This window comes from Schistocerca serialis, chromosome 5, assembly GCF_023864345.2.
Source record: "Schistocerca serialis cubense isolate TAMUIC-IGC-003099 chromosome 5, iqSchSeri2.2, whole genome shotgun sequence".
In the NCBI taxonomy this organism is placed as follows: domain Eukaryota; kingdom Metazoa; phylum Arthropoda; class Insecta; order Orthoptera; family Acrididae; genus Schistocerca; species Schistocerca serialis.
In genome coordinates, this window is record NC_064642.1 from 151883989 (window position 1) to 151956077 (window position 72089).

The following is a 72089-nucleotide window of genomic DNA, read 5'->3' on the forward strand; positions in this document are numbered from 1 at the left end:
GAAGCTACGACGATTTTGAGATTTGATTGATGTGCTACGATGTTATTATTATGACGAAGATGTACATTATGCTGTTGAGGTATGCTTATGATCAATAAGCTGATGCTATATGAGGAATTTGATTATGCTACGTATTTATTATGATGAAATACTGAAGAAGTGTTGACGAATATGTATATGTGTAATAAAGTAAGGAATAATGAGTAGTGGTTAGGGACTCTGATTTGTCATAAAGGATGTTGGAAACCAAGAATCGTACTTTAAGTGTTATGAAATGTGTGCAAATGCGTGAATGTATCACAATGCCGACGATAATTTTTTGGACAGTGTTATATTTATAGGATTTTGTTTCTACACATTTGTAACGCAAATTCTCGACCTGTGAAATTTTTTATATGAGACTGTCACTGTAGCGCAAACTGCTGTCGTAAATATTTCGGTAAGGAAGCTAAGTGACCATGACTTAATGCGTTAAGGGCACCCAGCTGTGCCAGTCGCCTGGAGAAAAAGCCATTTGGTGAAAAAAAAAAGTGGCAATTAACCTCACTATTGACATTTCTTTGTAGAAATCATTTCAAATAAGACACGCTAACACTTAAAACATATATTACAGTTTTGAGCTCATACTTTCTGATATATACTGAAATGCCTAATGAAATGATGAGAAATATTTTATGTCTGTACACCTGATTATGACTACTGTCTTTCTAGTTGAGAGACTTTTTTACTGCCTTATGAAATGCCATATGGCTGGTGAATGATGTTTCATGCTTTGCTTTGTATATATATTTGCCTATTTTGTTTAATATCTAGTTTCTAGCTGCACTGCAGCATTGGTTAAAATAAAATTTAATAGATGTACTAATGTAAATATTTTCTGTCTACAGATCCATTAAACAATAATTTTATGATCTACTTTCTTAAGAAAAGGGAACACAAATAGACATTTCCCTTCACAGGAATTGCATAAATAATTTTTTTAACGATTTGGTAACTTGTCTGCTAGAGTAAGTTATCGTAATGCATCACTCTTGTGTTAAGATGTGACATAGGTATTAGACATGGCCACGTTTACTGTAATATTTTTTCTGCTTGAGCTTTGTCATGTTTAGGTATAAGTTATAGCATTTGCTGCTGCTGTTTGCCAGGCATAGTGCTACTAAATTTCACTTTGTATTACTCTGTGAAGCCAGTTTTACTACTGATTTTTTTTTTTTTTTTTTTTTTTTTTTTGCTGCACATTGGCTCATATTAGTCGTAATATTGCATTTGCTTTGCTAATTTAGATATACTGCTGCTTGCTGTGCCAATTTGCATCTTTTGTCATTACTGTTTGTGTTAATTGTTTTGTGCTGTTGCATTGTCTCGTCCCTTAGTTTATGCATCTGAGCTCAGTAGATTTAAGTTAGTTTAAGAGGGGGTGGACTATATAAGAAACTAACTATGAAGAATAGGGAAAGAATGCATTGTGAAGTTATATGAAAAAGGTTTGGGCCAAAACGAGTAGTGTACAATGAAGAATAATTACTTTGAAAGTGGATATGAACAAAACAAAAAATGGTTCAAATGGCTCTGAGCACTATGGGACTTAACTTCTGAGGTCATCAGTCCTCTAGAACTTAGAACTACTTAAACCTAACTAAACTAAGGACATCACACACATCCATGCCCGAGGCAGGATTCGAACCTGCGAACGTGGCAGTCGCGTGCTTCCAGACTGTAGCGCCTAGAACCGCTCGGCCACTGTGAACAAAACAGTAGGGTTTACGGACAACAGGTATAGATAGAACTTTTTGGGAATAATGATGAATGTAGGGAGATCTCCAAGAAGTAAAGAAAGTTTTGTTTGCAAAATACTGCAGTAAAACAAACCCTGTCCTTTCCTTTTGTGTTATTCCGCTATGTGTTTATGTACCCTTGTGTATTTGTGTTCTTCCTGTCTTTATGTGTTTATGTGATAAGAGTTATGTTGTAGAATTCTTCTTATATATGTTAATTTTCTATGTGAAGATGTTTAGACATCTATATATATATATATATATATATATATATATATATATATATATATATATATATATAAATGACTTATGAACACTATTAAAGTATATACATTGTTCTCTATCAACGTCTTTCATTTGCTAACTATGCCTATGAGTAGTTAGTGACTTCAGTAGTTAGAATCTATTATTTAGCTGGCAGTATTGGCGCTCGCTGTATTGCAGTAGTTCGAGTAACGAAGATTTTTGTGGGGTAAGTGATTCATGAAAGGTATAGGTTATTGTTAGTCAGGGCCATTCTTTTGTAGGGATTATTGAAAGTCAGATTTCGTTGCGCTAAAAATGTTGTGTGTCAGTTTAGTGATGATCAGAATAAGTAAAGAGCGAAATGTCTGAGTACGTTCAGTTATGCTCAGCTGTTTGAAAATCAAATAACCCAAAATATGGAGAGGAAATAGCTTACTGTGAAAGAAGATGAACAAGGGCACATAGTTCTTACGATATGTGTTTTAGAGTCATGTTCATTGGACTTTTTTCTTCTTTTGGTAGATACTACCACCTCTCAAAATAGTCGACACTTTTTTGGCAGTCTGTATATTTAACAATTTCAGGACCTGGTTAAATTACTTCCAAATGCCACAAAATTTCGTTACGTTAAAATACTTTCGATAGGAGCTTAATGGGAATGAAACACAATTAATTGTGAAATTCCTTACACTTTAAATGGCCCCATGTTTTTTGCGTACATTGTAACATTAATGACTATAAGGTAGTGATAATACTGGGAGATAAGATGGTTTGAAAGCTTCAAGTATTCTACATAATCTGCTCCCACAAGACTACAAGGCACAGTGTTCATGCAGTCATGTGAAACCCCCTGTGTTCTACTCGAGCGTCACATTGGCTTTGATGCTGGGTATGTCGTCAAAGCATTGGCCCTTCGTGTGTATTTCCGCACTTTGTCGTTTTGTTGTAGATTCATACTGACAACAACAAACCTCGTCACCCGAGACGATTTTTTCCAGAAAAGACTCGTCTGTGTTTTGAGCTTCAATCAAATCTCAGGAGGCGTACCTATGTCGTTGTTTTTATTCTGGAGTCAAGATATGCGGGACGAACTTTGTACACACTTTTTCCTGTTTCAATACATCCTGTACAACGTCTTGAACACTTGGTTTAGAAATGATCTTCCATTGGGATTTTCGCCACAATAACGTCGACACACTACGGCCCACGTCCATTTCTTAACATTGCCTATTCCCAGCTGACTGATGGAATTCACATCTATTGGTTACAATTGTTGTTTCAAGCTGCCACCACAAGGACTGCACTGACCGGCTGACGTCGTTAATACACCAGGAATAAAATCAGTCTCAGAACTTTTTGGAAGGACAGTGGAAGAGAAAATAGTTGCGCTGATGGTAATCATAACGAAATCGTCATCGGTGTGAACTTGTATACTAGTTTCTATTTTTCTTCTGCTTTTGCGTTATTGCATAGCATTTCAGGTATGGAGATAGCTTTAATGAGTTAGCATACCAAACATGCGCCCATATACATGACATATAATAGAGGGTTGAGGCGTAGCTGAAGTTTGCATTTCTGGCGTCTATCAGTTGCTGCCTCCGACTCTACTGCTCAAAACACACGCTGAAGAGCCAAAGAAATTGCTATACCCGCCTAATATCGTGTAGGGCTCCCGCAAGCACGCGGAAGTACCGCAACACGACGTGGAATGGACTCGACAAATGGCTAAATTATTACTGGAGGGAACTGAATCCTGCAGGGCTGTCCATAAATCCATAAGAGTACAAAAGGGTGGAGGTCTCTTCTGAACAGCATGTTGCAAGGCATCCGAGATATGCTCAATAATGTTCATGTCTGGGGAGTTTGGTGGCCAGCGGAAGTGTTTAAACTCAGGAAAGTGTTCCTGGAGCCAATCTGTAGCAATTATGGACATGTGGGGTGTCGCATTATTATGCTGGAATTGCCCAAGTCCGTCGGAATTCACAATGGACATGAATGGATGCAGGTGATCAGACAGGCTGCTTACGTGCGCGTTTCCTGTCAAAGTCGTAGCTTGACAGCCCAGAAATGAAATCCCTAGCAATTTGCGGAAGGGTTGCACTTCTGTCACGTTGAACGATTCTCTTCAGTCGTCGTTGGCCCCGTTTTTCCCCACTTCATCGCTACCTCGGAGATGCTGTGTCCTGTCGCTCGTGCGCCGCCTATAACATCACGTTCAAACTCACTTAAATCTTGAAACCTGCTATTGCTACAGCAGTAACCAATCTAACTGTGCCAGCCACTTATTGTCTTATATAGGCGTTGCCGACCGCAGCGCCGCATTCTGCCTGTTGGCATATGTTTGTATTTGAATACGCATGCCTATACCAGTTCCTTTGATGCTTCATTGTACTACAGGAACTTAAATACACAGCCGGAAAAAATTGTGGACCCTTTCAGAGCTTTCCAGTTCACTCAAGATTTGCTGTTGTAACGGTGCGTATGGAAATGAAATAATTACACTTTCACATCAAAAGCACAAGCGATTCTAAGGTAAAAGATTTCGACCCGTGTTCAACACCCATATTAGTACGTGGTGTAGCCTCCACGAGCGCAATGCAGGTGCTGACTGCATGCAGTCGATCGCACAGATGGCGATTGCTATACTGCGACACGTTATGCAGCGCCTGCTCGATCTGTTCACGCAGTTCGGTAAGAGTTGTTGGTTGACGAGATGTACGAATCACTTCTCGTCCCATCATATCCCATACATGCTCGATTGGAGAGAAGTCCGGAGGTTGTGTTGGCCAGGGAAGTTGTTGCACATCTCGCATAGAACTTCAAGTTTCACGGGCAGTGTTTGGGCGTGTATTATCCTGTTGGAACCACAAATCACCTTTATGTTGCAAGAACAGCAAAAGAAAGGGTCTAACAACCCTCTCCACTTACCGAGAACTGGTTAGCATCCCTTCAAGAAACAACAAAGGTGGACGAGAGTTGTATCTTATAGCACCACAGACCATAAGGCCTGAGGTGGAGACAGAGTATCGGGACGAATGCACTGTACGAGACAGTGCTCACCAAGTCTACGTCGTACGTGCAAACGACTATCACTTGTTTGTTGGCGCAGTGGTTAGCACACTGGACTCGCATTCGGGAGGACGACGGTTCAATCCCGTCTCCGGCCATCCTGATTTAGGTTTTCCGTGATTTCCCTAAATCGCTTCAGGCAAATGCCGGGATGGTTCCTGTGAAAGGGCACGGCCGATTTCCTTCCCCATCCTTTCCTCACCAGAGCTTGCGCTCCGTCTCTAATGACCTCGTTGTCGACGGGACGTTAAACACTAATCTCCTCCTCCACTTGTTTGTAAGCAGAATCTGCCTTCATCGCTGAAGACCACGGCGTGCCATTCCATCTTCCAAACCATCCTCTGACGGCAACAGTCGAGCCGAGCACGTCGATGATGTGGTGTGAGTAAGAGACGGGCTAGAGGTGTGCGTGCCCATAGTCTCACGCTATTAACCCGTTATCGAAAGTTCGTGTACAACCGGTTCGCAACAGTTCGCGTTGACACGTCAAGACTCACAAGCCCTCTTATCTATGCTGTGGTAGCTGTACCATCTGCCACTGCTGCCCTACAACGATCCTGGTGAGCGTCTGCGCTGCGTGGACCTCACCTCGTCTGCTGGTATGTTCACGTGACCACTAACACCAGTATCGTTCCTCAACTGACGCAGCACGTCCCACTTGTGTTGCAAGTCTTCGGAAGGATCATTCTGCCACCTGGACGGTCACAATTTGACCCCCTCCCAACATCGCTCAGTTGTCTGTAAGAAGCACGAGTGTGTCTCCGTGGCATGGGTGCCTGTTTGCTCCACAGGTTTGCACCATACTAAGCCATCTACCGGTGAGAATTTTCTGTTAAATGGTAGACTCAGCTAGCAGTAGTTTTGCCACTACACTTTCTGTTGACGGACGACGTTGAAACCATGATCAGTTCACCTGTTCATCCCAGGTAGCATATGCTGTCATCGGATCAAAATCGACGTCGTCTTTCCAAGTGCACTAATTTTTTTTTCCTGCACTGTATCTGTGCACCAGGGATTACGATCATCCGCTGCCGACTAATTACTGGGCCCAATGTACAGAATCTTCAGATTCGTTGAATTAGTCCTTACAGCGCTTCAGCGGAACACCATGGGCCCTCTGAATCTACACCAATATTCCGCAAGCCATCTGACGCCGTGTGGTGGAGAGCATTTCTGGTACCTTTTGCCTGTGCTCAGTTCACTACACACAATCTGTTCAGAAAGTTGTTTCTCGTCCACTCACATATCAAATCCGAGTTGGTGACCAATAGCGGTAGTTTCTGTACTTGATATCTTTGCCTTCTCAAAAACAATAGTGTTCGCTTCCAAATCATCTCATTAGATGTCCATAATGTGTCTGTGCTTCTGTTGACTGAAGCTTTCTAGTTCGTTAACATCACGGCAGTATAACATCCAGGTTTCAGTCACAGAGCAGGGTAGCAACAAATTCGCGATAAAACATCAGTCTGGTGCGCAGTGTCAGATCTTTATTTAGGAAGACCCGATGTAGGAGACGTCCTAGATCAACATGTGCGGCATGAATGCCTTTCTTCATGTCGTTTTCCAATGAGCATTTGGTTGATACTAAACTTCATAGGCAGATGAAGTGATCTATTTCTTCCAGAGGTGTGCAGGAAACAGGGATACTGAAATTAGAAAGACCCCTCCAGGAGCTGTCTATGTGAGTATCTTTCTTTTTTTGGATGTTTAGCCGCGCAGAATTAGCCGAGCGGTCTATTGCGCTGCAGTCATGGACTGTGCGGCTGATCCCTGCGGAGGTTCGAGTCCTCCCTCGGGCATAGGTGTGTGTGTTTGTCCTTAGGTTAATTTAGGTTAAGTGGTGTGTACGCTTAGGGACTGATGAAATGGTTAAAACGGCTCTGAGCACTATGGGACTTAACATCTGTGGTCATCAGTCCCCTAGAACGTAGAACTACTTAAACCTAACTAACCTAAGGACATCACACACATCCATGTCCGAGGCAGGATTCGAGCCTGCGACCGTAGTAGTCGCGCGGTTCCGGACTGAGCGCCTGAACCGCTAGACCACCGCGGCCGGCAGGGACTGATGACCACAGCAGTTAAGTCCCATAAGATTTCACACACATTTGAACATTTTTTTTTTTTGATGTTGATGGTCGGGTCAAACAGTATATAAGCAGTACTGAGCAATTTTAAAGACAGCTGCAGCTCTGCGGGTGTGTGGTCTGGAGAAGCTTCGTCGTCTGCCTACTGCAGTTAAGTGAGACTCGCAAACCTTTTAGAATTGTGTCTGGAGTGATTAAATAGCCCTTCGTCGAATCTGTATTTAAGTTCTACACGCTTCAGTCCGGAGCCGCGCTGCTCCTACGGTCGCAGATTCGAATTCTGCCTCAGGCATGGATGTGTGTGATGTCCTTAGGTTAGTTATGTTTAAGTAGTTGTAAGTGTAGTGGACTTATGAGCTCAGATGTTAGGTGCCATAATGCTTAGAGCCATTTGAACTATAAGTTCTACACCTGAATTGTTTACAAACGATGCCTCATAAAGCATGGCTGCTAGGTACAGGGCAAACAACGGTGGCGCCACGACACGTCCTTGTTTGAGCAGATTAGTAATAGGGAATCTGCCAGAGGTTTCATTCTGCTACAGCGGTTGAACAGACATGTTATCATGGAAAGATTGATTTATTCCAACAAAGTGTTCAGGACAACGAAAACGTTTTAAGCCCCCGTCCTGCGCAGCTTCTCTGGGCACCATATCAAAGGCTTTTCGTGGGACACAGACGAAAAATAGTAAAGCTTTATGTTTTCCCCCACACTTTTTTTGCAGTTGTCGTGCACAAATCATATCAACAGTTCCTTTGGAGGGAGTGAGTTTCAGGAAGTACAGCCTCGGAAAGCGTCTGGAGGTGTTTAAACAAAATTCTAGCGAGTATCAAAGAAAAAATACCATACTATGTCGAAATTTTTAAAGACATTGGTCTATTCGGTTCGTTGTTGGTCATTGGGTGATATCTGGTCAGCTTTCTTTCTGTGGCTCTATATCTCCAGTTCACTGTATAGCCTCATTTTGTAAACTTCATTTAAAATGTATGGCATGTTTAAGTCATTATATACAGTCTCAAATTTGTGACCTGTATGTTCGATGTGTATGTGTGGCTGATGCAGATTTATGTGATGTGTCACACCGGCATGCGTTTACATGTTGCTTGAAGCTTGTCTGAAAATTATAAGTTTCCCCTTTGTAAGGGGCTGAATATTCATTGTAGGTTAATTTGTAGGGTTCAGATTTGGAGACTTTTTCATAATTAATTCCAAGATTGTGGGACAGCCTGTGGTATAATTTGTTAGTAAAGAAAGCTACCTTATGTCGTTTAGAGTTACAGTCTAGTTCTTGTTAAATATTGCCTAAATATGGCATGGATGTATGCAGTGAGTGTTATTTCTTGGCCGCGCGGGATTAGCCGAGCGCTCTAAGGCGCTGCAGTCATGGACTGTAAGGTTGGTCCCGGCGGAGGTTCGAGTCCTCCCTCGGGCATGGGTGTGTGTGTTTGTCCTTAGGATAATTTAGGTGAATTAGTGTGTAAGCTTAGGGACTGATGACCTTAGCAGTTAAGTCCCATAAGATTTCACAAACTTTTTTTTTGTTATTTCTTGCTTTTCTGTCGGGTTATAATGAGAACACATGTTCAAAGAAATGGCAGCGAAACAGTAATGGAGATAATCAGAAAGGATATCAGAGACGTCCATGCCGTTAATTCGTGCACCGCCCTCATCAAGCTTGCCGTGAGGTCAGTAATGAGCACTTAAAGTTCCCTAGGGAGACACGCCCATCGTTACTGTTAACAGTCGTATGTAATAGGCAGGGCTTAACTGGCTCGCTGAACACATCTCGGGTAACGTCCGCCGTCCGCTTACTTCCCGGCTTTCAGGCTGCGTAACTATAGAATCGTGACGTCAGCGAATATTACTCGGCGACCAACAGAAGTCCTGCACCACACAGCTGTAAGGCACCCATATTAGATACCACATTTGCACGACCGCAAGCTAATAGCTACATAAATGTTTCATAGCGAAACACTTCACTTCCATTAAACGTGTGAAGGGAAAAGATCAAAGGACTGGGAGATACGATGACGCAATTTTCACCTTATCTATGCAAGGCTGATTAAAATGCAGAACTTCTGTCCCCTCCAGATCTCAAAACAAAACTATCTTTTGTTTTCTCTTCATCAACCCCCTCCCCCCCCACCCCTCCCCCATCCACCCACGCACCCACACACCCACCCACACACACACACACACACACACACATACACACACACACACACACACACACACACACACACCAATGAGTGACCGAGAGAGAGAGAGAGAGAGAGAGAGAGAGAGAGAGAGAGCAATGCACTCCGGTTACATCACTCCCATTGACTGTATAATAGTGTAGGATCGAAAAAAAACCTGCTTGATACAAGATACCTTGCTGCCTTAACGCTGCAGTTGTCCACATTTTAGGTCTTGGAGGCGATAACTCTACTATTGTTACGCCTCAGTTATTGACTTTAGGTAACACGAATATTGGACAGTGATTTTCGTCGTGCGACCTGAGCCCGTATCTACCAGTGATAATTAACACCAAAGGAATTCTCAAAATGAAACCTCTGCAGGCGCTCCACGCAGGGCGTTTTTCTGCGTCGTAATACATCTGCGTCGTAATACGTCTGTAGGAAGATGGAGAGCGGGTCTGGGGGCCAAAGAAGTAACAGGAAACGTTTTGTAACGGGAATACATTACATAGAGAAACCGATATACAACGTATAAATTTGCTTAATCCTCATAGAATTGTGAAACTACCATCATGAGCAAGCTATGTTGAACTGTGTCCATACCTTGTTTCCAATTACTTAACTTACGTACGGAAATGTATAGGACACAATTTATTTTAAATACAGTCTCAGTTTTTGTTTAACAGTTCTAAGTTAGGGAAGGTGTTCTGTCAAAAGACACTAGAAAGTTTCCTTTACGATGTAGTGCCATTTTCTTGATTATAACACAGTCGTCTTTATATATAAGAAAAATTAACTTTGTGTTTTAATACCTGCTAGTTTTCACTTAGAATGGTCGGAATATCAAGCCACATTAATAATTCACACATGTTGTCGGCAAACAACCGAATGATGAGCTGTAAAGGGGACACAGAACATCAGCGGAATTTTCCGTTTCCTACGCGTTGCACTGTAGGGTGGAGAGGACTACCGTCAGTGTGCTGCCGTAAGCCGAATTGTTCCTCGGTGTATTGATTGGCTGAAATCAAAGCCAATGATGGCTTGCCATGAAGGAAACAAAATGGGGCGTTAGAATATCTTCGACGTACCACTGTCCTATTAAGGATCGCGGCGGATGACAGCCAAAGGAATCCTGCTATGAAAAGAGGTGACACCCCAGACCAACACTCCTGGTTGTTGGGTCGTACGGCGGCAGCAGTGATGTCGATCACGTCTTCACTGATCTTCAGGGCTCAATTCGAAGTGGGACTGAAGACAATTCTACTCCAGTCACTTTCAGCCCAAAGACATGCCTGGAGACACACCGGAGAGCAGTGACATACCAACCCGCCTGTCGCATGCCATTCGACCCGACAACCAGGAGTTATCTTCGTGCATCCACATTTGAAATGGAGTACAGTAGGACGTAACTAGCTACTAACCACCTTCTACACGGAGCACGTCCGTATCTCACCACTGACTTCTAGTATCAGCCGTACGCAGCCGTGCCCCATGTGGAAGGCGGTTAGTAACTACACTACTGGCCATCAAAATTGCTACACCAAGAAGAAATGCAGATGATAAACGGGTATTCATTAGATAAATATATTATACTGAACTGACATGTGATTACATTTTCACGCAATTTGGGTGCATAGATCATGAGAAATCAGAACCCAGAACAACCACCTCTGCCCGTAATAACGGCCTTGATACGCCTGGGCATTGAGTCAAACAGAGTTTGGATGGCGTGTACAAGTACAGCTGCCCATGCAGCTTCAACGCGATACCACAGATCATCAAGAGTAGTGACTGGTGTATTGTGACGAGCCAGTTGCTTGGCCAACATTGACTGGACATTTTCAGTTGGTGAGAGATCTGGAGAATGTGCTGGCCAGGGCAGCAGTCGAACATTTTTTGTATCCGGAAAGGCTCGTACGGCACCTGCAACATGCGGTCATACATTATCCTGCTGAAATGTAGGGTTTCGCAGGGATCGAACAAAGGGTAGAGCCACGGGTCGTAACACATCTGACATGTAACGTCCACTGTTAAAAGTGGCGTCACTGCAAATAAGAGGTGAGCGAGACATGTAACCAATAGCACCCCATAACATCACGCCGGGTGATACGCCAGTATGGCGGCGACGAATACACGCTTCCATCGTGCGTTCACAACGATATCACCAAACACGGATGCCACCATCATGATGCTGTAAACAGAACCTAGATTCACCCGAAAAAATGACGTTTTGCCATTCGTGCACCCAGGTTCGTCGTTGGGTACACCATCGCAGGCACTCCTATCTGTGATGCAGCGTCAAGGGTAACCGCAGCCATGGTTTCCTAGCTGATAGTCCATACTGCTGCAAACGTCGTCGAACTGTTCGTGCAGATGGTTGTTGTCTTGCAAACGTCCCCATCTCTTGACTCAGGGATCGAGACGTGGCTGCACGATCCGTTACAGCTACGCGGATAAGATTACCTGTCATCTCGACTGCTAGTGATACGCGGCCGTTGGGATCCAGCACGGCGTTCCGTATTACCCTCCTGAACCCACCGATTCCATATTCTGCTAACAGTCATTGGATCTCGTACAACGCGAGCAGCAATGTCGCGATACGATAAACCGCAATCGCGATAGGCCTTCATCTGACCTTTATCAAAGTCGGAAACGTGATGGTACGCCTTTCTCCTCCTTACGCGTGGCATCACAACAACGTTTCACCAGGCAACGCCGGTCAACTGCTGTTTTTGTATGAGAAATCGGTTGGAAACTTTCCTCATGTCAGCACGTTGTAGGTGTCGCCACCGGCGACAACCTTGTATGAATGCTCTCAATAGCTAATCATTTCCATATCACAGCATCTTCTTTCTGTCTGTCGGTTAAATTTCGCGTCTGAAGCACGTCATCTTCGTGGTGTAACAATTTTAATGGCCAGTAGTGTAGTTACTAACCACCTTCCACACGGAGCACGTCCGTATCTTACCACAGACTTCTAGTATCAGCCGTACGCAGTTGACGTCAACGAGTGTATGGGTCTGAAGATGACGTTGTTACAACGTTGAAACCAGTTGCCAAAATAAAATCGACATCTTACATACAGCTGGAGGAATTTCTTCATTTTTAATATAAAACAGGAGTTATGGTTTGAGGTGCTATTTCTTTTCATAGCAGGACCTCTTTGGTTCTCATCTGCGGCACCCTCCCAGCATAGCGGTTCGTCAACGCTATTTTACGCCCCGTTTTGTTCCCCTTATCGGCAAGCCGTCTTGGACTTACATTTAAGCAACGTAATGCCCACGCGCACACGACGGAGTTTCTACTTGCTCAATTCGTGAAGCTCTTTCTCTTTAATAAATGATCCAGTTTTTCTGAAACCGTATTTGTACATGTGCATGACATTTCGATAATTCCTTCGTGGTGCGTCGTCTTCTTTTCTTTTGTTTTATATGTCGAAAATTTAATACACTCCACACATTAACTTGAATAATCATTTGATTGCCACTAACCCCATTCTCCAAAGAAATTCAAAATTCCAAAGGAAGTCATATTGCCCGTCTATCTTGTTTAATCGCAGCTTTTCCAAAGCTCAGACGAACTCTGCTCCTAATATTAGATCCTCTGTGTCCTACTGATCCGTATCCTCCCTTCTTCTATTACTTTGAAGGTAGTTCCCCCAGCTGCAGGCGCCCAGAGTGTACTCCGTTCAAAAATTAGTTCTCTGTTCTGCGCTTAACAGTGGTGTTCGTTTTCCATTCTTAATACTGCCTGGATTCCTTTGTAAATCTCTGGAAGTTATTCTGACATATGTATATGCGGATGTGTTCCTCCGACAACCATTTCAGTTTCGACGTCTTCGCGTTTTTCCTACAAACATTTCACTTTATCTTGAAATAGTTCGAAATTGACTTAATTAGCAGCGTTAATTTGGTACTTCTTTATAATGTGGATCTACTGACGTTTTTATTTGTTTACTCAAAGTTCCTTCGGAGTTGCGTTTCTTATACTTTTATGTGTCTGTTCCAGTTAATAGTGGTGGAAATTACTGAATGAAAGCAATAAACTTAGTCTGTTGCTGGAAATCAATCGGCTAATCCAGGCGTGCTTTTACGTAACCGTTTATTCATTAATTTTTTAAAATGAAACCAGTGTATGGGAACAACTGTTTGAACACAATCGTCTCAGTCGGTTGACTTTTACGGAGGGGTTTATTCATTCACTCTTTTAAGCGAAACCAGTCTGTGGGAACAAATCGACTGTAGTTTTAACTATGGGTTGAATTATTATTCATTCATTTCTTTCTAGTGAAACCAGTCTGTCGGAGTAACGGAATGAAAACAAATACACAGCTGTTGTAGTTTTGCAATACTGACTGAATGAACCATTTTTTCTTTTCGAGTGAAATATGTCAGTAGTTTTTCTGCTTGTTGAACCAGTTGAATCAGTATACTTAGTGTTTCAGTTGGCTGGACTACCGATTCATTCTTCTGGGTGAAACCAGACTGTAGCAGCCTCATTGGCTGAACTAGAGCAGTGGTATACAACCGGGGCACTGGTAAAACAGGAGGGTACATGAATACTTCCTGTGCGGTGCACACAAGTTAAAATAAGCAATAAAAACGTTCAATTAATTAAGTACTAAATAAATTCCTCTTTTCATAATTTAAAACTGTTAACATACTGTTGCGGATTAAGTGGCTCTAGATGCAATTAACACATAACTAACGAAAGTAATGTACACTCCTGGAAATTGAAATAAGAACACCGTGAATTCATTGTCCCAGGAAGGGGAAACTTTATTGACACATTCCTGGGGTCAGATACATCACATGATCACACTGACAGAACCACAGGCACATAGACACAGGCAACAGAGCATGCACAATGTCGGCACTAGTACAGTGTATATCCACCTTTCGCAGCAATGCAGGCTGCTATTCTCCCATGGAGACGATCGTAGAGATGCTGGATGTAGTCCTGTGGAACGGCTTGCCATGCCATTTGCACCTGGCGCCTCAGTTGGACCAGCGTTCGTGCTGGACGTGCAGACCGCGTGAGACGACGCTTCATCCAGTCCCAAACATGCTCAATGGGGGACAGATCCGGAGATCTTGCTGGCCAGGGTAGTTGACTTACACCTTCTAGAGCACGTTGGGTGGCACGGGATACATGCGGACGTGCATTGTCCTGTTGGAACAGCAAGTTCCCTTGCCGGTCTAGGAATGGTAGAACGATGGGTTCGATGACGGTTTGGATGTACCGTGCACTATTCAGTGTCCCCTCGACGATCACCAGTGGTGTACGGCCAGTGTAGGAGATCGCTCCCCACACCATGATGCCGGGTGTTGGCCCTGTGTGCCTCGGTCGTATGCAGTCCTGATTGTGGCGCTCACCTGCACGGCGCCAAACACGCATACGACCATCATTGGCACCAAGGCAGAAGCGACTCTCATTGCTGAAGACGACACGTCTCCATTCGTCCCTCCATTCACGCCTGTCGCGACACCACTGGAGGCGGGCTGCACGATGTTGGGGCGTGAGCGGAAGACGGCCTAACGGTGTGCGGGACCGTAGCCCAGCTTCATGGAGACGATTGCGAATGGTCCTCGCTGATACCCCAGGAGCAACAGTGTCCCTAATTTGCTGGGAAGTGGCGGTGCGGTCCCCTACGGCACTGCGTAGGATCCTACGGTCTTGGCGTGCATCCGTGCGTCGCTGCGGTCCGGTCCCAAGTCGACGGGCACGTGCACCTTCCGCCGACCACTGGCGACAACATCGATGTACTGTGGAGACCTCACGCCCCACGTGTTGAGCAATTCGGCGGTACGTCCACCCGGCCTCCCGCATGCCCACTATACGCACTCGCTCAAAGTCCGTCAACTGCACATACGGTTCACGTCCACGCTGTCGCGGCATGCTACCAGTGTTAAAGACTGCGACGGAGCTCCGTATGCCACGGCAAACTGGCTGACACTGACGGCGGCGGTGCACAAATGCTGCGCAGCTAGCGCCATTCGACGGCCAACACCGCGGTTCCTGGTGTGTCCGCTGTGCCGTGCGTGTGATCATTGCTTGTACAGCCCTCTCGCAGTGTCTGGAGCAAGTATGGTGGGTCTGACACACCGGTGTCAATGTGTTCTTTTTTCCATTTCCAGGAGTGTATTTTTTGGCAAGAAAAACTGAGCCAGAAGCTTCCACAGGGGCATGTGAAGCAGGAAGGAACATTACCATTCCGTTTTATGGAAAACATGTAAAGATCTCCACAAGTTAAAAATAGTTTGGATCCAGCCCTTAAAACACCTAGTCAACCATTGACTTGTGTGCAAGGTAAAAATTTGGTACAGAGAATTACAACACCGGATACGTACGTGTAAATCACAACTATACACACAAAGCAGTATACGTTCCACAACCTGTGAAAAGAAACAGGTATATATTTCACATGTATGAAGAAGTACTATTCCCATTCACGCACTGGTACTTCAGTTTCGAAGTCTATCTCTAGCCAACACTGTAATCGGTCAGTAACCGATTTCAGGCACCTGTCCGCTTGGTTAGCTGGGTGGCAACGTGCTTGCCTCCGATGCAAGTGGGTTCGGGTTCACCTCCCGGCCGGGTTGGAGATTTTCTCCGCTCGGGGACTGGGTGTTGTGCTGTCATCATCATTTCATCCTCATCACCGGCGCCCAAGTCGCCCAATGTGGCGTCGAATGAAATAAGACTTGCACCTGGGGGCCGACCTTCCCCGACTAGGGGCCTCCCGGCCAACGATGCAATACGCTCATTTCCATTTCACCCCCGTCTGAAACGCTGGGAGCGACAATTTGACTGGCGTGGCCCCCGATGCATTCACTTCCGAAAAGAAACAATAGATTGTTTTGATACCGTTAAATCGTTATTGTTGTCGCATCCATTTATCACCTGTCGTAACTGCTACGTTTGTTTCGATTTGTTTCGTACTCAGTGCCAGCAAGTAGCATTTAGTTCAGTTTTTGGTCAGTGTTTGTAATAGTGCATTTGCTTAATAGCGGACTTTGTGTCTGGATCAAAACGCCGAAACGCTCAGCCGCACAGGAATTTTTTCATAAAAACTGACAGACATGTTGCGGTCTGCATGATCTGTGAAAAGAAAATACGAGAGCGTGTTGAAAAGTAATACTTTCGACTTTTGTATGCGAAAACTTTTTGAATAAAAGAAACGTTATTAATATTCTACGTCTTCACTCTTCATGTCCATACATTTATTTCTCAACATAATTACCCTGGCGTGAAACAAATTTCTCCCAATAAAAGCCCATTTTGTTGATGCCGTCACTGTAGAATGTTTGACTCTGTTGATGGAGCCGCGACCTCACCTCTAATTGCATCGCTCGAAGGCTTTCTTTAAATTCTGGAAACACGAAAATCGGATGGGACCAAATCAGGACTGTATAGAGGATGATCGATGACAGTAAACCAGGGGCGTCGGACTGTTGCAGATGTCGCAGCGCTCGTAGGTGATCTGGAATAGTCAAGCTGAAGGAAGGTTGCTCCATGTGTGGACGAACTCTTCGGTTTCAAAACTCGATTATATCACGCTGTTTCTCACGCGGCGGCATAGTGACGTTATAAATCACATGTTACACGCTACGATTCGCAGCCCTTTAGCGACAGAGGGCTGCGAATATTGAGACGTGGAGAATAAAGAGGTAGAATGTTAATAACTTTTGTTTCATTTGAAAATCTGTGCCGGCCGAAGTGGCCGAGCGGTTCTAGGCGCTTCAGTGAGGAACCTCGCGACCGCTGCGGCCGCAGGTTCGAATCCTGCCTCGGGCATGGATGTGTTTGATGTCCTTAGGTTAGTTAGGGTTTAAGTAGTTCTAAGTTCTGATCTCAGATGTTAAGTCCTATAGTGCTCAGAGCCATTTTTTGAAAATCTGGAAGAGTTTTCACATAAAAAATTCGGAGGCATTACTTTTCAACATGTTCTCGTACTTTTCCACGGTAATTCACGTATCATGTCTGTGGCACTATCTCCCCTACTTCGCGAAAATACAAAGCGAGCTGCCCTTCTTTGTACTTTTTCGATTCCATCCGTCAGTCCCACCTGATGAGGATCCCACACAGCACAGCAATACTCCAGAATAGGGCGGACAAGCGTGGTGTCATAAGTCTCTTTAGTAGACCTGTTGCACCTTCTAAGTGTTCTGCCAATGAATCGCAGTCTTTGGTTTGCTCTACCCACAACATTATCTATGTGATCGTTCCAGTTTGGGTTATTTGTAATTGTAATCCCTAAGTATTTAGCTGAAACTACAGCCATCAGATTTGTGTGACTTATCGCGTAATTGAAATTTAGTTGATTTCTTATAGTACTCATGCGAAAAACTTCACACTTTTCTTTATTCAGTATCAATTGCCACTTTTGACAACAGACAGATATCTTATCTAAATCATTTTGCAATTCGGTTTGGTCATCTGATGACTTTACAAGGCGGTAAATGGCAGCATCATCTGTAAACAATCTAAGACGGCTACTAAGATTGTCTCCTACGTCGTTAATATAGATTAGGAACAATAGAGGGCCGGATAATACTTCTGTTTTACTCGATAACTTGCCGTCTACTACTACAAAGTTTGACCTTTCTGACAGGAAATCACGAATCCAGTCGCATAACTGAGGCGATTTTCCATAGGTGCGCAGTTTGGTTAGAAGACGCTTGTGAGGAATGGTGTCTAAAGCCTTCCGGAAATCTTAAAATATGGAATCAATTTGACATCCCCTATCGATAGCATTCATTACTTCATGACTATAAAGAGCTAGTTGTGTTTCACAAGAACGATATTTTCTGAATCCGTGCTGACTATGCGTCAATAAATCGTTTTCTTCAAGGTACTTCACAATGTTCGAATACAGTATATGTTCCAAAACCCTACCGCAAATCGACGTTAGTGATATTGGCCTGTAATTCATCGGATTACTCTTACTTCCATTTTTGGGTACTGGTGTGACTTGAGCAGTTTTCCAGTCTTTAGGTACGAATCTTACTGTGAGCGAGGGGTTGTATATAATTGCTAAATATGAAGCTATTGTACTAGCATACTCTGAAAGGAACCTGACTGGTGTACAGTCTGGACCGGAGGCCTTGCCTATATTGAGTGATTTAAGCTGCTTTGATACACCGAGGCTATCTACTTCTATGTTTCTCATCTTGGCAGTTGTTCTTGATTAGAATTCAGGACTTTTACTTTGTCTCCTTTGTTGAAGCAGTTTCGGAAAACCGTGTTTAATAACTCTGCTTTAGTGGCACTGTCCTCAGTGACTTCACCGTTGTAATCGCACGGTGAATGTACTAATTACGTCTTGCAGCTGTTGTGCTTTACGTATGACCAGAATCTCTTTGGGTTTTATCTACATCAACGATTTGATCGGCAATCTGAGCTGCCGGCTTAGGTTGTTTGCAGATGACGCTGTCGTTTATCGACTAGTAAAGTCATCAGAAGATCAAAACAAACTGCAAAACGATTTAGAACAGATACCTGAATGGTGAGAAAATTGACAATTGACCCTAAATAACGAAAAGTATGAGGTCATCCTCATGAGTGCTAAAAGGAATCCGTTAAACTTCGGTTACACGATAAATCAGCTAAATCTATAGGCCGTAAATTCAACTTACTACTTGGGAATTACAATTAAGAACAACTTAAATTGGAAGGAACACACAGAAAATGTTGTGGGGGATGCAAACCAAAGACTGCGTTTTATATTCACAACACTTAGAAAATGCAACAGATCTACTAAAGAGACTGCCTAGACTATGCTTGTCCTTCCTCTTTTAGAATGCTGCTGCACATTGTGGGATCCTTGCCAGAAAGGGTTGACGGAGTACATCGAAAAAGTTCAAAGAAGGGCAGTACGTTTTGAACCATCCCGAAATAGGAGAGAGAGAGTCACTGAAATGATACATTATTTGGGGTGGACTTCTTAAAAACAAAGGCGTTTCTCGTTGCGGCCGGAATCTTCTCACGAAATTTCAATCACCTTTATATGGAGAAATGATCATCATAATAAAACAAGGGAAATCAGAGCTCGCACGGAAAGATCCAGGTGTTCGTTTCTTCCGCGCGCTATACGAAACTGGAATAACAGAGAGTTGTGAAGGTGGTTCGATCAACCCTCTGCCAGGCGCTTAACTGTGATTTGCAGTGCATCCACGTAGATGTAAATGTAGAACCAAAGTATGGCCCACACCACCAACGTTTTCCTTGGAGAGATTTGCCTGTAGAGTCCTCTGGCCACCAGGTTCCCGTGTGATTTTTGTTTGTCGGCACACCAAAAACCAAAATATATGGTAGTAATCCTCGTAGAATACACGATGTTAAACGAAATATTGACAGAGAAATGAACAATATCAAACCTCTAGAATTACAGGAAGTCAGCGATGCCTGGCTGCCCAAAGTCACCGCTTCCAGCATCTCTTATAAACAGCTGATTACATCTTTTTTTTAACGTTACTATTATCTATTTTTTCAGTTAGTTCATTATTAACTGAATACTGGGAGTAAGGCGAACCCGTTTCATGGTGAATACCCTGTATCACCCCTCGTGAATTTTGAGCACTGTAATTGCTTTTACTAACTGAAACTTATTGTAGAACTCAAGGAGTGTTTCTCCTTTTTCATTCCTACTAAAATACCATTATTCTCACACCACTCTGGCGTCTGTTCATTTCTCCTTTTTTAGTGGTCCTCTCCCCGTGATTATCATATTTTCATTTTTCTTTGCATTTTGAGTTACCCTTTCAGTGCCCCCATATACTCTCTAAATCTGTTCATCCTCTGCTTCAGACTTGCTTATATATACCTGAACTCTCCTTTGCTGTCCATTCTGATAATTGAACTGCACACATTCACTTACTCTTTGCACTTCCTTACAATTCATGACGAATCTTACTGTATTATTTCATTTTCTGTTGCTGATGATGTTAACCTACTTTCCACTGACCGTATTTGTTTATCTTCTTTTCATTTTACGTCAGTGAACCTATCATATATAGATTACGCCTTTCCAATCCCGTTTTCAGCTTTTGTAGCTCCCCTACCACATTTAGAAGTCTGACTTTCCAGGTTCCAAATCGTGGAACGTTACCTTTCCATTTGTGGTTCAGTATTTCTCTCTCGGTAACCTCCATGTAGAAAGTCCCCTACCGGATATCCGAATGTGGGCTAATCCGTAATCTTTCTGCAACGAAGAGATCATCATAAAATTTCTTCAGTTATGGTCTACACCTACTGTGAATACATGTTATGTGTCATGAAGCGGTGACTTCCATTCTCATCGTTGATAATTTCTGATTCATTCGTCTTTAGAGCCTGAAGGACCATAAAGAAACATTAAAGTGTAAGCTGCAAGATAAGAAGACATCATGTTACGGCAACCACACTATTTGATTGACTTCACTACATGTGCACATCGTAATTTTTGAGAACATTTCTCCTGGAAAAAATTAGTGGTAAAGCTATAATAATTTAAAATGGATTGAAAATACTTTTGACCACAATTACGAATAAATATTTTGTTTCCAAGACTGTTTTAATGAATTTTGATGTGGACATCTGTTAATTGATACCACAAGCACTAACATCATCTGCAGACCTTTACTCATTAACTGGATATATGCGTCAATTCGGGTACGTTCTCACCATGGGACGTTTACTTTGATTTGTCAAGGAAATGATAAGAAAGTTTATAAACACTGCTGGCCATTAAAAATGAAACACCACAAAGAAGGCATTGAACAAATGTCGAATTGGTACGAAGCGAACAACAAGTTTGGATATGCAAATGATATGCATTTCAGTGGAACCCCGCAAAGTAGGAAGGAGTAACGCTACCTGCAGCCTGCATATAAGTTAGAAAAATAAGGGCAGCTGATTTCTCATTTAGAATTCGCATGTGAATGTTGTTTATTTATGAGAAAATCGTATTACACTCCGTGTACTCATACCAGCACATGTCGGAATTCGACGGCGGTGGGATCGTCGCGGTTTATTGTTCCGCAATATTGCTGCTCCGGTTGGACAGGTGCCCGCTGCGCCATTTCAGTGTGTAACATGTGAGTTCAGGTGTGCCATACTAAACGCCATGGAGGATTTCAACGACCAAACGTGACTAGAGCTCGAGAGGACAGAGAGATTTTCGTTCAGTGATGCAGGATTGCAACGACGTCACGTATCTTAATTCAGGAAATGGGCTTTTATCCACATGAACAGCTGGATGACGTCTGGAGCAGCACAGTCACGAAGGTGACCATTTTTGAATTGGCATCCTAGAGAGGCGCGTCGAAAGTGGTACACTGAACGGCTATGTTTGACTTAGGAATGACACCAATTCATTTTCTGAGACGAGTTCCAGTTCTGCCTGGCGCATCAAAATGCAGGTATCAGTGGTTGGAGGCTTCCACAAGCACGAACTTTACAACTGGATTTGTCATCTTCAGACGAGTATAGGAACTGACTTTATGATATGGAGTGTCACTGGGCATGGTGCATCAACTCGAAATGGCATGGACTCAACAGGTCATTGGAAACCCATGAAGAAATATTGAGGGATTCTGCCTCTACAGCGTCCATAGATGAGAGAGTGTTGTTGGTGTAGGATTTTGTGCACGAACTAAAGAATGGTTCAAATGGCTCTGAGCCTATGGGACTTAACTTCTAAGGTCATCAGTCCCCTAGAACTTAGAACTACTTAAACCTAACTAACCTAATGACATCACACACATCCATGCCCGATGCAGGATTCGAACCTGCGACCGTAGAGGTCGCGCGGTTCCAGACTGTACCGCCTAGAACCGCTCGATCACCCCGGCCGGCGCACGAACTGACTTCTCCATTATGTCCAATAAATGTTCGCTGCGATTAGCGTCGGGCGATCTGAATGGCCAAATCATTCGCTCGAATTGTCCAGAATGATCGTCAGAAAAATCGCGAACAACTGTGGCTCAGTAGCATGGGGCTCTGTCGTCCATAAAAATTCCATCATTGCTTGGGTCTCCAAGTAGCCGAACATAATTATTTCCAGTGAATGATCGGTTCAATTGGACCAGAGGGCCGAGTGGTTCCCATTTAAACAGGGCCCACTTGACTATACAGCCACAACCATCGTCCACAAGTGCCTTTTTTGACACCATGAATCTATGGCTTCGTGGGGTCTGCGACAAACTCGAACCCTGCCATCAGCTCTTACTATCCGGAATCGGGACTCATCTGACCAGGCCACGATTTCCCAACCGTCTAGTACCCAACCGATATGGTCACGAGCCCAAGAGATGTGCAGCAGGTGATGCCATACTCTTAGCAAGGCATTCGCGTCTGTCGTCTGCTGCAATAGCCAATGAACGCCAAACTTCGCTGCACTGTACTAACGAATATGTTCGTAGTACGTCCCACATTAATTTCTGCGTTATTTTATGCAGTGTTGTTTGTCTATTAGCACTGACAACTCTGCGCAAATGTCGCTGCTCTCGGTCTTTAACTGAAGGCCACGGGCCATTGGTATGTCGTTTGTGAGAGATAATGCCTGAAATAGGGTATTAATGTAAAAGTGACGCCATGAAACACTATGCTACTCAAAATAAAATATCTGTAGTTAGCCAAACGATTACCTGTTTTTTTTCCATTTTTTGCAGTCCAATGTAGATGCCTAAATTACATAAAATACGTTTGTTTAAAAGCAATAATCAAAAAAATATTTTCGAAAGATAATTGATATTCATGTCTACAAAATAAAGGACACTTCATGTAGCAGCTGATGAAGAACGGCTTTGATGAAGGACATCAAGTAGGAGAATGTATCAGGTTGAGGTACTGTTGGCGTGTGTTCCTTGATACTGGTACAGCAGTTATGAGTAGAATGTAGGAACCATTAAAATTTGATGTTCCGGTGATATCATGTCAGCTTGCTTGGCTGATGACGGATAAGAATATCTTTTTTGGGAACGAAGCAGTCTCTAATCTAGCAATTAATTACTGCACACTACGATAACTGGTCCGTTATTTAAGCAACGTGTGTGGAGCAGATATCCTCTGAAGTACGGTTGAAGATCGTTGCGTGGGTCTCGGAAACAATTAGTCTGTTTCAGACGATACGATACATCCTGCGTACCAAAGGCGGCGAGACTACTGACAAATGAGGGAAATCGGATTTGTCGCGGCAAATCCTGGGAGGCGTTGCTGCCTGTATTCCAAGTAATGCGGACGCCGCGGCGCGTGGCGGGGACGCCGGCGGCAGTGTTGTATTGTCACCCCCTCCATCCCCGCAGCAACGAGAGCAAGGGGCTGCCCAGACAATGACACGGTGCGGGGATCGAGGCGTGACGCCGGGGGCGGAGCGCGCACTGATAAGAACGGGGGCGGGGGTGGGGGCGGCGGCAGCGGGCGCCGTCTTAGTCGCCGTAATTAGCCGGCGTTGCCAATAATGCAGGCCTGCGGCGTCGGAGTCGGCGTCGGAGGCGGGGGCTGGAGGCGCCACACCACAATCACCTCAGCTGTCACTGGGAGGCGGGGGGCGGCGGCAGGCGTAGAAACTTCCCTCTCTGATCAGTCTCCACCAGTTTCACGCGCCAGTGAGAAGCTGCAGAAAAAGAGGAACAAGATTTTTAGCAAAACTGTTTTCAGTGTTTTAAAATGGGGAAATATCCTCAGATGTCAGTCTGGCCTTGTCACTGCAAAACGTCGGTTGTCATGTGGTTGGAATTCAGTGACTCCTTAGATTTGTATCCTGTGTTCTCAGGCTTCTGCTGAACAGGTCAGGAATTCACTACATGCAGGAGGCGGCTACACGGGTAGCAGGGGCTGTGTGGCATGGACTGGGCGGTTTTTTAGGTTAGAGCATCTCGGGGAAACATAAAAAGGGCTTCAGTCTCAAAGGGTGCAGCTCGAATACAGGAAGAACGTAGATACAGGAACCATCGGATTAACCAGTGTAAATTGTCGTAGCTGTATTGGGAAAGTACCAGAGGAGAAATCGTTGTATGCATTGCAAGCTGGCTAAAGTTGGAGACATGTTCAGCCGAAATTTCTGCGAAGAACCTAACAGTGTTCCGAAAGGACAGGCCAACACAGTGGGCTGTGGCAATTTTGTTGCTATTAGAAGTAGTTTATCTCGCACAGAAATCTAAGTGGATGGTTCCTGTGAGTTAGTATGGGCAGAGGTCTTCCTTGGCAACGGGAACCGGGTCCTTTTACCGCCCTTCCAACTCAGATGATACATCTGCTAAGAGGTTCAAAGAAAATTTGTGTCTAATCTCAAACATGTACTCGACTCATAATTATAGTTGGTGGTGTTTAATGTACGCTCGATTGTTGGCTAAAATATATGTTTAAATCCGGAGATAAGCATAAAATATCATCCGAAATTGTTCTGGGTGTATTCTTTAAAAATTATTTGAAGCGCTTAGTTCATGTGCCCACGCGAACAGTAAACGGTTGTGAAAACACACTTGACTCTCAGCAACAAATAATCCTGAGCTAATAACGAGCATCAAAACGACTGCAGGGATTAGTGAACACGGGGTTATCGTAGCGATACTGAATACTGTAGCCCCCAAATCCTTCAAAAATAAACAAAACTTATACCTATTCAAAAAAGCAGACAAAACTTCGCTTGACGCTTTCGGGACAATCTCCACTCCTTTCAGATTAACAGTATAAGTGCAGACCATATGTGGCTTGAATTCAAAGAAATATTATCGACAACAATTGAGAAACTTATACCAAATAAATTAACAAACGCCGGCGCTGATCCCCCACCGTACACAAAACGGGACAGAACACTGTTGCGGAACCAACGAAAAAGGCATACCAAATTTAAACGAATGCAAAATATTCAAGATTGGCGATATTTTATAGAAGCTCGAAATTTAGCACGAACTTCAATGCAAGGTGCCTACACTAGTTTCCACAACGAAACTTTGTCTCGAAACGTGGCAGAAAATCAAGAGATTCTGGTCGAATGTAAGGTATACTAGCGGCAAGACACAATCACTGCCTTCTCTGCGCGATAGCAGTGGAAATACTATCGACGACAGTTCTGCCAAAGCAGAGTTACTAAATACAGCCTTCCTAAATTCGTTCACCAAAGAAGACGAAGTAAATATTCCAAAAGCGTTGCCCAAGGTAGTGTTATAGGTCCTTTGCTGTTCCTTAACTTTATAAACGATTTTGGTGACAATCTGAGCAATCGTCTTAGGTTGTTTGCAGATGACGCTGTAGTTTATCGACTAATAAAGTCATCAGAAGATCAAAACAAATTGCAAAACGATTTAGAAAAGATATCTGAATGGTGTGAAAATTGACAGTTGACCCCAAATAACTAAAAGCGTGAGGTCATCCACATGAGTACTAAAAGGAATTCGTTAAACTTAGGCTACACGATAAATCAGTCTAATCTAAAGGCCGTAAATTCAACTAAATACCTAGGTATTACAATTACGAACAACTTAAATTGGAAGGAACACGTAGAAAATGTTGTGGAGAAGGCTAACCAAAGACTGCTTTTTATTGGCAGGTCACTTGGAAAATGTAACAGATCAACTAAGGAGACTTCCTACACTACACTTGTCCGTCCTCGTTTAGAATACTGCTGCACGCTGTGGGATTATTACCAGATAGGACTGACGGAGTACATCGGAAAAGTTCAAAGAAGGGCAGCACGTTTTGTATTTTCGCCATATATGGGAGAGACTGTCACAGAAATGATACTGGATTTGGGCTGGACATCATTAAAAGAAAGACGTTTTTGGTTGCGACGGTATCTTCTCACGAAATTCTAATCACCAACTTTCTCCTTAGAATGCGGAAATATTTTGTCGACACCGACGTATATAGGGAGAAACGATCACCACGATAAAATAAGGGAAATTAGAGCTCTTACGGAAAGATATAGGTGTTCGTTCTTTCCGCGCGCTATACGAGGTTGGAATAATAGAGAATTGTGAAAGTGGTTCGATGAACCCTCCGCCAGGCACTTAAATGTGATTTTTAGAGTATCCATGTAGACGTAGATGTTGATGTAGAATTCGAATCAAGAATAGCTGTCAACATGAATAACTTAGAAGTATATATATCCTCAGAGTAATGAAGCAGCTTAAATCACTTAATAAAAGGAAGTCTTCCGGTCCAGATTGTACATCAATTTGTATACCAGTTTGTTTTCAGTGTACGCTGATGCAATAGCTCCATACTTAATAATCATAAACAACAGCTCGGTTGACGAAAGGTCCGTACCCAAAGACTGGAAAGTTGCACAAGTCACACCATCACCAACTAAATTACTGGAGCATATCATTAACGTTGATATGTAGCAGGATTTTGGACATGTATTGTGTTCGAACATTATAAATTACCTCGAAGAGAACTGTCTATTGACATATAGTCAACACGGATTTAAGAAACGTCGTACTTGTGAAACACAGCTAGCTCTTTACGCACACGAGGTGTTGAGTGCTATTGACAAGGAACTTCAAACTAATTCCGTATTTCTAGATTTCCAGAAGGCTTTTGACACTGTATAATACAAGCGATTTGTAGTAAAATTGCTTGCTTATGGAATATCGTCTCAGTTACGTGACTGGATTTCTGATTTCCTGTCAGAGAGTTCACACTTCGTAGTAATTGACGGAAAAATGGCTCTGAGCACTATGGGACTTAACATCTATGGTCATCAGTCCCCTAGAACTTAGAACTACTTAAACCTAACTAACCTAACGACAGCACACAACACCCAGCCATCACGAGGCAGAGAAAATCCCTGACCCCGCCGGGAATCGAACCCGGGAACCCGGGCGTGGGAAGCGAGAACGCTACCGCACGACCACGAGATGCGGGCAATTGACGGAAAGTCATCGAGTAAAACGGAACTGATTTCTGGCGTTCCCGAAGGTAGTGTGATGGATCCTCTGTTGTTCCTTATTTATATAAATAATTTAGGAGACAATCTGAGCAGCCGTTTAGGTTTTTAACAGATGATGTTGTCGTTTATCGTCTATTAAAGTCGCCAGAAGAACAAAACAAATTTCAAAGCGATTTAGAAAAGTTATCTAAATGGTGAGAAAATTGACAATTGACCCTAAATAATGAAAAGTTTGAGGTCATCCACGTGAGTACTAATAGGAATCCGTCACACTTCGGTTACCCGAAAAATCAGACAAATCTGCAGGCCATAAATTCAACTAAATACCTAGGAATTACAATTACGAACAACTTAAATTGGAAAGAAAACATAGAAAATGTTGTGGAGGAGGCACAACATTTAGAAAACGCAGCAGATCTACTACAGAGACTGCCTACACCACGTTTGTCTGTCCTCGTTTGGAGCACTGCTGCACAGTTTGGGATCCGCACCAGATAGGATTAAGGGAGTCCATCGAGAAAGTTCAAAGAAGAGTAACACGTTTTGTATTATCGGGAAATAGTGGAGAGTGTGTCACTGACATGATGCAGGATTTGGGGTGGACCTCATTAAAAAAAGGTGTTTATCGTTGCGGCAGAATCTTCTCACGAAATTTCAGTCATCTTTCTCTTCCCAATGTCAAAATATTTTGTTGACCCCAACCTGCACAGAGGGAAACACCATCATAATAAAATAAAAGAAAGTAGAGCTCGCGCGGAAAGTTATAGGTGTAAGTTTTATCCACGGGCTGTTAGAGATTGGAATAACAGAGAATTATTGTGAAGGTGGTTCGATAAATGATGATGATGTTTGGTTTGTGGGTTCGATAAATCCTCTGCCAGGCACTCAAGTGTGATTTGCAGAGTGTCCATGCAGATGTGGATGTAAATGATATTCTTCATTTTACTTTGGAGATGAGGACTCTAACTCATTCTTACGAAGTCATAGTCTCTTCACACAACAACTGTGTTACCACTGGCAAATCATCACTGGAACAGTAAATCTTAAAAATAAAATTCTAATTAATGTAAGTTATATTTGTATACACCACCAGTTACTGTATAAATTTTAGTGAAACGAGGTTGTAAGTGTATATGGACAATCATTCTAGCTCTCGATAATTACAAAGTAAGCAGTCTCTGACATCAGTATCAAAGTGCATAATAACCCGGAATATTTTATTAATTGTAACATTTCCCGTCGTGAAAGTTTACTTTTGCAGTATTCATTCTGTATGTCTCTTAGCGTCTGTTGGATGCTGGTCACTTTAAAAAAATTAATGTCTTTAGATGCTACTTCTTTATCGAGAATGGAGAAGGAATTAGAAGGGGACAGTTGAGTTGTGCACACAAAGGTGTCCTGTAAGACTGTGTTCTACAAGAACGACAAGACAGCGAATGCGCAAAACATTATAAGATGAAGGGCACTGGAATATTACGCAAGGCGTAAGCAGCAAGCTTGGAACATACCACAGTTTCTTACCGAATGTCTGTCCCAGAGGAAGTACGATCTGAAATATGTTGATGTATGTGGTACCAGCATGATGGCTCACTACTCGCTTATGACTAGGAAAACGTACACTCAGCTCTTACCTAGACGCTCGATAGGACGAGAAGGTGTTATCAGTTGGCCTGCAGGTCAGCATGATCTTTCACCATCGGCATTTTTTCTCTGGGGTTAGCTCAAGGCGAAATCCAAGCAAACATTCCGATAACTCAGGAGATTTTGAGACATCACACTGTTGCAGCACGTAGCATACTACTGTAGAAATTCATCAGTCTCTCTAAAAGTTCTTGCACCAGCGGCTGAAAACGTGTATTGGCAGTAAACTGTCGAAATTTCCAACGCTCGATGACATGAATGGTATTTTAAGTAAGTTGTTATGACGACATATTTTTGTAAGTTCCTTTTTATTTCTGTTGCTGATGAAACTTTCCAATGTATATCTTGACATTAAACACATGGTGCAAGGTTATTATCTGACTAGCTTCATACCTGAATTTTCTGTTTCCCAAATACATTCAGTTTTTGATGTGCACCTGTTTTCCAGAGCTCTGGCAGAAGCAAGATCAGAGCCGTTACAACAGTGGATCATCGTTACGAGCCTCGTCCTTTGCCATGCAGCCGGTGTGTCTTCCGAACCACACGTAGCCACGTATGATTAGTACCATTTTTAAATTAAACTGTTCTCCACAGTCGAACTTTTGTAAGAGGACACTGTTAGCTGTGTAAAGCTACGGCACACTATCAGCCTGACTCGGCAGATCCGTGTAAGAGCGACCTTCCGCATGAGACAGCAATCGGTTTGACGTCCAAAACAGGTAAAATGTATGTTCTAAACCTGAAAATTTGTCCGAAATTGCAAATCGGATTTTTAAAAGTCATACGCCCTTGAATTCATCTCTTTTGAGATTGCGACAATAGCAACATAAATTACTAGTTTCGTTTGATGGTTCAGATGGTTCAAATGGCTCTGAGGACTATGGGACTTAACATCTGAGGTCATCAGTCCCGTAGAACTTAGAACTACATAAAACTAACTAACCTAAGGACATCACAGACAACTATGCCCGAGGCAGGATTCGAACCTGCGAGCGTAGCGGTGGCACGGTTCCAGACTGAAGTACCTAGAACCGCTCGGCCACACCGGCCGGCCTAGTTTCGTTTGAAAAAGTGCATTTGATACCGATATCTCTGTAATTCATATAGCTGTAAAAGTAACTATGTCATTTAGGGAAGAATTATTTCACAGTTTATTAAGGCGAAAACAGAACTACTTTATATTTAACGGTTCCGAAAACAGCTCCAAGGAGAAGCCAGCTTGATATCCAATCCATAACAGAACCTTCTGAGCCAAATATCGCAGCAAACTGGAAGTGGCGCCCTTCGCGTTTTCGTGGACTGACGTAATGGACGTTCACCAGTGAAAGATCGACGGAGAGCTCAAAGATCTTCATCTTTGCTGTGTGTAATTCTTATGCTCAGTGGGTGTCAGACAGCCAACGCAAAGATTCAGAGTTCGATTTCAAGGTGATTGTCACACCTCTTACAGTGCTCTGTTAATTCGTAAAATGTAGGGTGACCAGACGTCCGGATTAATCCGGTCATGTCCTCCTTTTTAGCTCTTTATCCGGGGTCCGGGAGGATTTTTACAGTGTCCGGCTTTTTCGCAAATTTGAACGTAATACAGTTAAATTTACAATTCGTCCCTTCTATTGCTCTTTTCTGAAATACTTAAACTATTGGCACAGCCTTCGTGATAAACATGCACGAAGACGATGTTAGTAAGTGGCACCAGGATCGTAGATGTTATCGTTGATCGACCTATAAGCATATGCAAATAACGATTATTTAAAATTTTCGTTACGTATCTTCGCTTTGTATTGGCTTGGCTTCCTATAGTGCACGTGTAATTTGTGAGTGTTATTTTTAACCGAGTGAGTTACGTAAAATATTTGGCTATGCCTAAGCGAAAGTGTAGATTTTCTGATGTCCTTTCCTGCAAATATCCGGCTTTCAAGAAAGGGAGAAATGAAATTGAAGCGGAATGTAAGATATGTGGAGCTGGAACGTACGTCTCAGTGGCCAATAAAGGTAAGAAATAACTCGGCAGATTAACTGTCATGGTTTTATTTCATTGTTTCATAGTAATTCAGTTTATTTGTATTCGGAAGGTTAGAGTACAGTTTACATGTCGTCAGCTGTTGCTTGAATTGTAGATGTTTGTAGCGGTGCGTCGAATGAAGGGAGGTGAATAGTCTTACGTTTTTCGCTTTGTAAACAATTCCGTGTTGTTGACATAACAAAACAATTGAAGCCACACTGTCCCACAATCAATGTTTTTAATTTAAAATTAAAAAAAATTGCTGTGGGAATCACCACCTGACCACCAGTAACAATCAACTACTAGTTTTATCGGTAAATCCCGGCAGTCACATGACTTGTCCAAAGCTGACGGTTGGTGTCCTCATCTGCAGTTGACCCGTTTGATCTGTCCTCTTTTTTTCTTCCTTTGTTCTCCTTTTAGAATCTGTTTGTTCTCCTTTTTTAACAACTGCATATGGTCACCCTAGTAAAATGCCATATTGCGTCATGGTTTGGGGTCCACTGACCACCAAAAGGACTATGTCCACTTCAGAGCAGTGTTTTGTACACCAACCTCGAAGCTGTGGACTGCTTTACTTTTTACTACGTTGTGTGTCAACAGCCTTTGTCCGTGTCGATCGGTTTGTGTAGCGTCGGACAATATAACAGATAAAAGAAAGAAAAATAATTAAAAAATAACTATGTAAAAAGTTAAAAATCGCTCTGAGGATCAGATATGAATTTTGAGTGCCTTCACAGCCTGCGTTACAGCGACTGATAAAGTGAAAGAAGGGGCGGGAGGATGTAAAAATTGCGTGTTGCTGGGAATGGGGAGTGCGGAGTTGATGTGTGTCCAGCGGGCGGCCGACGCGCCGGAGGGAAGGCGCGCCAGCACGCAGCAGGCAGCAGGCACGCCCCGCGTCACGCGCCGAGCTGCCAAAAACAGCGGCGGCGGCGCCCGCGCGCGCCTAGCTGTGCGGCGGCTGTCACCCGCAGCTGCAGCCGCGGCGCCGCCGAGGACGCGAGCAGCGGGGTGCAGCCGCCAGCTGCGCCGCCAACAAAGGCGGGAGCGCGGCGCACGCGCGCTCACACTGCCGTTGTCTTCACCTGCCTCGCCTTCTTCACACGGCTCTATTTGCGAAGAGGGTTTCCTCTATCCACATGTCGTTCCTAGATTCACTACGTAAATCAATCTATCGGTGCTAAGAAACGTTATAACACAGGGAGGGCCTCGGCGTCTGCAATGTTCTGCCCGTGTGTGGTCCGAGGCTCGGCCTGTCTAGTTACTACTCGCTTCATCTCGGCTTTGTCCAGCCCCGGTAGCTGAGTGGTAATATTTAATGGCCGGCACATTTCCCTGTTAACTTTTACACTGTGATGTGTAAGACAGATTGGCAGTGAAAGATTTATAATATGGGTCTGATCACTTCAGATACTTAACATTCAATTAATGTCCAGAAAGTGTAGTTGGAGGCTAGTCAACTTTATTATATATCTCCTTTCCGCCATTCTCAAGTATTTCATAAATTGTCCAATATGATTATTAAATTGTTTTATATTTAAAATTATCCCACCAACATGCTGATATCCATCATAAAGAACTATTCATGCTTCTGTAAAGATTGGAGCTCATATAATTTAAAGTGCAGATTTTATTTCTACATGTTGAAGTTTGAATGTCTTTAAAAAAAAACTTTTTTTGATGTTTAACTTAATTCCTTCTGGTAATTCAGGGAGTAACACAATCTTCTGTTGTCTTTCTTTAACATCAGCATAACTGAAATGATCAAACTGTTTTTGTTTAAATAACTTCATGTGTGACTAGTGTCCATGGTTAGTACATGAACTTAGTATGTATATGGAATGTGTAACATTGTTTTTTTTTAATAAATGTTTTTATAAAAAAAAGCGGTCAGCGTGACAGAATGTCAATCCTAAGGGCCCGGGTTCGATTGCCGGCTGGGTGAGAGATTTTCTCCGCTCAGGGACTGGGTATTGTGTTGTCCTAATTACCATCATTTCATCCCCATCGACGCTCTAAGTCGCCGAAGTGGCGTCACATCGAAATACTTGCACCCGGCGAACGGTCTACGCGACGGGAGGCCCTAGTCACACGACATTCACATTTTTTTATCTCGGCTTTGCTCGGTGCTTTCCGGTGCAGTGAGACATTTCACTCAGCAGTGCGATGCAACACTGTCTTCCAGCATCTCACGCGTGTTACTTTGAGTAGCATGACTTCCTTCGGTTGGCCAGAATCTTAGTGTTAAGCGCTGTTTAACCTTCGCAATGTGTCCGCAGTATAATGCAAGTTCACAGCTCCAGTGGACGTTTGTGCAAAAATCTAGCCACCTATATTCATGATGGTTCAAAAATGAATGGAAATAGCGGAGGAGAAGGATGAGAACACTCAGTGACTGTTAATGTAGTCTCATAATCGACAGGTATCGCAAATTTGCTATGAAATTGCTTTACAACACGATGCAGAAGGAATTTAAAGATTTAGATGACAACCAAAGAGCTACAAATTATTATCGACAGACGATTTGTAAAGGATTCAGTGTTCTGTACATTAGGAAGCAGTTTGTATTAAAGATGCAGGCATGGAACACTTGATGGAAATAGTGATGCAAACAGCAAATTCTCTAAAGTCACACGAGATATTATATCGTTAGTTTTGATGGAACTGAACGAAGAGTATGTAGGCGTGCTGTATCACTGCAAAGTGTATTGGTTAAGTCAAAGGACAAGCCTCAAGCGAGTTTTGGATTTAAGACCAGCTGTTATTGAATTTATGGGGGAAGAAAACCGGAATGCATTACAGAACTTGGATTTTAAACAAAGTTGACTGCAGGCTGTCCTCAGTAAGACAATGCAAGGTGAGAAGCAACTTACTACTGATGTCACGGACAAAGCAGCGCATTGTACTGGGGGAAACTTTTGACAAGGCATTTTGCTAGGCTCACTGGCGTTAATGAAACAATGAATTTTGAACAATCCATTGTGGCGTTGAAAGAATTCTGGCAACGGCTTACTAAACGTTTGAGGACACTACCAATCTTGCATCTGTTTTCTGAGCTGCATCTGCAAATATAACTGGTCGATCTGCAATATAAATCCCATTTATAAGACAAATTATATTACATTAATACGTCCAGGAATTTTGCCCTGTTTTCCTCGGGAAGCTTTCTATGTCTGCATATAATGACGTTTTCAAACGTGATATCAATTTTTCGATCAACATATGCGCACGAAAGCCTTTTTTAGATTATGAAATGAAGTAAGACACGATTGCGTGTCAGTCTGGGTGATAAAATCCTGCGAAACTGTCTGGATCTATCCATACGCCACCATTTTGTACCAGATATAAATTTTAGTATGTATTTAGCACACCAAAGTAATTAAGTAATACAAAAAATTTGTTTTGTAAGCTATGTTCCTGAGAAATATGAAATATGAAACAAAGCTGTGTGCCACATATGACACTTCTACAGTATCCCCCCCCCCCCCTCCCTCCTCCGCCAACAGCCCACTCAGACAGAACAGCACGGTAGATGGGCAAAGTGTGCACTCAGGCGAGAGACATTGGCATACATGCACAAGCTCTGCACAGGAGTCGAGTTATTCGCCGTCCTGCAGTAACGTTGTATAAACTACCATCGGTGAACACACCACAAAGAAATTAGTCACTCCCAGGATACATCACAGTGATGCCGTATAACATTCGTTGCAGTACTGATACTGGCCTCAGTTCCTGAGGATCAAGTCCACAATTTTTTCTGGGGATGGCACTCTTTTACCATAGATCGTGTAGAGCTACAGAATTAAGAGTGCTGATTTCTATGTCATACCCACTGATCCAGAGAGTCCCAAACATTTTCTTGGGATTAATGTCCGATTATTTAGCGGGTCAGCCAAAATGCGACAGGGTGGCTGTGTGCTCTTTATATCAGAAATGTATGCATGCAACCCTGTGAATCCGGTTGTTGTTGTCTTGGAAGACAGAGTTTCCATAGCATAAACATCATAAGAGGTCGAAGAAAGGACAACACATGGCCACAGAGAATGTTGAAATAATACATGAAAAACGCCCACAAAAGATCACAGAACTACCTCTGGCCTGAACGATATTTTCAACACGCTACGGTATTAAAAGTCTCATTGGACCATCACGTTACTCGACGCCTTGCATCATTTGAAAGGAACGAAACACGTGACTCCTACGACCACAATACATCCGTCCAGATAGCTGTTGCCCAGCTTCTATGTTATTCGGCCCACTAAAGTCGTATATGCCACACTGGGCAATGATCTTTTGAAAAGTCCCTGGCTCCATATGCCTATTGCTTACAGCTCCCTTCACAATGATCGCTCGGAAACCGTTGAACTGGACGGGCATTCACTGCCAGAAGGAATATCTTTTCGGATTTGAAACCGTTAGTCACCGACAAGAGGTGATACTCGTATCCTGTAACTGTCGGCTATAATCCTTTTGGCCACTGTTCTTACGTATTATTACATGTCTGCTAGTAGACACATCGGACAGCCCGCGTAGCTACAGCAAAAAATCGAGGAGCGTAGAGTAGCGATCTACCTAAACTAGTGTTCGGTAGTTTTGGTACAGTAAATAAATAACGTAGTCATTGGTAGACTTACTGGTACTACTGCTAGCTTTGGTTGGGAAAGAGGCATACTGTACACTGATGAGCCGAAATATTGTGACCACCTCCTTAACAGCTTGTTTGTCCGTTTTCGGAATGAAATATGTCACTGATCCTGCATATCAGGGATCCGACAGTCTGTTGGTAGGTTTGTGCAGGGGCTGGCATTAGATGTCAACGCACAGTCATGAAATTCGTGAAAGTAATGGGCCTCTCATTTGGGTATGTGGTGATGGCGCCCGATTCCGACCCATATGGGCTCCACAGGATTTATATCAGGCGATTTTGGGCGCCGAGACATCAAGGTGAGTTCACTATAATGCTCCTCAAACCACTGCAGCACTGTTCTGACTCCAAAACGCGGGCAGTGATACTGTTGGAAGATGATATCGGAGTCGGGGAAGTCATCAAGCATGAAGGGATGCAGATGGTTCGTAGTTGTCAACGTGTATTCGATCACTACCACAGGTCCCATGAAAGTGCAGGAGACTGTCTCCCACCGCATAATGCTGCTCCCACCAGCCTGCGTCCGTGACGTGCTGCATGTCTGGAGTTGCCTTTCCGCTCGATGACGCCGTTTGTGGAGACGACTAGCGACCTAGTGTAGCAAAAGTGACTCACCCAAAGAGCCGACGAGCTTCCATTGGTGAACGGTCGAATCTCGATGGTCCCGTGCCCATGCAGTCGTAATTAACGAGGTCGTTGGGTCAACATGTGAACGCGTAGGGTAGGTCTGTTGCGGAGCTCCATGTTGAACAATGTACGATGAAAGATGTGCTCCGAAACACTTGTGTGTGCACAGCTCTACGGCAGACACATAGACAGTAGATGTTTTCTGTTATCATGTCACGTCTCCATGTTACCGCGCTTATTCCACACAATGGACTGGTGCATTGGCATCAAGTCACTGCTCTGAGCTGGGTCAGTGGTATCAATTCTGTACCATTTACTGCACTCCAAGGCCACCACTGTCTTATTTTGAGAGCTAGACAATGTGAAATTGTAGCGTGTTATCTATTCTGAAAAATATTTTTTCACTCGTAGTTGTCTTCATCACGATGAATGGACTAAAACAGTCTACCGATTTAGAATCTTAAGAGTCATCACCAGAAAAAAATGCAGTAAAGACCAACTAAAACTACATACTCGTTATAAAAAATTAATAAGCGGAATATAAAAAGAAAATAAAAATTCATGCAGTACAATCATCTTGGAGTTGAAGCTCTTTTCTCCGTGTTTGCTTTAACAATACGTATATTTTTGGATAGGTTCCGCCTTTAGCAAAACACAATTTTGTTCTTTAAATGAATTCATAATTTTATGTGTTTTTCCAAACATCTGTAATTACGATTTAAAAACTAATAGTTATACGTATACAAATAGTAAAGAATATTCTTTATCTTTAACAGCCATGAAATAAAAGCCCGCTGAAGATGCTGCAGCTACAGTGAAAAATGTTTGGGTTAAAAAACAAAATTGTGTTTTGCTAAAGGCAGAACCTATCCAAATGGTTCAAATGGCTCTGAGCACTATGGGACTCAACTGCTGAGGTCATTAGTCCCCTAGAACTTAGAACTAGTTAAACCTAACTAACCTAAGGATATCACAAACATCCATGCCCGAGGCAGGATTCGAACCTGCGACCGTAGCGGTCTTGCGGTTCCAGACTGCAGCGCCTTTAACCGCACGGCCACTTCGGCCGGCTCAGAACCTATCCAAAAACATACGTATATGCAGTATCTCGTTAGAAAAGTAACTCCTCTAAAAGCCACATAATGCCCCTCTTGATCACAAGACATTGCCTATCATCTTTTTTTGCTTATTCTTTCCTGTCATTAGACAGCATTCGATTTTTCGATATTCTTCACAGTCTTTACTATTCAATACAGTAGTTAAATGCTATTTTGTCGAAAACTGACGTTCTGAAACGGTGGCCACTCTTGATAATGATATTTATTTAAGTAAATAACCTCGTAACTGGTTTCGAAGCAACACGTTAATCTTCAGAAGACTGTTCATAAGATGAAGATTACGTAAGTTTCTTTCATTACTCGCCCTTGTGATGAAATATTTATGGGATGTAGGTGCCGTCGAAAATCCCTCGTAATTTTGTTGGAATAGTGTTGGCTTGTTCACCAAATACTTCAGAGCAAATGTAGTTGTTACATACTCTGAAGATAGTGTGGATGGCAAAATAAATACTTAAATTGCTTGTCTAAGGAAGAAAATCCAAAAGTGTCTATGTAAAGAAAGGAAAACAGTCATTTAAGTCCCTTAGGAATCAAAAGAATATGAAGTGCAAGGTTCAAAATGGTTCAAATGGCTCTGAGTACTATGGGACTTAACAGCTGAGGCCATCAGTCCCCTAGAACTTTGAACTGCTTAAACCTAACTAACCTAAGGACATCACACACATCCATGCCCGAGGTAGGATTCGAACCTGCGACCGTAGCGGTCGCGCAGTTCCAGACTGAAGCGCCTAGAACCGCTTGGCCACTCCGGCCGGCGAAGTGCAAGAAAGTTAAAACTAAATTAGTATAACAAAACGTGACGAAATTGAAATGATAGTGGTCAACCGAAGGATAGATTCAGCATACAGACAAGTCAAAATAACTTTCTGAAAAATTTAAAAAAACACAAACCTTAAGAGTGAAAAATCAGAGGAGAGATCGGAAACGTGGAAATAAATTTGATGCTTGTATGAGAGAAAAAACATGCTGCTGAAACGACGAAAAAGGAAATCGATGTCTATTTGGAAGAAGAGTATCAGCACTAGACTTCAAATTTTACAGCATTTTTTAAGATTGCGAACAAACAACTTAGAAGAATTAGCTGACTATAATCATGTTCCCATGGGTCGTGTTGTTCGAAATCCTAGTGGCGCCGGTTGGAACGTAGACAATTTGGTGTATTTCTCTGTACGAACTCTGAGAAACAAAAGTCTAAATCGATGTTCCACTAAGCGTATAGCGGCTATTCCCGTTAAGTTACTGTTGCGCGTACTGATCTCCTTGGCCTCGTTGATGACAACGTCCTAAAAGAATGATGCTTGAGACAATAGTTTCGTTTCACGAAATAAAGCTATAGTTTATTCGTATAGCTTGGATCAGTAATCACTGATACCTCTAAATCACGGTTTCCAACTTGCCTTTAGTGCTCTGCACCCTTTTCAGAACTTGTGTGGATTTGCTTGACCAACAAAGTTTCTTCCATAGTAACAAGGGACATCGTAAACTCCAGAAGCCCTCGAATCACTGCTATCCTTAATGACGCGTAGCATCTTCCATAGTAACAAGGGACATCGTAAACTCCAGAAGCCCTTTCTTCGACGAGAGGAAAGTAAGTACTATGCCTTGTCAGCCCAGAGGCAACCCCACGGAAGACAGAAAGTAGCGTAATAGACAGATTGCCTTGCGATTGGTGGACATGTATGGAATTCCATTTCTTGGAGAGCACTATGTGAAGTCTCCGTGTAACAAATCCTTCGTAACATGTGCTTTAGTTGCTTCATCTCGTAATACAGGATCAGTTACAACAGTTTTGGACGAACTTGTCTACATGAGGATAAAACGACTTTATGACACTCCTCTGACATCGACGTGTGCACTGGTTAGAATAAATTCTGGCACTGGGACGGAGTCAATGTTCGAGCTTGTTTTATCATAGACAGATCTCGGGATCTAGCTGACAATGGGAGTACCTCAACCTCACGAAGTTTCATAGAGACACATGCCACCTATGGACGACCACTGACCTGACGAAAAATGGCACCACGATGCTGTCACATGAAGTAACACTTGAGGAAATGGCATGTCCATGGCGTATCGTTGCGCCTTCGGAGTTCCCTCCATCACTACCGGCCATGTCCTGAAGTCGTACATGATGGCTCCCTACAACATGACGCCCGACGTAACACCGTTAAGCCTCTTCAAGACACCTGTTTCCAGATTGCCGCCAACTCGCCGATGTAGTTCCTCCAGGGTAATACAGAACGGCAATTCATCGCTGAACAGACTGCAAAGCCGTCATCAACAGTTTATGCTTCTTAGACATGGCATCACTCCAAACGGAGGCTTTGTGTTGTGATGTTAACGGCAGTCTACGCAGAGGACAGTAATACACCGGCTCGGCGGCTGCTAGTCTTCCACCAGCTTTGTGGGATGACACAGAATGTTGCAAGGAGTCCCTTCCTTGTTCTCGAATAGCAGCCGCAGATGTGAATGATTTATGACGTGGTTGATGCACAACATGGCTTTCCTTCCTTTTGGTAGTTGGATCCTTGACAACTACCATGCCTGCCCTCACGGTCCCATGTAAGACCCACAGTGAGGCCCCCTATCAAATCTTGCCAGGTGCTGATAGCGCTGTTTCACACGTGTACGCCTTCGTGTTCTTCACACCGCTTACTCAACATCTGTCACTGTTCATGGCCTGTATATACTCAACCAGGCCTCTAACTACAGTAAACACGAACAACATTGGTGCACTCTGGCGGCCGTTCTACCTGTCAAACAGAATTGTAACTCGTCATTTACATATATGCCGATGATGAATTCGTATACATACGAAGTTACACTGACATCCGATCATATCTTATAAGTGCTTCATTATTTTTTTTTTTTTGGTCAAGCAATGCATGTTCCTCCACAAACAATCAACGATGTTAATTTAAACCGATAGGATGTAAGGTGGAGTATAATTTTCAGCATAGCGGTGTATCACTAGTTTACTTAATGAAATGAGATAGCTATTGGGCTCAAATCAGTAGCACAGAAGCGTTAGTCGAAGTGAAGTTGGTGACTAACTCAAACGATATGATTGGTTGGCTGGTTAATTTTGGGGAGGGGACCAAGCGGTGAGGTCAACGGTCCCATCATATTAGGGAGGATGAGGAAGGAAGTCGGCCGTCCCTTGCAAAGAAACCACTCTTGCATTTGCCTGAAGTGATTTAGGGAATCCACAGAAAACGTCAATGAGGAAGGCCAGGCGCGGATTTGAACCGTCGTCCTCCTGAATGCGAGTAATATGGACGTAATAGTGACGAAGATCGATTCGGCTATCGTCTTCGAGTTTATTTCAGTTGGTAGCGTTACTGACTCATCACACATCATTGGAAAACTACAAATTGATACGCATTGGTGAGGAGGACGATTGAAGTTTACATCCGCTAATCGTGATTTCGTTTCCACTTCATTCCTGAACACTTCCTACGTGCTGACAACCATCCTAATTTATTTCTCTTATTGTTCTATTGCTTCCATCAATGCCAGAAACCATTTGGCGCAAAGTGGTATCGTGTCGTTCAAAAGATATGTAACAAACTGAAATCGAAATAGGAAATTAACTACGTATTTTGCCACAATTACATTTTATCACTAATTTTTCGATTGTTCATATACTTCCTTCATATTTTCTTGTTCTCTAACTAATATCTGAATGCTTACTACACACATCACACACATCATCATCGATAACTCTCTCATTTATTCGTTATAACATTTACCTTCTCCTACAACAACTCCCCTCTAGGGTCTTTGCAGAGCCAAGGTAACCAATCGTAAATACCTTACAGTAAAATCGGAAAAAATGTGAATAAGGTTCAGATTTTCAAATCTAAGATTTTGGCTTACTTCTTTTGTTCTCCACATAATTCTCTCCAACTGCTTCTGGGATAGCTGTGATGTTAATGAAATTTTGTCTTTATTTGTTGGTACGAAACCTAACCCTAAGGTAACCTTCACTACGCAGTCATTTTGACTACACAACTTTTTGATTAGTTATGATTCTTTCAATTGTCTAAGCTGCAGTACTGTGGAGTCGTAACTTTTTTTCGAGTTTTATCACTAACGGAAATTCATTTAAAGTAGATAAAACTTTATTGTGAGTGGGGCTTCATTTCCTACAGGTACAAGAAACAGATGTCCAAGTTCAAAGTGGGCTGCACGTCTCTTGGAAATATTACATCTCAAATACGTGACGCAATAGGCACATCATGGGTCACGGTACTGGATGTTACACACGAATCATTCACTGTGGAAAAGCTTTGTGAAATACGGGTGCCACATTTCTTGAATGATGACAAGGATCAAACGCAGAATGGAAGTTGTGACCGACTCTTAGCAAAAATAAGGTATATTTTGCGCTTTTTTATTAGTATGGTTGAGGCGTGGATCCAGCTCATCACACAAGAAAGAACAAACGTTAGGTGGAATTCACCGAAGAAGGTGTATATCATCTAGCAGGAAAGGTTATGGATAAGATTCAAATGGGAATGCTCTTGCTTATCGCTTGCCATTGATTACTGCAAAAGAAAGCCCGGAGTTGAAACTACATGTCGCTGTCGCTCTCTCGATCAACTCTACAGCGGAGGAAGACCACCCCTGACACCAAGCCTGTCCCAACTCTCACCACCAAACGGAAATTTGCGCCTTTGATTTTTCCAATTACGTTTATTGCTATAGCTTAGGATGGGATTTGCACACTGTGATGAGGGCTGGGGAGGAATATAGTACGCTTTCTAGTCACCCATCTTCCAGCAAACGGTTTCTGATGGTCCTGTCTGGCTACAACATCGGTACCGACTTGTGCTACAGTCGCCTTACGGCTAGCAATGGCTGTGTAACGCATGTATTGAAAGGTTCACCCACAGTTGTTCCAGAAACAGGTCAAGGTCATGCTTTCATTTCTGGTCTGCGAGAACGCACCAGATTTAACTATGTGACCCACTGTGGCTTAACCCGATACTCTCAGGAGATGTGACGATAATACCCTTGGAAATGGCCTCAATTCAACGAGGAAGAGAGTTCACATGTTTCTTCAGATAAGCCATATCCAGCTGAAGCCACTCATTATTCCTGTAGAGCTACCATATTTCCGGGATGTTTTATTGGTACGTTTTACACGCAATTCAAGACAGTACATTGTAATAAGTGCATTGGTACCATAATTTTGAAAAATGTAATTAAATCGCGAGTATTTCTGTAGTTCTATGACAGAGTGACAATTTGGTAAACTAATCTTACAATTCCTGCACCAAGCGTCAGAAAACAATGAGGGTTGGAAATTTAACACTGGCAACTACTTATTTGCAAGTTATACAAAACAGATACACGTTTCGAAGTTTTACTGTGCTTGAAAGTAGTCAACAACATTGTCCATATTGCAAGCAGCCGGTACTTCAGACCGGTTAATGTAGCTCCAGTTCGTTGGTGGCCTCCAATTGTCAATCATTCTCATCGAATTTCTATTTCTCTTGCAAAATATTTTATCTCTTTCTATTTATCTTCCTTTTTACTGTTATAATTCATTTTGAAATTTTCCCCTCCTGCTCCTCCTCCTCCTTGCCACCCATCTCCTCCATTTTTCTATTAAGAAATTTTCTCAGTCCCTTTTCGGTATAACGTGGTGATTGATAACTTACATTTTATCAGTTTGGTATGCGCATTTGTTTTCGCGCAGGTACGTCATCTACCGATGTTTTCTATTTCGCTCGCAGCGACAACTTGGTCAGTCGCCACATGCCATCAAGCACATGTGGGCCGTTTTTGTTTCCATATACATTTTTTTGTGAAGACTTTAACGCTTCGCCCACCTCCAATGGAATGTTTCTTAATGGATTTTATTTGGTTTCCCTGATAGTCACACATGCCATTTATTGAAATTTTTCGTCGCCAACATGTGATTTTACGCTAAGTAATTTTTGTTTATTGTGTTTTTATCTAGTTGTTTCGTACATCCTTTACACTTTGATAATTCATTTTCAATGTGATGTAAGAAATTTCACCAGTAAGTCATGTGCTCCTGAAGAAGACAATTTCAAAAATTTTGAAGCCAATGTCAAGTGTAATTAATAAACCATTATACCTGCAACTGGTTGCCTGATTTTCTCAAATCATTCATTTATATTCACCGTTGATGAACAGCAGTAATACTAAAAATTTTAATATGTACGTCTTTCTTAATTTCATAATTCTCGCAAACGAACACGACTGAAGAAACAGCAACAACACACAGACCAATACTGCGCCTGCCCTGGCTCCTTTCTGTGCACAGTTCAGCCGTGTAGGACGCCCACGAGCGGTTCGCCGCTTCTGGAGAGACGGCTTCGCCACAGGAAGAGCCTGTCCAGAAGTCACTTAGGGCAGACAGCGTCTCTGGGACGTGCGGCGCCAAGAGCGACAAGTGCTGCTCCCAGCTGCGGACTTTGTTCTGATGCGTACTGGTCGCTCGTGTTGCTTTGCAGCTTTTTCAAGACACACACATCTCTGCTCTGATGATTATCAATTTGGCAACAGCTTTCGCACCGTCATTTGTCTGTGGTTGTTCTCTCTAAATAAGACTCGAAAAGGGATTACAACAAGAATAAAATAGTGTACAACTAAAACATGAATTACTGTGCTGGTAAACCCCTTACGTTATTTAATTTTCAGACAGATGAGCAAAACTGAACGTACTCAGACATTTCTCTCTTTACTTATTCTGATCAACACTAAACTGACACACAATATTTTTAGCGCAACGCAATCTGACTTTCAATAATCCCTACAAAAGAATGGTCCTGACCAACCATAACCTATACCTTTCATGAATCACTTACCTCACAAAAATCTTCGGTACTCGAACTACTGCAATACAGCGAGCGCCAATACTGCCAGCTATATAAACGATTCTAACTACTTGAGGCACTAACTACTGATAGGCATAGTTAGCAAATGAAAGATTTTGATAGAGAACAAATAATGTATTTACCTTAATAATATTCAAAAGTCATCATATATATATATATCAGTTCATGATATACAGTATTACAAATTTCCTCTTTCCGATGGACACACGTCCAGATCGTCCGCTCTCAAAATTCTGCCATCTCTCCCCACACATCCACCACTGCTGGGGGCTCACCTCCAACTGCGCAGCGCTACGCGCTGTTCACATCCAACTGCCCAACACTACAATAGCGAATATTCCAACAATGCCAACTGGCCACAGACTGCACACAGCACAGCCAGTGATTTTCATACAGAGCGCTACGTGGCGTTACCGACATATAAACCTAAACAGCCTACATGGTGAACAAATTAACAAAAACTTGTAAAAGCAATTGATGGATTGTTTAAACTAGGCCACATGAAAACGCGACCGGATGGACAGGAAAGTAGAGAAACAGCAGTGTTGGCTAGCTTGACGAGCTTGTGGTAAAGTATACAGTGTATTCAGTGTGATAATTACGACGTGTGTGAAAGTGAAGTACACCAGCAATGTCTATTGCCAGTTTCGAATTACGACAAGCTGAGGGTATATGAGCAATGAGCTAACGAATACTGAAACTTAATATGAACGACAGGAAAACTAATTAATGGATCAGAGAAATAACTAGAATGAAAGGTGTAATTATGACCGTAATGAAAAAACAAGATTTAGATTGACAGAAGATTTCTCTTTGCTGGCCTTCAATCGGTAAGGGATGCCAAAGATGAAGTAGTGAAAGTTGGGTAGACATCGTTCAGGAACAACATGGGTGGGTGTAACTTACAAAGGAATGAATAGAACAGTGCTAAGCCTGCTGACGATGATGGTCCCTGGGTTATCAGCTCATTACAAAATGATTTCCGCGATAAATTTTATCCAACCATTCTGCTGTGGTCGTTATGTGGTCTTTATTCCGGAGACTGTCTGAAGCAGTTATGCTACTCTATCCTGTGCAAGCCTCTTCATCTCCGAGTAACTAGTGCAACCTGCATCCTTCTGAATCTGCTTGTTGTACTCATCTCTTGGTCTTCCTCTACGATTTTTACCCCTTCCCCCCTCCCCGCCCCACACACACTTCCCTTCAATACTAAATTGTTGAAAAATATTCAGATGTGTGTGAAATCTTATGGGACGTAACTACTAATTTCATCAGTCCCTAAGCTTACACACTACTTAGCCTAAATTATCCTAAGGACAAACACACACACCCATGCCCGAGTGAGGACTCGAACCTCTGCCGGGACCAGCTGCACAGTCCATGACTGCAGCGCCTTAGACCGCTCGGCTAATTACTAAATTGGTGATCCTTCGATGTTTCGTAACATGTCCTATCTACCGATTCCTTCTTTTCCTCAAGTTGTGCCACAGACTTGTCTCCCCAATTCTCTTCGGTATCTTCTCATTAGTTACGTGATGTACGTATCTAGTCTTCAGTAGCACCACATTTCAAAAGCTTCTATTCTCTTCTTGTCTAAACTGTTTATCGTCCATATTTCACTTCCATACATGCCTACATAGACAAATACCTTCAGGAAAGAGTTCCTAACAGTTAAGTCTATATTCGACGTTAATAAATTTCCCTTCTTCAGAATGCTTTTCTTGCCATAGCCAGTCTACATTTTATATCTACTCTACTTCTGCCATTTTCAGGTATTTTGCTGCCCAAATAACAAAACTCATCTACTGCTTTCAGTGTATCGTTTCCTAATCCAGTTCCCTCAGCATCACCTGATTTAGTTCGTCTACATTCCATTATCCTTGTTTTTACTTTCCTTTCAAGACACTATCCATTCCGTTCAACTGCTATTCCTTTTTACTTTGTTGTCTCTGACCGAATTGCAATGTAACTGACAAACCTCAAAATTTTTATTTCTTCTCCCTGAAACTTAATGCTTACTCCATATGTTTTGGCTTCGTTTACTACGCAGTGTACAGCTTGAATAACTTTGGGGGTAGCTTACAGTCTTGTCTCACTCCCCTCTCAACCACTGCTTCCCTTCCATCGAGCGGGGTAGCGCAATGGTTAGCATACTGAACTTGAATTCCGGAGGACGGCGGTTCAAACACTCGTCCGGCCATCGTGATTTAGGTTTTCAGTGATTTCCCTAAATAGCTTAGTGCAAATGCCGGGCTGGTTCCTTCAAAAGGGTACGGCCGGTTTCCTTCTCCATCCTTCCCTAATCAGAACTTCTGATCCATCCTTATTGTCGACGGGACGTTAAAGACTAATGTCACCCTCCTTCCCTCCTCCGCCACCCTTTCATGTCCCTCGACTCTTATAACTACCGTCTGTCTCTGTAAAAATTGTAAATGCCTTTCGCTTCTTTGCTTTTACCCCTGTTACGTTCAGAATTTCAAAGAGAGTAGTCCAGTCAACATTGTCAAAAGCATTCTTCAAGTCTACAAATGCTATAAGGGTAGTTTTGTCTTTCCTTAATCTGTCTTTTAGGGAAAGTTTTATGGTCAATATTGTCTAACACATTCCTACATTTATCCGAAATTCAAACTGATCTTTTCCGATGTCGGCTTCTGCCAGTTTTTCCATTCTTCTGCAAAGGATTCGTGTTAGTATGTTGCAACTGTGAATTATTAAACTGATAGTTCTGTAATTTTCACATCTGTCAGTAACTAATTTCTTTGGAATTGGAATGCATTTCGCAATTGACCATACAGTTACCACATGAAATCCTCCAAAGATGAAACTGCCCAAGCACAGAGACGCTTGGTAGAAGCTGTAAGGCTTTAATGATTGAGATCCAGCTGGATAACTGCTAGAGTTGGGAGGCATCGGAATTTTAAACCACGAAGACTCAGAACACACATCCGTGTAAATGCGCCGACGAGAGACACATAGTTTCCATAAAGTGTCTACATCGTGGGCACTGAGGGAGATAGTGCAGTGGTTACTATAAGCTGAGATTATGATCATCACCTGAAGGCAAGTCGTAAGTCACTGAATGGATAAAAACTCTTCATTGGTATGGCGTGTCATTTCGGTTGCTAGTCTCAAACTACCAGTGACTTCCGTCTTCATCAGTGTCTTCAAGAAAACAGACGACTGCCGGGAAACGTGGGCGTCCTATGTATATAGGTCAAGTGCAGGAAAATTCTCGAATGTTGCAGAGGTGGAGTGCAGGAAAGTTCTCGAATACTGCAGAGGTTGGTTTGGAAATTGAAAAACGTCTGAGAACTAGTAATGTGAACATCAACGGAAACAAATTGCCTCACGTGATTCTTGGAGTTTTCCCGTCGGATAAAATATTCCATCTTTCTTCAGGTAGGTACCTGTGATAACTACAGCTCCCCTTCCGATATTTCGTCTGCGCGCATTACGGCCACCATCAAGGCGAGTCGATGAGTGAGTTCCGAGTGTCTAAGCGTTCCTGTTTTTGTGCTGAGGTACTGAAACCACGTGATGCAAAGCTGTTCTGTGGTGTAATATGCTCATGACTCACAGACAACAATGCGATGGATAAAATTTTGATTCTAATTCTAAGATAAAAATTTCGCAAGTGTAGGGTCTCCAGAACCGTTATGTTACAGTTAAGTAGTTAATCATTAAATGGACTGTTTTAATTGGAAATCCAGGCGGGTGAAGATTCGAAATGAAATTTCCTTTGAGACAACAGGCGAAATTGAAAGGTTTATGCAAATCGTGGATATAGAGGCACTCGTCTCGGTTGAGCAGGTTGTCAGCCAGTTGTCTTTCCACTATAACTTTGACAATTGAATCCCAATACGATAAGGCTATGGCCCATATTTTAACTATTTCTTTCACGAGGAAGTCTCGCAATTTGTACTTACCTCCTAAAGTTTCCCTCCACCAGCAGGTTTCTTGTTGGTTTTCAGTGAAGCTCGGCCCACTATTTCTACTACGTGTGCTGTAACTATGTTACACCCTATTGCGTACGGAACCTGTCTGAATTTTTTAAAGATAACACTATAGTGAAACAGCTCCAATGTGAACTGCAGACTTGCACGTGAAGTGTACGCGTCAATCCCGGTATATATATATAAAAAAAAAAAGTACTATTGACCCAGTACGCTTCAACATACTGCTGTATCGTCAAAACGGAGATATGGTGCCCAACAAGGGGACTGCAGACCGAAGAAACCGAAGACAACTTGTTCTTAAAGAGATTACGATTTTAGAAACTGATTTATGCTTTTATTCCTTTATTTTCTGGTTCTTGTGATGATTTATGTCTGAAGACGGAAGCATTTGCTTCTGATACACTCACGTTTAAAAGTGAACCGATTTTCATTATTATTATTCTCGTGTTAAAAGAAACACTTTGCACAGTTAGCAAACACTGCATTATATAAAATCTGACCAGAATTTGGCCACTTCCACTGCGTTCTCCAGGGCCTCATAGATCTTACGTGCATAATTTTTGACATAGTCGACGCTGAAGCATACGATTAACTGTCTGATCTACTCCACGGCCACACTTGACATTGTCTTCTTTGTTCTAGTCCCATTTTGCAATATTAAGCCTGGATCTGCCGAGTCCTGATATCAGCCTTTTCATGGACTTCCACGTCAGCTATCCCTTGTCGTTAACCAAGTGGTAGGATTCCAGATACACTTTTTCAACCAGAGGGAAGGGGGCTGTTAGCTTTACACAGTAGTAACGTCACTGTTTCATCTGTGGCTGTGAGTACGTCTGATGTTCTGAGAAAGCTCTTCCTGGATTTCAGCCTTTGTACGTGCATTTCATGTCCGTGTAACGTATGAGTTACCCCCAGCTTCATTTTCTTCCTTCCGCATTTACAGTGGGATCTTTCGGCGGCGAGAGGCATTCAGTTTATTTTTGTTCTGCACGTTTCGCAGCTTTTCTGTGTTTCCCGTAAGCATAATATGAGACATCTGTTCTGGCTACGTAAAACTTGTAGCAGTTTTTCTTTATCTGTTGAAATGCCTTCTGTGTTAACTGAGATGACTGTTAATAGTGCTCTAATAAAGACTCAGTTGATGTTTCTGGTGTGGAATGACCAATCATTTTGAGTCATTCGCTAGCGATGCCGAAGGCGGACTCGATTGCTGTGTTTATTTCGTTCACTTGTTAGTACAATCTTCGAGAAGCTCGTTCCATGTACCTCATCATATTTTGACGTAATTAATAATGTAAATGTGTTTGAGCCGAATTATTCTCTTAAATTCGCAGTGCAAAGGTGGCTTGGTTTTTAGAATGGAAGGTAAGCGTAGCAGGAGTCGCAGTAATGTTAGGATGGCCTCCAATCCGGGGTAACTTATGCCTACTAAACCAGACATGAATTACAATAACTTTCGTTTATTCCGACAAAATTATTGACAAAACAAACGAAAAAAAGTGGTAACACTAATGTAACAAGGCCTTGGCAAGTGTGACGTAGGGTTCAGATCGAAAGATGCTAATAACCGTGCAAGTGGAGTAACTGTAATTGCAAAGTACCCAGTGACTGTCGTGATGTTAATCGAAAACAGATAGTACTACAGAAGCAACTGTGTCAGACCTGAAAGCAAACCATTTCCGTTTAAATAAAAGTATTCAGTGTGAAGCTTGAAATGACCCAATTTAAATGGTTTTGTCCCTACACGTCGTCTTGCGGATGCAGCTCAGTCTCACCGTACTATTCCAGGTGGAGGTTGAAGTGGCTGTAGAACCAATCACTGGTGGAACCAATGACCTTCGTTAGTGGCTAAGTGCAGATCAGCTCCAAATTTTTCTAAATCACCAATGCGTCGGCTCAGACGGCGCGGCAGGCAGGCGGAGTTGACGGTCGCTTTCAGTGTGGAAGTCTGGTTGTGGAGGCTCCTGAATATCAGTGCTTAAAGAGAATCTCACATTTTCGCGTTCTGCACCCCTTTGGCTGGGTTCTGGATCTTCTGAGAACCGGACGACAAAACTGCTCCTTAGAAGACAGTAGCCCTTCCTCGAGCTGGTTAACGAATAACGTACATCCTACCATGTTCCACAGAAGAAGTCTTTATCGCTCGCCCTCTCTCTGCGACAAACGAGGCAGTCTTCATCGCCACCGTCCAGTTTTTCTCTGGAACCTGTAATTTGGTTACTTTAGCTGTTTTACATTGCATAAACATTTGCTTTTTGCAGAATAATACCTTCAGCGGTGCCTCAACTTTACAAAGGGCCTTAGCTGCAGGACCCCTATCAGTCTCTGAAATACTTATCTTTCGCATCCAGTGGTTTCTCGAGAAACAGTCAGCTTTCTGCATTAGAACACAACAATTCCTTCTGCTGAAAACCGAACCTAATCACTCCTCTACCAGACTGTAAACTGTTTTCTACAAGAATTCACGCAACGGGGATAACCTATCAGTGTTTCCACAGTGCAGAATTCTTCCAGCGTTCCCCCACTTCTACAGGGCAAGCACATTCGAATCAAGAGTAAAATAAAATTAAGGTTGTTTTAGTTCATATCGTTGAAATGGCTCTGAGCAGTATGGGACTTAACATCTGAGGTCATCAGTCCTCTAGAACTTAGAACTACTTAAACCTAACTAACCTAAGGACATCACACACATCCATGCCCAAGGCAGAATTCGAACCTGCGACCGTAACGGTCGCGCGGTTCCAGACTGTAGCGCCTAGAACCGCTCGGCCACTTCGGCCAGCCCACACTGTGTTAGTTACCGAAGTTAATTACTAGTAGTGCTGTTTATCATATTACTCGACGTCAATTAAGTATTATGCTCAAATACACCACTGGCCATTAAAATTGCTACACCACGAAGATGACGTGCTACAGACACGAAATTTAACCGACAGGAAGGAGATGCAGTGATATGCAAATGATTAGCTTTTCAGAGCACTCACATAAGGTAGGCGCCAGTGGAGACAGCTACAACGTGTGGACATGAGGAAAGTTTCCAACCGATTTCTCATACACAAACAGCAGCTGACCGGCGTTGCCTGGTGAAACTTTGTTGTGATGCCACGTGTAAGGAGGAGAAATGCGTACCATCACATTTCCGACTTTGATAAAGGTCGGATTGTAGCCTATCGCGATTGCGGTTTATCGTATCGCGACATTGCTGCTCGCGTTGGTCGAGATACATTGACTGTTAGCAGCATATACTCGTAGAATCGGTGGGTTCAGCAGGGTAATGCGGAACGCCGTGCTGCATCCCAACGGCCTCGTATCACTAGCAGTCGAGATGACAGGCATCTTATCCACATGGCTGTAACGGATCGTACAGCCACGTCTGGATCCCTGAGTTTGCAAGACAACAACCAACTGCACCAACAGTTCGACGACGTTTGCAGCAGCATGGACCATCTGCTCGGAGACCATGGCTACGGTTTACTCAACGACGAAACTGGGTGCACGAATGGCAAAACGTCATTTTTTTCGGATGAATCCAGGTTCTGTTTACAGCATCATGATGGTCGCATCCGTGTTTGGCGACATCGCGGTGAACGCACATTAGAAGCGTGAATTCGTCATCGCCATACTGGCGTATCACCCGGCCTGACGGTATGGGATGCTATTGGTTACACGTCTCTGTCACCTCTTGTTCGCATTGACGGCACTTTGAACAGTGGACGTTTCATTTCAGATATGTTACGACCCGTGGCTCTACCCTTCATTCAATCCCTGTGAAACCCTACATTTCAGCAGGATAATGCACGACCGCATGTTGCAAATCCTGTACTTCCCTTTCTGGATACAGAAAATGTTCGACTGCTGCCCTGGCCAGCACATTCTCCAGATCTCTCACCAACTGAAAACGTCCGGTCAATGGTGGCCGAGCAACTAGCTCGTCACAATACGCCAGTCACTACTCTTGATGAACTGTGGTATCGTGTTGAAGCTGCATGGGCAGCTGTACCTGTACACATCATTTGACTCAATGCCCAGGCGTATCAAGGCCTTTATTACGGCCAGAGGTGGTTGTTTTGGGTACTGATTTCTCAGGATCTATGCACCCAAATTGCGTGAAAATGTAAGCACGTGTCAGTTCTAGGATAATATATTTGTCCAATGAATACCCGTTATTAACTGCATTTCTTCTTGGTGTAGCAATTTTAATGGCCAGTAGTGTAGGTCTTTCATTAGGGATCTGCATATGTTACGTCACTGTTTGCGCAAAAATGGTCGCGTAACAATAAGCTTTACTCTGGATATCGCCTCAGGGCGGAGGAAACTTACGGCGATAGTTGAAAGTGTCTGCTGGCGATGACGATTAGATTGGATAATTTGGTGGAAGAGACTAAACAGCGAGGTCATCGCTCTGATCGGGTTAGGCAAGGAAGTCGGCCATCCTGGCAGAGGATCGAGTCTTCCCTCGGGCATGGGTGTGTGTGTTTGTCCTTTGGATAAATTAGGTTACGTAGTGGGTAAGCTTAGGGACTGATGACCTTAGCAGTTAAGTCCCATAAGATTTCACACTCATTTTTTTGAAGTCGGCCATGCCATTTCAAAGGAACCACCCCGGCATTTGTCTGAAGCAATTTAGGGAATTCACAGGAAACCTAAGTCAGGATGGCCGGACGCGGGTTTGAACCGCCGTCCTCCCGAATGTGATTCCACTGTGCGAACCACTGCGCCATTTCGCTCGGTGGCTGCCACGAGTAGTGATCGAGGGTGCCTCAGTAGAGGTTGAGGAATCGGATAGACGACTGTGTCGGTGAGTGAAAACGTAGAACTGAACGGCAGGGAGCGGAGCCGAACCCACCTTTCACGACTGCGACTGCACCACAATGTTCGTTTCTGTTTACCGGGTCACCGTCAGGCTGCGCCTGGTGGTAAGTGTCGTAACTGGCCGTTAATGGGCAGCGCGCCGTCTGGTAGGAGGTCCAGAGCAGAGCGCAGCGGAGCCTCTGGCAGGGCCGCGAGCAATTGGCGCTGGCGCCGGGGCCCGGCCGCGCTGGCGCCGCCCATCTCCTCCGCCTCCTCGGCCACCGCGCTGGGTCTGACGTCACGCAATTCAGGCAGTCCGCGCCCGCGGGGTCAGCCGCCTGTTTGGACGCCATAATTACGTTCCTAAATTATGGCGCCAGTGCTGTGGCGCTCGTCATTCCCCGTTTAGCCGACACGTCTGCCGTCAGGAGTACTGAGCAATACGTATAGTGGTCAGGTTGCTGCAAGAGAAAACACCTATTCATCTACAGCTGTACTTCGCAAAAAAACTTAGATCAATAAGGATTTTTACTCCAAGGCGTTTTCCTGCTGTTTTCGATGTTCTGTCACCAGTAGAATAACTGAACGTCACTGGATTCTGCGGTCTGTGGTTCTTCGGCAAATATACAAGCAGTTTTCTGAGGAAATTTCGTTTCTTACCCCGAGCTCTCTGTCAGAAATGGCAGCAAGAACGTGCATCAGCCTATGTCTTAACAGCTCTGAACGACACTACAAAGGAAAGGAAGAGTAATTAACTCTTTCACTGCAAAAGACTTTATGATAGTGATAGTGTAAGCGTAAACTTAATAGCTAGAAAAATTTGGCGGTCAAGAGCGAACCCTTGGAATTTGACCTCGATAGTTGAGGAGACTGTTGTATTTAGAGGATATTCTACATATGAATGCATGATGTTTTCTGGCTGGTACTTCAGTCTAGTTACTGCTCATTTTCTTAGACTTACTTGAAGCAATGTGCACTAGAGACTGCCATAAGCAGGTTCCGCCAGCTTCTACAGTTTTTGTTGTTGTTAGACATGAATTTGAAAAAAAAAAGTTGCACAGTGAAGGAATTATATGACTGGGACGGAAATAGATAGATGTGATAAACATCTAAAGACAGGCAATTGGTTACAACATCGAAGAGCCTCGATGATTTATTCCAGAGAAAGGGCTTCACAGAGTGAGCAAGTAAATAACGCAATTTTCCACCTCTGCCCCTTAGGCAAGGAGTTATTCGGCTTTTCTTGAAATGGTTCAAATGGCTCTGAGCACTATGGGACTTAACTTCTAAGGTCATCAGTCCCCTAGAACTTAGAACTACTTAAACCTAACTAACCTAAGGACATCACACACACCCATGCCTGAGGCAGGATTCGAACCTGCGACCGTAGCAGTCTCGCGGTTCCAGACTGTAGCGCCTATAACCGCTCGGCCACTCCGGCAGGCGGCTTTTCTTTGATCGATAGAGTTATTGGATGTCCTCTTGAGGGATAAAGTGCCACGTTCCGTCCAACTGGTGCACCGTTAGGGGGGCCCTGCCCATAATGCTCCAAACTTTCTCAATTGGGGAGAGATTCAGCGGCAACAAAACGGAGTATGCAGGGTGGTCCACTGATCGTGACCGGGCCAAATATCTCACCAAATAAGCATCAAACGAAAAAAACTACAACCAACGAAACTTGTCTACTTTGAAGAGGGAAACCTAAAGGCGCTATGGTTGGTCCGCTAGATGGCGCTGCCATAGGTTAAACGGATATTAACTGCTTTTTTGTAAGCAGGAACCCCAATTTTTTTACTACATATTCGTGTAGTACGTAAATAAATATGAATGTTTTAGTTGGACCACTTTTTTCGCTTTGTGATAGATGGCGCTGTAATAGACACAAACATATGGCTCACAATTTTAGACGAACAGTTGGTAACAGGTAGGTTTTTTTAAATTAAAATACATAACGTAGGTATGTTTGAACATTTTATTTCTGTTGTTCCAATGTGATACATGTACCTTTGAGAACTTATCATTTCTGAGTTACAGTGTGATTACCTGTACATACCACATTAATGCAATAAATGCTAAAAATTATGGCCGTCAACCTCAATGCATTTGGCAATACGTGTAACGACATTCCTCTCAACAGCGAGTAGTTCGCCTTCCGTAATGTTCGCACATGCATTGACAATGCGCTGACGCATGTTGTCAGGCGTTGTCGGTGGATCACGATAACAAATATCCTTCAACTTTCTCCACAGAAAGAAATCCGGGGACGTCAGATCCGGTGAACGTGCGGGCCATGGTATGGTACTCCGACAACCAATCCACCTGTCATGAGATATGCTACTCAATACCGCTTCAACAGCACGCGAGCTATGTGCCGGACATCCATCATGTTGGAACTACATCGCCATTCTGTCATGCAGTGAAACATCTTGTAGTAACATCGGTGGACCATTACGTAGGAAATCAGTATACATTGCACCATTTAGATTGCCATCGATAAAATGGGGGCCAATTATCCTTCCTCCGATAATGCCGCACCATACATTAGCCCGCCAAGGTCGCTGACGTTCCACTTGCCGCAGCCATCGTAGATTTTCCGATGCCCAATTGTGCATATTATGTCGGTTTACGTTACCGCTGTTGATGAATGACGCTTCGTCTCTAAATAGAACGCTGGGCTCGAAGGGTGCCACGGACAACACCCAAGCGCGTCCTGCTATGAAATGAGACGGCTCCCCAGACCTTGACTCTTGGTTGTAGAGCCGTATGGCGAGCTACGGTAAGTAAGCATCTCAGTAGTTTCCCAGGCGTCTCCAGGTAGGTGTGTGGCCTGGAATCTCATTTACTGGAGCAGAATTGTCTTTATTTCGAACTGATGACTCTTTGGTTGTCAACCACGATCCCCTTACATGGCAAGCCATCCTGTACTCACCCGCCCGCACAAGGCCAGCGTTTCTACTGCTTGTCTTCGTACTTGACAAACCCTACCTTGCCCAGTAAAGTTACCAAAACTATTCCCAGTTGAGAACGTTTCGAGCATTATGGGCAGGGCCCTTCAAGTAGTTCTGGATTTTGACGATGTAACGCACCAGTTGGGCAGAAGTTGATACGATTTTCGTCAGGATGACATCCGAAAAATCTATCAATGAATGCGAAACCAAATAGCTGCTTGCGCGTTATTGACTTGCTAAATTTGTAAAGCTCTTTCTTTTGAATAAAATATCCAGTTTTTTAAATTGTAGTCATTTGTTTGTCTGTACACGTACGTCACTTTTACCGATTTCCGTCCCATTCGGAAAATTTCTTCGTGGTGCGTTTTCGTTTCTGTTTCCTATTTTTAGGATGTATTACAGTTGTTTGGGATATATTCTTAAGTCATCAGTTACAGATTTTAGTGTCAAGTAAAACTGTACATATTCGTAAAACCAGTTGTATGACACGTGAATGGCTTAGCCGTACTTCGTCGGTCATGCACCACCTTATACCTTCAACGAAAAAGTCTTTGACCTTGGAATATGTGATATTTGCTTACTGTATGAGTTTCTACAAATTATGAACAGTTTTACCCGTCTTCAAAATGGAAATTTGTGTTACTTTTCTGTATCATCTATGTCAAAATGTGTTAACTTGTAACTGGTTTTTGATGAATCTTCTGCATAATTTGCTGTCGCTTACTTATTATTCGTATGTAGTAGAGTAATAAGGTAACAGACAGACAATTAAATGCAGTACTGACAAGATTTTCTCGACTGACACGCTTTTAAATTTTTCTGAATGTTTTTTTTCCTAGCTACGTGACCACATTGTTCCTTGCACATGTATTCACATTTGGCAAAACTTAATTTCCTGAATAATTTTTGTAGATTCGAAAAAAAACTGCATCACAAAAAAAGTTAATGCATTAATTTCAAAACGGAGTAGGAATTTGTTAAACTTCTGCTGGCGGGCTGGATGGAGGCGAAAGCCTGAAAAGTGATTCAAGGTAGAACACTCTTCCTTGTTGTTGGCACCGACTTCTGCAACACCTCCATCCACGATACAAAAAATGGTTCAAATGGCTCTGAGCACTATGGGACGTAACTGCTGTGGTCATCAGTCCCCTAGAACTTAGAACTACTTAGACCTAACTAACCTAAGGACAACACACACATCCACGCCCGAGGCAGGACTCGAACCTGCAACCGTAGCGGTCGCGCGGCTCCAGACTGCAGCGCCTAGAACCGCTCGGCCACTCCGGCCGGCCCATCCACGATACATTTCTCCTCACTAACACGTACGTAAATTGAAATTTAAGGTAACAGTGTTGCTGCACATACCTGGGACTGTGGGACAGAAAGCACCATCAGCTATCGGAATCCAAGAGAAACTCGAAATACGTGGGCAAAATTGCGGTCACTGATCCAGTACGATAACATTTTTTGTTAGTCAGTAATCTACTCAGAGAACGAGTGTTGGGGGCAGATGCGTGGATCTGCATTGCTATTCTATGCAAGGTCCCAGTTGGAGGTTGTCTGCCATTTACCTTCCTCTGGCCTGACGGATCCCCACTGACAGTGTCATTTGCCTCCACTCACTAAGGCGCTGCGGAGAAGTCTGACATTCAAGCTAAGGCACTGGCGCAAAGGCTGGTGATCAGGAACCGTGCGTCACTCCCCTCCACAACTGCCGGCCAGATACTTCCACTCAGTACCAGGATTCGTCCCGACTTCTTCCGAGGAGATCGTCACTACGTATGTGTATGACAGCGATCTCGGATGGGTAGATGGGTGACTTTTGTTTACCAGTTGCTTATTCATATGATGTTCATTATGTCACCTGACTGGATTATCTTCAATATGCTTCGAGAGGAATTCACCTAAAAATCTAGAAAATATTTGCTTTTAGACCCCAAATAAATACACAATCCAGTCAGATTAACATGACCACCACGTGTTTGGCATCAAACAGTCTCAGACAGCAGGTAGCAGCACTAGCAGTGGTAGGGGATATAAAGTGTGTGGCGGCGGGGACGTGGGAAACGGTGCAGTCGCTGCTGTAACGCGGGAACGGAGCGATTTATCTGACGTCCAGTAGTTAATGGTCATTGGCTTTTAGGCCGAGGGTGCAAGCATTTGTCCGGCCGGCGTGGCCGAGCGGTTCTAGGCGCTACAGTCTGGAACTGCGCGACCGCTACGGTCGCAGGTTCGAATCCTGCTTCGGGCATGGATGTGTGTGATGTCCTTAGGATTCGAACCTGCGACCGTAGCGGTCGCGCGGTTCCAGACTGTAGCGCCTAGAACCGTTCGGGCACCCCGGCCGGCAAAATGCTTGCACCCTTGGCGCAAAAGCCAATGACCATTAACTACTGGACGCCAGATAAATCGCTCCGTTCCAGAGTTACAACAGCGACTGCACCGTTTCCCGCGTCCCCACCGCCACACTTTTTATATCCCCTACCACTGCTAGTGCTGCTACCTGCTGTCTGAGAGTGTTTGATGCCAAAGTAGTTCTCAGTTCTAGGGGACCGCCTCCGGTAGCTGTGTGGTCAGCGCGACGGACTGTCAATCCTAAGGGCCCGGGTTTGATTCCCGGCTGGGTGGGAGATTTTCTCCGGTCAGGGACTGGGTGTTGTGTGTGTCCTAATCACCATCATTTTCATCCCCCATCGACGCGCAAGTCGCCGAAGTGGCGTCAAATCGAAAGACTTGCACCAGGCGAGAGGTCTACCCGACAGGAGGGTCTCATCACACGCCATTATTATTTATTAGTTCTAGAGGACTGATGACCTAAGAAGTTAAGTCCCATAGTGCTCAAAGCCATTTTATGCAAGCATTTTCTAAAGGGGTAAGTTTGTAAACCGTGTGCCGCCGTGATTAAAGTGTACCACGGATATGAAAGCAGCGCTATCTAAAATCGCTGATGCAGTTGCGGTGCACCACGGGTTATGGAGAGAAGGGGTGAAAGACAGCTGCAGAGACGTGTAAGGGCGAATACACTCGCAACTGTTCAGTAACTGACTACCCCGACGAACCAAGTGTTTACCAAAAGTGGCTTCTCAACGACCTTTCGGCGAACATTGCTGCGTATGGGCCTCCGCAGCAGGTGGCTGGTTCGTACGCCCATGCAAACTGCTGTTCATTGGCGACGAAGGCTGGAATTTGCACACCAGTGCCACAAGTGGACGTCCACTGAGTGGCATTAGGTGGGCTTTTCAGATGAATCGCCTTTTATTCTCTATCGGGCAGACAGCCTAAGCGTGTACAGAGTGACACTTCTGAAAGATAACACCCTCCAACAATTGTCGGAAGGGTGCAGGCTCAAGGACAGAGCGTTATAGCCTGGGGAATGAGTTTGTGGCATTCTCTAGGTGATCTCGTCTTTCTGGTAGGCACAGTGGATCAACACAAGTATTCATCTATCCTCGGGAAGCTTGTCCACTCCTACATGCAGTTTGTTTTTCCTCGGTACGATGGCATCTACCAGCAGGACAATGTAACGTGTCACGCACCTCGCAGTGTATGTGCTTCATTCAAAGACCACTAACAAGGGGAGGCCATGACGTTTGGAACGCGGATTTACTTCAAACTTCGTGCACTTGTAGTACTTCATTAGAACAACAAAATGTATAAGCAGTAGCGCGTACTTCTCAAGCATTATTGAGAAAATCGCAAGATAATTTCGGTCGTCAAATATATATATACCTGCGCGTGGCCATTTTTACGAGGAAGCGGCGACAGCTTAATGGGTGCCGGCACGGTAACTCTGCGTGTTCGGTCAGACGGTTACCTGCCCTCTGCAATGGAAATACTATGTTAATGGATCAACGACGAACTGAAAAGGGTGGATTGTGACGTCCTCCCCGAGCAGATGCAACGAACGAAAACGACCAAAATGAGTTTCTTCTTTTTTTAAAAAAAAAAAAAAAAGTGGGTAGCGTTCAACCCCCGTAATCGCTGGATCGCTGGATCGAGTCCCGTTCGTCAGTTTTTATTTTTATTTTGAAACACAGTCATTTTCTTTGATGGGAAAAATACGTGTAATCTGATGAACTTTTATTAAATTTTCAATGTTATCCGGCAGTCTACAAATTTTTATTATCACAAATAACATAATATTCATAACTATCGACTAGTAAACGACCAAACGCATAAAGTGATACTGAAAATGTATGATAAATCCCTTATACCTGGAAGAAGCCCGAAACTACTTGTTACCTCCAAGTTTTGACCGGCACAGGCGGCTTTCGAAAGAAGCACAATTAATCGTCGCTTTCGACATTTCGAGTACAATGGCAGGATGGTATTTTTCGTAAAAATAAGGAAAACATAAAGTTAAACGGCACCAGCTGCATTGAATAAATGCTGTTTCCGCATATGCAAGGTCTTTTGAGGGTTTCCGTGGAAAAACAAACCTCCCTAACATTTTCAAAAACCTGTCTTTCAGCCGATACTTTGGAAGCAAACCATATATAACACAGCATTTCCTCAAACATAGGCGCTGATAATTGATCATGCAGTATCGAGTGTATTTTAATAGCGTCTTCACAAGAAGCAATCTCTCGTTATTTTTCGATTAAATACGAATAATTTTGAAGACACGGACAAGCATACATTTTCAGTATCACTTTATGTGTTTGGTCGTTTACTAGGCGATAGTTAAGAATATTATATTATTTGTGATAATAAAAAATTGTAGACTGCAACTAACATTGTAAATTTAATAAAAGTTCATCATATTACACGTATTTTTCCCATTATATAAATTGTAAAGTAAATAGTAAAGAAAATGACTGTGTTAGAACTAAAAAAAAAATGACGAACGGGACTCGATCCAGCGAACCAGCGATTACGGGGCTTCAACGCTACCCACTTTTTTTTTTTTTTTTTAATCTCATTTTGTTCGCTTTCGTTCGTTGCATCTGCTCGGGGCGGACGTAGTAAGACATCCATTTAAGTTTGTTGTTGATCGATTAAGTCAGTTTTTTTTATTACAGAGGGCTGCTAACCCTCTGACCGAGCACGCTGAGCTACCGTCCCGGCAAACTCAGCTGCCTCTGCTTCATGGTAAAAACGGCCACGCACAGGTATATATTTGACGACCGAAATAATCTTGCGATTTTCTTAATAACGCTTGAGAAGTACGAGCTACTGCTTACACATTTTGTTGTCCTGATGGAGTACTACGAGTGTACGAAGTTTGAAGTTAATCCGCGTTCCAAACGTCGTGGCCTCCCCTTGTAAGATGAGTACTCCTTCGGCCACCAAAATTTCTTAATTTAAACCCAGTCGAGAATCTCTGTGACCATCCCCATCGAGCTGTTCGCCTCATGGATCCTCAACGAAGAAACCCAGCTCAGCTGGCCATGGACTGGAGTCGGCATGTCTCCACATCCCTGTGGATACCTTCCAGAATCTCGCACACTGTCTTCCAGCAAGTACCCCAGTCCGTGCTGAAAAAAGTGCTCGTCCAGGCGTTTGACAGGTGGTCTCATTAATATGAATGGTCAGTGTGAATAGCAAGTTACCGACAGTTATACGTGACCTCTAAAATCATAATATACATATCCTGATCAAGAGTAGATGAAGTTTAAGAAAATCGCACGGAAAAATCGTTGTGAAAGGAACTGGTATACTGAAATTCGAAGGAATGGCGAGACCCCTTTGAAATTTGCTAAAGATGCGGATCCTGCGAAAAGCAATACCATAGCAGGCAGTTCAATTAAAGAGGAATCAACATCTCTAAAAGGAGCAGTCACAGATGTTGGACAGGCAAACATAGGTAATGGATAGGTAACTGGGAAAAGACCTTGGGTAACAGAAGAAATACTTCATCTAATCGACGAAAAAGAAAATATAAAAATGTTCAGGTAAAGACAGAATTACAGCAATATGAAGCATTTAGGAATAAAATAAACAGGAAGTGCAGGGCAGTCAAGGCAGATTGGATGCATGGAAGATGTGAAGAAAACGAGAGATAAATTATCGTCGGAAGGACTGACTCAGCGTATTGAAAAGTCAGATTAACCTTCGACGAAATTGAAAGCGACCGTGGTAATATTAAAGGGCAATGGCAATTTCACTCTTAGACGCAGTGGACAGAGCGGATAGGTGGAAAGAGAACAATGGAGGTTTCTATGAGCGGGAGGACGATTTGTCTGAAGGCATCACACAAGAAGAAAGTAGAGTCCATAAGGAAGTCATAGGGTATCCAGAAGCAGAGTCGGAATTTGAAAGAGCTAGGAAAACTTAAGATCAAATAAGTCAGAAGGAGTACGTAACATTTCGTAGGATTTCCCGAAATCAGTGTCAAAAATAGCAATCAAATGACTATTCACTTGGGTGTGTAGAACCTGTGAGACTGGCGGCATACAATCATACTTTCGGAAAAATATTATTCACACAATTGGTAAGATAGGAAGGGCAGAAATGTGTGAAAACTGTCGCACAATCAGCTTAACAGCTCTTTTCTCGAAGCTGGTGATATACAGAAGAAAAGGAAAATATAAAATCTTTTAGATGATGATCAGTTTGATTTTGGGGAAGATAAAGGTGCCAAAAAAGTGGTTCTGACGTTGCGTCTCATATTTAATGCAAGACTCAAGAAAAATCAGGACACGCTTGTAGGATTTGTCATCCTACAAAAGGCTTCAGACAATGTAAAATGAAGCCAGATGGAAAGTCTGTGAAAAATAGGAGTAAGCTGTAGGGAAAAACGGGTAATATGTAGTATGTGCAAGAACCAAGAGGGAACGATTAAAATGGAAGACAATGAACGAAGTATTCGGATTAATGGGGTGTAAGGCGGGAATCTATACGTCGAAAAAGCTACAGTTGAAATAAATGAAAGATTCAAGAATGGGATTAATATTCGGGATGAAAGGATGCCGGTAATATGATTCGCTAATGACATTGCTATTCTGAGTGGCAGTGAAGAAGAATTCCGGTTTGTGTTGAATGGAATGAAGAGTCTAATGGCTGCGTAACATGGACTGAGAGTAAATCGAAGAAGGACGTAAGTAATGAGAATTAGCAGAAATAAGGACACCGAGAAACTTAACTACAGGATTGCTGATCACGAAGTAGACAAAGTTAAGTAATTCTGCTGCTTTGGAAGCAAAATAACTCGTGACGGGGAAGCAAACAGGACATAAAAAGCATAAAGAACCTGCAAAGTGTGGGTTCCTGACCAAGAGAAATCTATTAGTATCAAACATAGGCCTTAATTTGAGGAAGAAATTTGTGAGAATGTACGTTTGGAGTACAATATTGTATGGTACTGAAATATGGACTGTGGGAAAATCGGAGCAGGAGAGAATCAAAGCTTTTGAAATGTGGCACTACAGAAGGATATTGGAAATTAAGTGGACTGATAAGATAAGCTAAGATAAGGAATCGGGAGGTTCTCCGCAGAATTGGCTAAGAAAAGAACACATGGAAAACACTGACAAGAAGAAGGGACGGGATGAAAGGACAAGAGTTAAGAGAATGACCACTGTGGAGCTATAGGGGATAAAACTGTAAGGGAAGGCACAGAATGGATTATATCCAACAAATAATTCAGGACGTACGGTGGAACTGCTGCTCTGAGATGAAGAGATTGGCACAGGAGAGAAATTCGTGACGGCCATATCAAGTCACTAAGAAAAAGGATCCTCCATGTTAACAGTGTAGAAACGTTGGATTTCACTAACATTTACGTACAAGAATATCGTCGTTATTTTAATCAGAGTATTTGAAATTACTCATTTATGTCAGATACATAATTTTTCAGTGCATAGAATAATGGTGACGTGATGCCGGAATGCGACACACCATTCAAATAAGAATCACATATACACATTTAGCGAGACAGAAATTTAAAGAATTAGAAATAAGGAAATGAAAAATTATGTTGCAAAAAATTTAAATACAGCTCTTTTCAAGTGGTTTTAGAATCCTTTTTTAATTATTTAGTATAATAAAGTTCATAAATGATGCTTGAATTTCACTCAGGGAAGAAGATGAGGAATATATCCAGGTAACAGTGGTGTGATAATATCAGGAAATATTGTTAGTCCAAAATTTATTACTGAAATGCTAGGCAAGTTTGTACGTTCTAGATGACAACGGTGCTCAGTTTTATTATGGTGTTTGGTTCACCAAGTGCACTAACATTATAAGAAGAGGAGACCGGGCCATCTTCTTGATTTTCATTGGACGCTCACTGCTTCCGCACAAAATATTCGTTTAGAAGAACGTACTCATTCGCAGCACAGCGGTGACCATTCATTTTGCAAATGAAGCTACATCTTGCCTAAAATTTACTTAAATCGTTAAACAGTGCGGGCATCTCCATACGTGCGCTGACTTTGGCGAATCAACAACCATTTATTTTCCCTTCCGTTCCTAACAGCAGACTCCGTTATTCGAAAGAAATTCTATATGTAGCCTACTCTCTGGTGGTGCCCTCGTTATTAACCATTTTTCATCCCTGATATGGCACAGGACAATGATAGTATGTATCTCAAAAAAGTTTAAAGAGTAAATGCAAGTTTTTCACATGGTGTATGGCAGGATGCTACTTCGACGCCGTTATAGTTTTTCTGCGTTCTTATTCTAGTCTCGAATGGTGCCCTGGAAGAATGACTTCATGCAAGCCAGAACTTCTCTTATTTCATCTTCCTAGCATTTCGTAAGAGAGCAAATGAATTCAATAATGACAAGTCTCGGTGAAACAAATGGTGCCCAGCTTTCCTGATGACAGAGGAGAAGATATCACACGGGAGGTTTCTTACGCGATGCGTTGGGTTCCACCTCTTCCATGTAGTGTCTCATCTGTTGAAAGAGCATCAATCCAGTCCGTTGGGAAACATCAAGATTTATTAATTCTAGCAGTAGATAACGATAACGCAAAGATTCTCTTTTCATGGGACGATTATGTAGGTAAAATAGAGATTCCAGTTAAGGAGCTGGCTTACCAAAGGTTGCAGAATGACCATAACGAACGAATAACATGAAAGAGGCCTTCACTTCTGAAAAAAAGAGTTCGTTATACGAAGACGTGCTTAACAAACTTCCACAGTGACTGTCACTCCCCAGGGACTTTATGGTTTGCCAGAAATCCACAAAGAAGGAGTACCGCAACGACCCATAGTGAGTAATTTTGGTACTCTTACCTACAACTTGGCGAAGTGTCTATCGTCTATTCTTAGCTCCCTTGTCGGAAAATGTGAACACAATGTTTCAAATCTATTTATTTCTTGAGTAAAGACCTGCTGCCCGTTGTTATATAGCAGGTCGTACATTTTGTGATTTTACGTATTATATCATACAAATTCAGTTTTCTCACTAGTACATTTTTTGTGAATTTTAGAAATGGATTAAATAAAAAATATAAAAAAGTAAGACTGTATTCATGCAATTTTGTTTAAATTTGTTGCTAACTTAGATAATGATAATAAAGAAAATACATAAAAGGCTGTGGGTGTATTTTAATTTAAAATTTAGTGTATTTAATGGAGAAAATGAGATATGGAAATTTGAGTTAGATATGATGTGACAGTACTACCCTTTATACCTTCTATGTGTATGGGTACGTCTGTTACATATATTTCTTGGTTGTGGTAGTAATTAATAATGCATTGATTAATTACGTTACAGTGTGTTCCCGAACATATGGTAACAGTGGAGACTGGTAGTTTATTTATCATGCCCCAGAAAGTTCCATCAGTTACGAGGCCTCGGTAAAACATCGAGCCAGTCACACCTGATGCAGCGAAAGAAGAAGCAGTGTCACACCTTCAGATAGAAACATGCTATTAAATGGCATAACAACTAACTATATAGAGAGCTACATTTTCAGACTGATTCTGTTTACTGTTGGAGAACCTTAGCTTACTTTTACTATGCTTGTATGTGTATATCATCTTCACCTCCTGTGAGTGATAGAGAATGTGAGTCAGTGTCCCTGTATCTGTGTGGTTTACTATGTTCTGCTGATCTGTCAGATGTGAAGCCTGTCTTATCCTAGCATATGGCCTCTAGTGTTTGCACACCGCATGTAGCGGTCTCTGTAATTCGTCTGCGATATTGTTTATAAAGTTCCAGTCACCTTGTCTCGGTGTTAACTGTCCTGTGTCTAGGGTCCCTTTACTCGGTGCTAGGGCATCGAAGATGAGCATTATATGTTCAGGTGTGCCATTCTCACCACAGACACAAATGTGAGTCTGTTTCAGGCCAAACCTGAGGAGACGCACAGGATACGGGCAGTGGCCCGTGAGATAGTGCACCATGCGGCTTGTTAGATTTATGTGCTTCAGATTCATCGGCACTCGGATACTGGGGAAGAAAGAGCAGACCCATCTTCTCTTATTAGTTGTGCCTCATTCTGTCTGCCACGTATCAGTTCTCCACTTGTTTGATTTTCGGTTGTCGGTTATGTCTTGTCCAGTTGTTTCTCCTATTTTGTCGCGTTTTCCCCTCTTCAACCAGTAGGCTGCTCCTCTGTGGCCAATTGTAATATCTACAGCGAAAACTCCCAGCACCAAAACACAGTGCCTTAACCGACGTCGTGCCGAAAGCCCACGAGATTCTAAGTAGAATCACAATGGTTTTATGCGTACCTAAGTATAATCGTTGTATCCAAGCACTAGCCACAAAGCACGTTATTGACTCCAAGAGTGCTCATTGTCTTTATGAGCAGTCCGTATCGTACAGCGTTCAGTCTAGCAAGTTTATATATGAGTCTCGTCGCTTTGTTAATTGTTAGTCTGCAATGTTCGTTAAAGTGTAAACGCTCGTCAATATGAAGGCCGAGGTGTCTTGTTATAATTTTCCATTTTGTAGATACATTGTTTAACTTCATAATTGAGTCTATTTTTCAGCGTGCCTCATAGAGGTAGGCAACCAATTTTGTTAATTGCTATTGTGAATTTGTTGTTCCTGTACCATTCATCGAAGAACACGAGGAGCCGCGTGGCAGATACCGCTATCCTAAGGTCATCAGCGTACGCAACCACTCCGTTTGGTATGTCGTTGTGTTCTAGTGCATTCAGTAGTGGTACTACGGCTATGTCCCAGAAAATTGTCCATATATGGATCCTTGCAGACAACCCCTTGTTACCCTCTTTATAACGTTTTGGCGAACAGTCTTAAAATTCCACTTTCCTGTTTTTACAGTAACCTTTGAGACTGTTGTATAGTGCCAGCAGAATACTCATCTTTCTAAGTCATGCAAATAGTGCCGGCAACCAAAGATCGTAGAAAGCACCATCTATGTCATTTAGGATTGCTACTATGTATTTGTCATATATTATCTGTGTCATTTCTATGGCCCTGTTTACGGCATCGTAGATGGATTTATATAGTCCAAAGCCAACCTAATAATTGCTGAGGCCAAGAGCTACCAGTGCGACTGAAGTCTCTCGTGCAGAAATCCCTCCTGCATCTTTGTCAGAATGTTAATGAAGCATATTCGCCTGTATATCTTAGCGTCAGTCGGGTCTTTGTCTTCTTCTTTCATGAGTACAACTACATTTGCCGTCTTCCATATGTTCTGTATTCGTCCTTCTAGTACAGAATCAGTCAAAAAGCCTGCCAGTTATGGTAAGATCAGTTGAGCAGCTTGTTTGATGGTTTCTGGGTGGACGCCATACAGGCCCGGAGTTCTTTCGATCTTTATTTTGTGTACTGCCAATGCAGCATCCTCTTGGGCAAAAGGAAGGGTGATTCCTTCGTTTTTGTATTTATCATCAAGTAGTTTTCGAAGGACGGTGTGAAGTTGGTTGTTCTGAGTGTGGTCATCATCAGGAAGTAGTCTGTTGAGGAGGTACTGTGCTATGCATCTCCAGCCTCTTGTGGTAGTACCATCCGGATTCTTCAGTGTTGATAATGCCGTCGGGGTCTTTCTGCGTTTAGTCTGCAGTTTAAACGGCATCCACCAGATGTTCTTCTGTTAGCTTGCCCTAACGTACGTGTCCCAGTGGTCTTTCCTGGCCTTACGTGGGTCTTTGTATTGTGTTTTAGCGTCGCAGTAATGTTGAATTCTAATTTCTCTTTCCTGTACAGTCTTTGATGTTTGGAACATCGTTTATGACGAGTGTCTTTCCTTACTCTTATTAATAGTACTGACCGTGGTACCGTTTGTTTGGGTGCGCCGCGAACTTCAGGTACTACTGTAGTTTGTGCTCTCCGTAAGACGTTTGTAAGAAAGTGACCTCTGTAATCTATGCTTCCTTGTATGACACGTAAAGGAAACTCTTCAGTCATGTGCCTAAGTTTTGCGTAGCAGCAACCTTGGGCGTTGTGATGTGTCTGTGTCTGTGTGTGTTTTGCTGTAAATAGTTACTGAGTTGTAACCACAGAGTATTCCCCTGCCGGCCGCTGTGGCCGAGCGGTTCTAGGCGCTTCATTCTGGAACCACGCTGCTGCTACGGTCGCAGGTTCGAATCCTCCCTCGGGCATGGACGTGTGTGCTGTCCTTAGGTTAGTTAGGTTTCAGTAGTTCTAAGTTCTAGGGGACTGATGACCTCAGATGTTAAGTCCCACAGTGCTCAGACTCATTTGAACCCCTTGCAGTATTCTCCTACTGAGGACCCGCCAGTACGCTACCTGTATCAATGATGCGCCGTTTGCCAGAGAACTGTCTATTTTGCTATGCTTTAAATACCATGATTTTCGTGCAGTGCTTGAAGTCATTACATCTTGGTCTCTCAGATTTATTTGTGAACTTTGATGCAATGTAACTTTTTAGCTGTGTTCCTTTTGAAGAGTTCAAAGTGAAAAATTAGACTAGAAATAATGCTTTTCTATAATGTGTTGACTTCAACTTATTTTCTGTTCGTTGATGACTATTTAGATTGAACTGATGGATTGGCTATGGACAGTCCATTATCCACAACACTCATTTACTAATTTACAGATGAGTTTATCAGGCAATCTTTCGGAAATGTTTATGGGATTTACAGATGAGTTTATCAGGCAATCTTTCGGAAATGTTTATGGGATTTGTCTTGTCATTCTTTATTGTTATTTTCTTTAATTGTTACCATTTCACAGTTGCGATGATGTTTTTTTTTAAGATTGTGGCTGGTGTGTTAACAATTGCAAGTAAACAAGGCTGTGTCGACAGCCTACTGGGCTAAGTTAACTTCTTGAATGAGAGATACGTCATTAAGGAAACGTTTACAACGGTGTCTGATAGAACCGACCCTTGCAGAATGCTCGCCTCAGTTATTTTTATTTCTAATCGTTTTCCCTTTATGAACACAGTGCTATATTTTGAAACGTCCCCTTTGAACAATTAGACATGACTGTGTTTAAACTGACACACAATATTTTTTAGCGCAACGCAATCTGACTTTCAATAATCCCTACAAAAGAATGCCCCTGACTAATATTAACCTATACCTTTCACAAATCACTTACCTCACAAAAATCTTCGTTACTCGAACTACTGCAATACAGCGAGCGCCGCTACTGCCAGTTAAATAAAAGATTCAAACTACGGAAGGCACTAACTACTGATAGGCATAGTTAGCAAATGAAAAGTTTTAATTGAGAACAAACAATGTATTTACCTTGATAGTCATAATATATACAGCAGTTCATGACATCCAGTCTTACAAACTTCAAAACTCCGCCATCTCTCTCCCCACATCCACCACTGCTGGCGGCTCACCTCCAACTGCGCAACGCTACGCGCTGTTCACAGCCAACTGCCCAACACTACAATGGCAGACAACAATGCAAACTAGCGACAGACTGCACACAGCACAACCAGTGATTTTCATACAGAGCGCTACGTAACGTTGCCAATAAGAAAACATAAACAGCCTACTTACATAGCCCCCATGCTCCCCACAAAAAATTTTACAAATTGTTTTGGGCACTGGCCAATACAGATTTGAAAAAATTTTTCATAGTTACAATAACAAAGATATCAAATGCACACACTTATTGATACAATGTTCGTCATAAGCTCAAATTTTCTCACAGTCCATAAATACAGTCCTGATCGTTCATCACAGTAAAATTGCAGTGTTTTTCTCAAAGTCTGAGCAGTAAAAGAAAATGCACACGGAAGTAGTGGATTTCCATGCAGTCTTGAAGAAGTAGTGTTGTCCTTCCAACGGAAAAAGAGTGTTGACTCTTGACATGCAGACAGGTAATGGGCCACAACAGAGGAAACCCACAGCAGAGTCAGTCGAAGTTTTGAAGAATATTGGTAGGTAGGTCATCAAAGAGTAGACCCACTGTAGTCCCGGTAGAGATTACGGTATTGGTGGGCCACCAGAGATGCAGACCCACTGCAGTCCTTGTAGAAATAATGGTATTGGTGGGTCATCAAAGATGTAGACCCACTGTAGTCCTTGTAGAGACGGCCAGCAGCCATCTGTTGCGACTGTGCCGGTGCACAACCACCATCGAAGAGTCTTGCGGAGAATATAGCAAGTTCATAAACCACCACTTGTGCACTCACAAAGTTTTTTTCTAATTGTCCTTAGAACCAGCAATGCTGTTAACCAGTCCCTTGCTGAATTATTAACACACGTCCAAACACTAACAGTCCCAACTGCTCACATATTGTCCATATACTATGACCAACAGAAATGTGTGCAGTGAAATGTAACTTACAAGTAATTAAATTTGATGAACTGGTGTCAATTACAATTTTATAACATAAGAATACAATAACAAAGATGCAAAATACATCATTAAAGGACATAACAATACAGATAACATTTGTAGTAAAACAGGCTTTACAAAAATAATCGAAATAACATATATATCAGTGTTACAGGAATTATGACATGAGTACATACATAAAAGATCAGAATAACTTTCGAAACATCAACTTCACACATGAGCATTAAAACAGAACAGAATAAATAATGTCCAAACATCTTTACAAAGAAAATAACATAGTATTTGAAAAATTCTACAACGTAAATCTTATTAGCTAAACACATAAAGACAGGAAAAAGACAAATACACAAGGGTAAATAAACACATAGCAGAATAACACAGGAGAAAAGGACAGGGCTTGTTTGCAGTGTAACATTTGGTACTTCAGTCCATCCCAAAACTTCATTCCGTAGATCTCGTCTTATTTCAACATTTGTTTCCAACCAAAAAAAAATCCTATCCAAGCATGCTTTCTGTATTCTGTTCACATCCTCTTTCAAAAATAGTTTTTCTCCACTGTGCACAACTTTGTTGGCGAAACCATATTCTTATAGCTTCTCAATGCATTTCTTCCAATTCATCGTAGTTAGTTATATATATAGTCTAACCCCTCTTAAGCTAACTTAAATCTACTGAGCTCAGATGCTAAACTAAGGGACGAGGCAATGCAGCAGCACAGAACAATTAACACAAACAGCAATGACAAAAAATTCAAATTGGCAAAGCAAGCTGCAGTACATATAAATTAGCAAAGCAATTGCAAAATTACAACTAATATAAGGCAATGTGCAACAAACAAGAAAAATAAATCAGTAGTAAAACTCGCTTAACAGAGTAATGTAAAGTGAAATTTAGTAGCACTGTGCCTGGCAAACAGCAGCAGCAAATGCAATAACTTATATCTAAACATGACATAGCTCAAGCAGAAAAAAATATTACAGTAAAAATGGCCATTTTTAATACCTATGTCACATCTTAACACTAGAGTGATGCATCACAAAAACTTACTCTGCAAGAAAGTTACCAAGTCATTAAAAAAATTATTTATGCAATTCCTGTGAAGGGAAATGTCTATTTGTGCTCTCTTTTCTACGAAAGTGCATCATAAAATTTCTTTACTGGGTCTGTAGACAGAAAATAGTGATATTAGTACATCTATTAAATTTTATAATAACCAATGATGCAGTGCAGCTAGAAACTAGATATTAAAGAAAATGAGCAAATATGTACAAAGGAAGGCATGAAACATCATTCATTAGCCATATGGCATTTCATAAGGTAGTAAAAAAATCTCTCAACTAGAAAGACAGTAGTCATAATCAGGTGTATAGACATAAAAATATTTCTCGTCATTTCATTAGGCATTTCACTAAATATCATAAATTAAGAGCTTCACAGTGTTATCATATGTTTTCAAGTTTGAGTGTGTCGTATTTGCGATGCTTTCTACAAAGGAATGTCAATAGCGAGGATAATGGCCCCTTTTTTTTTCTCCACCTGTGCCGCTGAAAGGCACACACTAATGGCTTTTTTCCAGGCGACTGTCGCGCAGCTGGG